A 72,089-nucleotide genomic window follows, 5' to 3' on the forward strand; every position below is an offset into this window, starting at 1 on the left:
GGCACCTAATTAGGCACCCTTCATTCTCTCGTGTGGCTGCCCAGGCATGCACCTTAGAGAAAACTATCCGCGGACTACCTGAATGGAGTTCTCGGACCACAGTTTGAGTACCTCTGTTGTAGAGCAATCTGTATAGATTCCTCAGGACAAATTTCTGCCCCACTAACTGTAGATGAGCATTCTGAATTAGATTTCTATTATGTTAAGTTACGCCATCATAATCAGGGCTATGTGGCTGTCATGCATCGCGACAGTGAGAGTCAAGGGTGGAGACGCTATGCTACTTGCAAAGTTTCATAATTACCTTTTTATTGTACTCCGATATTCTCTGGGATGTCTGAAAAATGAAGATTAACATAGTGCTCACACAGAATATTAATAGACTACATCAGAGCAATCATTCTTTGCAAAACTGTCTTGGAACACATGGTGGAACATTCAAATTAAAGACAGCATTTGTAGTGCTAACACTGTAAAAGTAAAGCCAGCCAGTAAATCAATCACCTACACAAAATGCAACTCAGAACCACCTTTGTGACATGTAATTTCATGGGTCTCTGTATTTGACTGTAAATTGGTGTAATGTGGTATGACTGTAATGTAAACAAGAGGTATGAATGGAATGATCACAACACACACCTATAATCTCTTGGAATTATTTATATATTTTTGTTATTTATCAGTTTTTAAAATTTTCTCACAGTGCCACCAGGAACGTTAAGGGCAACTGATAGTGTCCCATATATCAAGCACCCTTTGCAGACCCAACAGCTGTCTACTTCTTCTATGTATTTTTTCTAAACATGTTGTAAATTGATGAGCCACATTATATTTTTTTCATAATGAAGCCTGAACAGCCTACCTTCCAAATGGGTAGTCCTGACAGAGTCTATAATTGACACTCATTCAGTTCACGTCTCTTCCACTGGCATAAATCAGGTTGTGGGCCTCTGCTAGCAGAAAGCTTATGAAGAGGAATGTTCTGTGACAAGAGAGTTGGCCAGAGCAACCCAGAAAGTGGGTGAGGCCGTCGGGTACAAGTTGGCTGGGAGAAGCACTGATTCTGCACCTTCTTCAGGAGATCCTCACTTTTCTTAAACCAGAAAAATGTTCAAATGTATTAGAGGGTGCAGGGCAGCCCTGAACAATTTTGCAATCTCTGCAGTAAGCAAAGAGGGAATAGGAAGAGGGTAAATCTAGAGAATAATCCATGCGCTATCAGTTGTGTTTGATATGTCCTCCTCCACCTTTATAGCTTTTTCAATCACACAGTATAGGACACATTGGGCATGATTCTTCTCACAGTCACACCAATGTAAATCAGAGACAGCTCTGTTGAAGTAAGTAACTCTATTGTAAATGTAGTATCAGAGGAGAAATAGGCTCTTTGACTTCAACAGGACCAGGATTTCACGAATTCTGTATCTGTGATGCCTCTTTCCATAAATCAGCAGATAGATTTGTTTTCTTTACAACAAAAATGTTAAAATATTGTTTTCCAAAAGTCTCTTAGCATCCACACCAGTTTGTGCACAAATTCCAGCAGATAAATTGTTTCCCCTGTATCCTGGGAATGATATATTTGGTAACTATTAGCAGAGGTGTGTGAGTAGGTGAGCAAAACACAAATTGTCTTTCATTCTATTTATAGTCTGCATGTCACTGTATCATTTTCAACCACTATTAACGAGTGCTAACAAAAATGATGTAAAGCAAAAATCTAGCTTTTGCCAGAACTGTATTCTCCCTAATCTTTACATTGCACATGCTTTATTTTATGTTATTTTACTTTTATAATTAAACTGGAGTTTTTCAATCTCTAATGACCAAGGAAATGGTGCCAGGCTATTCTTTAGACATCTGGTATTGCAGGAAGGGCTGCACAAAAAGATGGGACATTCAGATTATGCGTCATGCCAGGTCATGAGCAAGCAAATTTCACAGTATTATGGCATAATTTTCACTAATTAGGATCCTCGAGAATTTACATACCCATTTGAGAGCAACCAAATGAGTACCGAAATACAATGGGCTTCCTCTGAAAGTTCCTGGTTTTAAAATATTCTTGGAACCTGCCATTAGGCCTAGTTTCCTTTTATTGTGGGAAACCAACTGAGCCTTTATCTCTATGCACAAATTGGGTATGTGCTTTCAGTGAGATGAAGCAACTGTTGCAATTAAATCCACATGCAGTTAAATCACATGAATGTACCTGACTACATATGCAGTTTGCCACACACAAACTGTTAGGCCATAGGAAACACTGATTAGTTGTGCACATTAATGTTCACTTACATATATACTGATGTTGCTTCTTATGCAAAGAGGCCAATCCTGCCCTCATTCAAATTTTATGGGAGTTTTAGCACTGACTTCAGTGGAAATAGGACTGATTCTCAAATGCATCCAAGGCCAGGTCCAAAGTTTCTAGATATCCATGTTTCCCTTTACTTCAACAGGCTTTGGATCAGGTCCCGAAGTTGCCAGAAGACTCAGTGTAAAATAAAATCAAATCACTATCAAACGAATACTCACCATGAATTAAACTGTGTAATTGTAATGAAAGCAACCACACTGGTATGGGGAGGAAAATGACCTTGTGTTGAAGACACTGGACTCAGGATAGGAGGGTTAATTTCCCAGCTCTGCCATCGCCTTCTTGGGTGAATTTGTATGCACAGTGCCTAGAACATAAATTGGGGCAGCTAAATGTTACTGTAATATAAATAATTAATACATTGTACTTTTCATTCCAAAATTCTTTAGAAAACAAGAGGCTAGATGGTGTCTTCCCCAGCATAGATGTGCAAGAGAGAGGAGACTGACCAGGGACCTCATGCTCCCCCTGCTCTATTTCAAGGAGCTGCTGGAAAACAGGTACTTGCACTTCCTGACCATAAGGGGCAGGGTGAGCTTGAGACAGAGATTGCCACCTACTAACAGGTGCATGACTGGGTGGGCTTTGGAATGTCTGAGTCCTACTCTACTGGTTGGAACCCAATGCTTAATCTGGGGCATATGTGCTGCCCTTTTAATTTGGAGAGGTTGATTGGAATCTATGTCCCTTTTTGCTTGTCCCCCAACTTTGTTATTCTAGAAACCCTCCAGGCAGTTCATCTTGAGTTCTGACTTTAACCATAAGAATTCTGTCACAGAAATGTATGTAAAATTTCTCTATCAGCCAGAGTGGTGGGGGGAGAGAAAAAAAAAGTGAGCCAAAGGGACTGCTGGCAACGATACTTCAAACCAAATGTTGTTGCAACCAGGCAAGATACTAACAAACTTCAACAGGACTTTATTTTTAAAGTGGAAACCTCTTTACCAAGCTGCTGCTGCATCCTCGGTAGCTCTCACTCTGCCTCCTCAACTCCCCCTCCCATTCTTTCAGGCAGCCATGTACTGGAATATGGTTTTTCAAATAGCACACCAAGTTAAGTTTGGGTTCAGTAAGAGGCACATCTTTAAAGTAATGCAAATAGATAATAGTATAGATAACGCTGAGCCAGTGTCCAACATTAACTGAATAGAGTGTGATTTGCCTGAGGGTATGGCGGAAACATTTACAGTGCACTTTATTTGTTCTGGAATATGTGCAGTAGTGATTTTGACCACGCTAAGCACAGTAGCATCTGGTATTGTAACTGCATGCACCTGTTGATTGAACTGGCTGCTGCAACATACTTTAGCAAAATGCCCAATCTTTTTGCAATGATTGCACTGAGCTACTTTTGCCAGACATCCTGTGTAGCTTGCAAGGTGTAGTGGGGATCCACAGTGAAAGCATGCTTTTACTATATTTTGAATTTGCTGATTCGGTGGCTTTCCATTAATTTTCCTCTTGTAATCGTTTGTCTGCAGCAATAATGAACTTTTCTGCAAAGGAGTCACAGCCTGGACTGTGCCTTCTGTATCCATGCTCATTATTTTGGCTTCAGCTATAGCTGACTCAATCTGAGTAGCAATGGTTATTACTTTTTCTAGTGTAAGTTGTGGTTCTAAAAGTAAGCGTTCTCTTACAAGAAGCATGGTTGTTTTCTCAATGAGCTGGTCTCTAATCACAAGTTACAATCAGACTCCTCAGGAAAGCAATATACTGCATTATAGTCTCCCCTGTTTTCTGCTCACACTGGTGAAATCTGTAGCAATTAGCTACTACATTCACTTTTGGCACAAAAAAGTTCTTTAATGCAGTGAATGCCGTCTCATATTTATCATCTGCAAGGGGAAAAGTGTAAAATATATGCTGCCCTTCTGCTCCAAGGCAGTGGATTAGCAGAGCATGCTTTCTTATTTCAGAAATCTCTGTAGCAGTGATTGCAAGCAGATAAGTCTCAAACATATGAATCCAGGCAATAAAAGCAATTGGAGGCTCACCTGTGCTTTGCAGAAAGGGTGCAGGTGGGTTCAGGGGCAGAAGATCCATCCTCATCACCAAAATGTTGTAGCAACCAGAAAAGGTACTATTAAACTTCAACAGGACTTTATTTTTAAAGTGGAAACCTCTTTACCAAGCTGCTGCTGCACCCTCAGTAGCTCTCACTCCACCTCCTCAACTTCCCCTCCCCTTCCTGTTTCCTGTCCTTTCAGATTCCCAACAGCCAGTGCTCCCAGTTCTAATAATTACAAGTAGCATCTAAACACCATACATAACTACCAGAAAAGTCACATCGTCAGACAAACAAGACTGGGTGCAATTTGTAATATAACAAGGCAGTTATTATTTTACAGGCAAACATGGAGCTCCATGTAATTTCACTATCCATTTTAAGTCATCATTTTGCTCTTTATCCGCTCAGTGATCTATTCAGCCTCCTGAGTTCTGCTCTCACTTACACCCATGCACCTCCACTGACATCAGTGAGGTTGCACAGATGTATGTGAGGGCAAAAGATAGCCCAGAAAAATCGATAAACTATGGCCCAGTAAAGTAACATTAGCAGGATGGAACAGTGTGGTTCCCTGTGCATATCAAAGAGAACTTCAGCAAACATGCAGCTTATTACATTTGTGATTTGCTTCTCCAGCAATCTGCTCAGCCAACTTCTTTCTGCATCCTTATATTTTAAAGGCAATGAGCCATGATGGTACCTTTTCCCTTGATTGCTTCAAAAATTCAGTAGGCCCCATTTGGCAAATGCATATATTATCATGTCTTCAGGAAAAACTGTTTCAGAAAGTTATTTACAAACTAGGGTCTTGTATCTTCCAAATATCAGCAGCAATGAATTTTCCTGGTGCCATGCACGTGGCAGGGCCAGATCTCTCTACCTTTGTGAAATGCCACAGCTCTGTTGACTTTCATGGAATCGCACCAATTTACACCAGGAGGCAAGCCAGCTTTTCGAATCCCAACCTTGTTATTTTGGTAACTTATCTCTGTGCACAGAAACCAATTATTGCTGGAATGGATTCATTTTTTGCTCAGTTACATTTTGAAGATTTAGCAGCCTTTTCTTCTTGCTGCTGTTTCTAGGTTGAAAGAAGGATTCTTAAAAAAAAATGGTGGCAGAATAATAAGTTAGATGTCAAGATGCTAAAGGAAAATGCTGGATGTTCTCCTGTGAGCATCATAAATAGAACTCCCTATTTAAGTACATGAAGGTAAAACTGTGCATTTTCTGCTTAAATGCTCCATATAAGGAAATCCCATATTTGGTTCTGACTATTGTTTCTGCAAATTTGCATTTCACAAACGAATCCTAGCTAATTAGTTCCCAACCAAACAACTGTTTAAAATCACCCTGTCTAGAAACCTCAAAAATGCAAAGGATTCGAGAAGGTCATGACAATGGAAATGAAACAGTGGTTCAAGCCAATAGGAATGATCAACATGAGCTACCTGAGTAATGGAGCCAGCGACAGGTAAAGAACAATGACACAGACTGATCAGGTTTTTGGTAGGTACACAACAAAACAGGGAAGGACAAAGTGGTTTGTCTTGACCACGCTCCACTTTGTGTGAGTGAGCTCATTTTCACAGAGGTTTTCAGGTGCTAGGAGGAAGCTCTGGTTGATTAATGCAAAGAAAATTATTAAGCGACTAGAGTACTGGATTATTCTTTTAATATATTATTGGCCAGACAATATCCAATCAGCTCCAGTGCTTGGTAGGACTTAAATCTTGGTGTGTCCCCATTTTATGTTGGTTCTGCTGTTGGCTCCTCTCACAGCAGCTCTAACACGTGTAGAAAAAGCACTGCCTGCTCTTGGACAATGTACTTCTTCCTCACCCAGTATGGCCCTCCAGGTGGAGTGTCTCACAGGTACTCCTGATGCCATCATTACAGGCACCCTCTCAGGGCCACCTCCTGTACCAATGACAAAGGCTCATTCAAGCTATGCAGCATTCCGCCTGAAATAGTATTTTCTGAGAGTCAAGATGGCCACCGGGGCTGCAAAGCTCATCTCCCTGCCCCCCGGCATTCAAAAATTGTGGGGAGGAATTCTTGGGCTGAGGAATTCTTGGGGTAGGAGGGGGATAAGAGCTCTTGAACTCCTAGTTTGCTGGCCGTGGGTGATACCAAATTGCACTGCTGCACTTTAGTAACATTTGTGAATTAAGTCTGCTGTACTTTCCAAATGACGCCATGGGCACCTAGATAATAGGGACAAGGTTGTGCCAATGTAAAGAAAAAAAGAGATTCCCCCATTAAGTGGATTCCACTGCATGGGATGCTTTTGTCATCCCTCCCCTTTTCTGTCCTGACCCCACTTTCATGCTTCTAAGGCTTGGTCTACACTATCAACTTATGTCAGTATAACCATGTTGCTCAGGGGTGTAGTAAATCCACAGTCCTGAGCGATGCAGATATACTGACCTAACACTCAGTGTAGACAGCACTATGTCAACAGGAGGGATTCTTCCATCAACATAGCTACCACCGCTCAGGGAGGTGGAGTACCTGCACTGACGGGAGAAGCTCTCCTGTCGGCATAGGTGTCCTGAGTCCTGAAGTCCTAAGCCCTAAGTCCTGAAGTCTTTATTCAGTTTTCACTGAGCCTTTAGGCAAATTCCCACTGAAGTCACACAAACCAACTGAATAGGATTTTGCTCATTTGCATTAAAAATGGGCTTGAAAGGGGGAATGAGCTTCATCTCTCTCATTATTAATTAATCAGTCATGATTTAGGAAAGAGAAGGAGGGGTCTAAATGGCATTTAGAAAAATTATTCATCCTTTTCATGATTTTCTCAGCCTGCCACATTTTTAATAAAATGGTGTGTGTGCCCCTCCCCCAACACATACACACACACACCCCTCTCAAAGCACCAGGTCTCAGCCGTCATGAGACTCAATTCCATTGAACGTAACAGAATTAACTAACATCACTTCAGCCCTGTTCAGCTGGTTGAATTGCATGGTCCCTTTTCTGTTCAAGCAATTAATCTTTCTGAAACTTTTCATTTTCAATTCAATCTGCTGGGGTTGAAACAAAGGCACAGAATGCTTTTAACCCTTCCCAGCTCAGAAACAGCTGTCACACTTGTCAGCTGGCACAGAAATAAAAACACAAGCATTCAGAGGAGAATGCAGGCTTAGGGAGATATTTCCAGCACTTTCTGTTGGAGAACAGGTCACACAAACCCTCGGACCAGAGACTACGAACTCTTATCAACATGTACCAAACTCTTCCCATTTGGAATGGAGACCCTTCAGTACATATGTTTTTCATAGATTCCAAGGCCAGAAGGGACCACTGTGATCATCTAGTCTGACCTGCTATATAACAAAGGCCATAAAGCTTCCCCACAATCATTCCGAGAGCAGATCTTTCAGAAAAACATCCAGTCTTGATTCAAAAGTGGCCAGTGATGAAGAATCCACCATGATGCTAGGTAAGTTGTTCCAACAGTTAATTACTCTCACTGTTTAAAAAAAGGTACATCTTATTTGTCGCCTGAATTTGCTTAGCTTCAACTTCCAGCCATTTCACCTTTCTCTGCTAGATTTTCTGTGTTCCACGGTTGCTTGCAAGGGAATGGGGCTGCTGCTGCTTCTTTCTGATCTGTGATGGTACCATCTTCCTGTAGCAAAGCAACCTTGTCAATAGCCCACCTCATACCCCCCGTCCTTGCACAATTTTTCCTCAAGCAACCTCTCATTAACCTTAATAGGAGGTTTTGCCTGCATAAGTATGGTGTAAATACTGAGCAAGGATCTAAGGATGTAGCCCCATGATTTCAGTGAGAGATTTGCCTATTGAACTGAGGACAGGGATGAAGGATTGGATTGTGGTTAAAGCACTGGATTCAACACCAGGCTCTGCCATCGACTGTATGACCTTGTGCAAGCCCATTTAGGCCTGGTCAAAGCAGCCTCTGTCAACATCAATTGGAGTTTGGGTGGCTGAGCACTTTGTCAAAATCAAGCCTGTGATCGCTCTGTGCCTCATTTTCCTACCTCTAGTATTATTAACTAAGGAAAATAGTACTTCCCTGTCTCACAGGGGTATTGAAATCATACCTTCCTTAATGTTTGTGTGAGCAAGGACACTACAGTAGTAAGGATCTCATGAATAGTGGAAGAATTGCTCTCTCTCTAAGAGGACCAAACTTATGAACTCTGGAATGCAGAAAGCAGGCTGAAGGTAGAAGTTTCTGACATAATATTCACACTTCTGATTCTTTTTGCTAGATAACAATATAAAAATGGCCACATTTTCTAGTCAATTTCATGTTGCTGTTTTTTTCAAGACGCAGAAGGCAAATTTACTTTAAAAATCTGAACCTTGATGGTTTGAAGTGGAAATGTTTTCATGAACTCTGGATCAGGCTGTTTTGATGGTTTCATGCTTTGATGTGTGTTTGGAGCACAGTGACTCAAAAACTTCTACTGATTTCTCTCTTTTTTGTTGTTCCCCCTTCACAAATAACTAGATGTCTCAAAGCAATGAAGTACCAATAAGGAGGAAGGGGCAAACAGAAACACAAGGGAATAAGGTGGCAAAGGAAAGGTAACATTGAACTAGATATTTACCTAATCTAATAATAAACTACATGCATCTATCCATCTGTCTCTCTCAGGGGCAGTAATACAGAGATATACTCATTTGTACCAAGTTTTTGTTCGAAGTGAACATAAGATATTCTATTTCTTAATCATTCTAGTAGAACGGATGCTACCTGTAGTGTTCGTATGTAGGATACCAAATCAGCAAGGTAATTGATATGTTCTTGTGTATACTAGTGTGGCTCTGAAGTAGCTCCAAAGAGATCAGATTCTGGTGGAGTCTCTGGTTCTGATGTACTGCAGGAGGTGAAGCCATAACTGCAAGAGATGAATGAGGCATCCTACTAACCAATTCAATACAATTTGCCATAACAGTCATCGTTTAAATAAATACTCCACTTTCACCCCATCAAATCCATTATTAATAATATTATTTTCCTTAATGCAGCTAGTTGGCCATGAGGAAGATTGCCCAATGGAACTGAAGGCATCATTCCAAAATACAGGAAAAGTAACATGGATGTGTCTGCGAAAATCAAATGGGCCAGGTCTTCTCTGGCACAAAACATGAATGATCCTGAATAGAAGTTTTTTTGTTGAAGGATAGCCACTCTCAGGTCTGTAATCGTGCGACCGGGAGAGATTGAAGTGTTCTCCGACTGATTTTTGAATGTTATAATTCTTGACGTCTGATTTGTGTCCATTTATTCTTTTACGTAGAGACTGTCCAGTTTGAGCTTTTCAGTTTCTGCACCAAGCTGCTATAATCGTTCCATAAGGCCCATAGTTGAAAGAATTTAAGAACAATTGGCCTCTTAGCTCCATGATGTGAGAGCAAATGGTGTGCCTAAGCATTCCCTTTAGCGATAAAGAATCCATTTGACCATACAGGACATTTTTACTCCCCAAAAATTAGATTAGTAACACTGGCCAATGTGATCATAGCATGCTGTGCATTTAGGACTTCATCCAATGCTCAGGAAAATCAATGGGATTCTTTCTATTACATACAATGGGCAGTGGCTAGGACCCTTATTGTAAGAGGCCAGAATTTACTGACACCTCTCTTATTAAGACTTTGTAATTTAAAGAAAAAAGATATCTAGTCAATGGCTATTTAAAAGCAAATTAAATTCAAATGTTCAAATATTGCCATAATGAAGGCAGTTTATGGAAAATAAAACAAAGAAACTTATGAGCCCTGGGGACTAGAGGCAATGGGATGCTTCCTATCATGAGTTAGTTAGGATTTTCTATTCCAGTTCAATGTATAGTGTAAAATACCTCTTGATGTCAACAAAACATCCGGGATGCGATTACTTATCTGCTGACACAGAGCTGTGCAGGAGGGTGATATATTACACTGCCCAAACAGGGGAGTTGGGAGGAGCTGAGGGAAGCATGCTGGACAACTGGTGTTGTTAACAGTGCTTCTTCCACCAAAAGCCTGCTGATAGAAGGTAGACAGGGCCATAGTCTGCTTTGCTGGACACATCCACCCTGGTTCCACCAGAATTACTGGAAGTGTTATCTGGCCCAGTCCCTTAGTCCCACCAACTCCTTAGCCCAAGCACTTGTCTCTTCCTTATGCGGCCTCATCATCCCTATTCACCCTGACTAATGTGGCCATCATTAAAGCCTAATGAAAGACAAGGCATTAGAATTTGCACCGTTAGTATTTTATCTTTACTTGGAGGAGTTTTAGCTATGTAACCTTAATATTTCATTGATACAGTTTCAGCCTTTAATATTTTATTACAGAGAAACATGTTCACTGGGAACTGGACTAATGGATATAATCTTTTGCTGGTATTACAATATTGCCAAGAGAATCCCAACCAGGATCAGGGCCCCATTGTACTAAGGACTCAATATGCACCTAGTGAGATGGTCCCTCACTGGAAGAGCTTCAAATAAAGGGCCTCATCCCAAACCCACTGAAGTCAATGTAGTGATTCTCATAGACTTCAATAGACTTTGGCTTAGGGCCTAAAAAAGCCAGGATGAAAGCTGCTGAGCATTTTTATAACCAAAACTTGGGCTCATTTTTCAACCCTCTATAAATGATGGTACAAAACATGAAAGCTGGTGTTTTGCTGCTGTTTAACTTTCTCTCAGCTGAGACCAATGCTTCATTTCATTCCCGTCAGGCATTACAATTTTCCAAAGCTACAGCTAATTATACAAGATTTATCTATATGAAAACATGGGAATTAAGCAGGCAGGAAAAATAGCTAAATATTATTTAGTGGTTTGTTTAATCAAAAGGTAATGAGAACAAGGTTTGTACAAAAACAAATAATTTCTGAAACAAATATCTAAGGGGAGGGGTGGTATGGAAGGAAATCGTTAACATTCTATTTATTGCTTTATCCTACTCATTCAGGAACTACTACCAAGAATAAAACTTTGATGCACTAGTAAATTCATATTGTACTGATACATTAGCAACTATCACCGGTTTCCCTATGGCGTGCATTGCTTTTGGTGGTCATGCCTCCTTTACTGAGCTGGCTTGAATTCCCTTGCCAATCCATTGTATACCCGCTATTTATTTAGGGTGAAGTGCCTCACCCAGAGGTAGCTTGATCAAAACCCTATGTTCCAATTAAGCTCTGAGGTAAAATAGTAAGGAAGCAAGAGCTGCAGGGCCTGCTTTCACTGTAGTTAGTATCAAAACCCGCCATTGACTTCTACGGGAGTAGGATCAGGATCAAAATGGGGTTAGAGTGATACATGGGATGACGATGTATAAAAGTTTTTTTTTAATCTGATGCTTCTTTTGTTGACAGACTAGGTCCATTCACTAGAGGTAGTAGTGGACCATGAAATGCAATATATGGTATAGCCACTAGAGGGAGACACAGAGATACACTGGGTTAGCCTGCATTACAAAGCGCCTCTATGCAAGGGTGGATTTCACCCATATAGCATATTACTTGTCAGATAGGTAACAGTGCTTTACAGACACTGGGCAGACTAAAAGGTGCCTACTGTCCCACTGATTTCAATGAGACATAAGGGGCTGCCCTACCCCACTGGGCTTTCTCCGCACCTCGTCGGACTTATTTTGGAGGTCAAAAGAGTGTTTTCTGTAGTCCCAAAATTTTACCTTCTTTCACCTGTATTTTATGAAGAGAAGTCATCAGTCTTATTTTTCTAATACAGAGCTTTAATTTGCTAAATTCTCAGTCTTAGAATTTATTTCCTTTTTCACTCACTTCTTTGTATTATTTATGTGTTATACATTGACACACATCTTCCAGACATGCAAAGAATCTGAAAGTTTGCCATCATTTTCATTGCTAACTCATTTGCATAAGAGAGCTTTGTAAGAAATCGGCATTAAAAACAGTTACATTTTGCAGGTTAAAAATGTTCATCAGAATTTAATTTAGCATCAACTTCTTCATCTTTACTTCCACTCATTCTTCTGGTGGAATAATGCTTAGGCACACTTTCGGTTTCGGCCACTATTCAGCCGATCCTGCAAGGTGCTGAGACACTTTTACACCCTCTGATGTTAATGGGAAATAAAGGCACCTTTCCGCAAATGTATAGCATGAGTGAGATATTAGAGAGAGAAGCTGCTACAGAATGAAACATTGGAGTATATACTGATAATAAAATGGTGAACATTCATGATTTTCCCCTTTATTCATTGATATTTAAAATTTCAATGAATACTTTTGTCAAAATTTCATCGAGACCTATTGGTAATAGAATGTGTAAAGCTGAATATATATACAGTATATACGAGTGTTCAATATTATATCCCTTCTCCCATCCTTTACCTGTCTGGTCTAGGTAGACTATAAGCTTTTGGGGGCAAGGACTGTCTCTGAGCATGCTCAGTTTCACTTGAAAACTGCCTGATTTTCACTAAAAGAGGGCTCATTTTTTTAAGCAAATATGTAAAAAAGGTGGCAAATTTTCCATCAAAATGGGCCCAGTTTTTAATTTGTAATGAAATACAAAAAAACAAAGACAAAACAAAAATACACCTTACAATTCTGGATAGATTTTGATTTTTTTGCTGGGAATATTTCATACCCACACATTGCTATAACTAAGTTAGTAATCAACATTTTGCCAAAGTACACAGAGGCTGTTTCAGAAGTTAAAATAAAATCAGATGAATTGGTCAGTCCATTCAGATGCAGAGATGGCAATTTCAAGGCTGGCAAAATGTACAAGCTCTTATTTACTTCTCCTACACCTTGTGATCTGCATGTCACTGAATTAGTTAGAGCCCTTAGTGTGCACATGTAATTACTACTAGGGCTAAACCATGACTGTAAGCCACAAGCAACACTAGAGGGCAGTGCATAGGCGCATGACCTCAGTGGTAACTTCAGTAGGCAATCTGCTGGAGAAAAGCGCAATGCCTAAGTAAACATCGCTACTGTACTATCTTTGACATGGTGCAGTGTCCACTTATTTCTCTCATCCCAGGTCAGCATGGTTTCATGGCCCTTCCCTGCCTTTGCCCCCTCCTTGTCTGTGTTTCTGGCGCAACTTGTGCTTCTCGAGAACACACAGCTTTAGGGTTGTGCTCGGCCCCACAAAGTTACACAAGGGGAGCGTATCAAGGTCCACTACTTTTTTTAACCTATCCAGAGCCAGTAACAATCTGGTCTTTCATGTTAACAGTAAAGAATAGAGCTCTGGTTGTGAGCCAGGCATGGCCAACTCTGGTCTTCCACCAACACGAGCTTTCCAGTCCTTTTATTTCCCTTTTGTCCCTTTTAGATCCAAGACCTGGCAGGTGTCAGAATCCTCTGAACTAAGTACTGTACATTTGCAATAGTTAAGTCTGCCTCTACTGATCTGCCATGGCTGCTAGCATAATTCTGTCAACACAAAATCTTTTTCACTGAGGCAGCTCTAAACAGCTTACAGTGTGATATGATGTCATTCTGTCTTGGTTATCTTTTTCGAATTGATATTGTCATGGTATCTGCATAATCTCTACCATTTGATTTCCACAGAGGAATACATATTTTCCAACCAGCTTTTTTTATTGTGTGTGTGCTAGAGAATCACCCTCTATCTCATTGCTCTCAAGTGCCTTTTCAGAATACATGGTGATAAGACACAATGGTCAGCTGATTACATATGGTGACTGACTAGTTTATAGGACTGTCGCCAAGGTTTACAGTTTAATAGCCATGCTGCTGTGAGGAGCTGAATGCTTCCTGGGAAATGATGAACACCTCTTTGTGCCTCAGTTCACCTTTTGTGAAATGAAGATTTTAGGATTTCACAGGAGTATTGTGACGAGAAATACATTAAAGATTGTGAGATACTCATATTATGGTCATGGTGGCCAGAGAAGTACATTGAGAAAGACAGATCTGGCCCCTCCAAATCATGCAGTAATTATCCTGAAATCCTGCATATCAATGTATTTCATTTGAAATTGCAGTGACATACTGTGGTGTAATCTCAGAGCTATAGTACCTCAGGGAAAATGTCTAAAAAATTCCTTTTTCTTTTCTTTAAACAAACAAAAAAGCTTCCAAGCTTAGGAAAAGCTTAATGGAAACTCTAAGGAGAAATTGCAAAGATAAAACAAACCAGCACTTAAAATATTTCCATTCCATTCTGTGCCCACAAAAAGAAAAGGAGTACTTGTGGCACCTTAGAGACTAACAAATTTATTAGAGCATAAGCTTTCGTGAGCTACAGCTCACTTCATCGGATGCATCCGATGAAGTGAGCTGTAGCTCACGAAAGCTTATGCTCTAATAAATTTGTTAGTCTCTAAGGTGCCACAAGTACTCCTTTTCTTTTTGCGAATACAGACTAACACGGCTGCTACTCTGAAACCTGTGATTATGTGCCCACAAAGTTTTTCCCTCGTTTAGTATGAAGGACTATAACACTCAGACACAGTATGCACTAGAGTACATGGAAGTTTTGACAAACTGAGGTTCGATAAAGCTACAAAATAAAAAAATCAACTCCTATTTATTTAATTTTCAAAATGTACTGGGCCTGATTTTCATCTGACATCAGTTTTACACATTCATTGCAATTAATCCTTATTTACACAGATTCAGTCCCCTTTTAGAGTACCCTTTTTGCAAAAGTCTTAATAGTTAGTTGCCCTGAGAGTTTATCAGGTATATAAAGTATTATTTGTTATCTGATAATAGACTGATTAATTTCTGTGTTTAGAAAGGTAGAGTTTGTTCTGTGGTAGTGAGAGAAGCATGCCAGAGCTTCAGATGAGAGAAATAGCATTAGGAACAGTGTTCAGCATTGCAAAAATGGTGAATTTAGGTAATAAATCCAATACACTATTAGAGTTGATCACTTCTTCCCAATAGTTCATTTAAAACTGTCTCCTAAGCAACTAACTTTGACAATCAGAAGCAGTAATTTGGGTTAATATACAACTAGTCTCTACTTTTTGTTTGAACAAGATAGAAGCAATATAATGTTTCTTACTAGAATCCCATCTATGTAACATGGAGACAATTCTAGTTTCAGGCATTCAGGGTCTATATACCAGCATATGCCTAGGGAAATCAGCTACTGTGGATGTAAAAGTCCCCAGCAGCTGATCTTGTTAGTGATGGAGAAATCCCCAAATTTCTGGAAATTTATTCTAGATATGCACCAAATTCCTGACACTTTAGATATATTATTTATTTGTGAGGCTGGTAACACTGCCTATTGTGAAGGTGGCCCCCACACTCTCCATTTTAAGACCCTGTTTTCAGTTTTGTATATGAGGCGAGATTAATAAGACTGGGACTTTTCAGCTTGGAAAAGAGATGACTAAGAAGGATATGACAGGTCTATAAAATCATGACTGGTGTGGAGAAAGTACATAAGGAAGTGTTATTTACTTCTTCTCATAACCAGGAGTGAAAGTAATAATAAATTCTTACCAGTATGGGGGCTGACTGCGGCCCCTGGAAGATTGGGAAGTAGGCAGGGCCTTGGGCAGAAAGGACAGGGCTGGAGGCACCTCTGCCAGCCCGCCCATGTGCACTGCCTGTACCGGCCCATACCAGCTCACTTTCACCCCTGCTCATAACAGAAGAACTAGGGGCCACCAAATGAAATTAATAGGCAGCAGTTTTAAAACAAACAAAAGGAAGTATTTTTTCACACAATGCACAGTCAACCTGTGGAACTCCTTGCCAGAGGATGTTGTGAAGGCCAAGATTATAACAGGGTTAAAAAAAGAACTAGAGAAATTCATGGAGGATAGGTCTATCAATGGCTATCTGTTGTCATGTTAATGTTATCTGCCTCTATCAAGTGTTTTGTTTATTTATTTAGTTAGTTTGGGGAGTCTACCATGCTCATTTTACAGCTAATTTAGACGGGACTCTAGCTATTTTCCGAAAGATAATAAATTACACGTGCTCTGCGCAGATATGAGAGAATGACTGCTGGACACGTTGCTCCAGTCTGGGCCTGGGCAGTTTTACCTACAGCTGCTGCTCTGGGATGCTGTTGTCTGTACCAGCACCTGGGTTCAGACTGGGGTCAATGTGGAATGAAGTGGAATGAGAGGGAGTAGATTGGGACAAGGAGCCAAGGGCATGGGGCAGCAGAAACTGGGCTGAGAGGAGACAAAAGCAAAAAGAGCAAAGGAAAGACACTTCCCAAGTACAGTAGATGGTGGGGAAGACAGGGACAATGAATGATTACTTGTACGCTGTTTAGTGCAGCCACCAGGGCAATCAGAGGGTCAGCAAAGAGAAAGTAACTTTTCTACTTATAACGATGAGTCACGGACCATTGGTGTTTTAATCATTTTAATGAATACAATACATGGAAGAAGCGGAAAAAGACAGGCCAGAGGTGATTCTGTGGAAGTTTTACATACACTGCTCAGCAGAGAAAGACTAGGCATATGAAAGATACATTCCCTGCTACAGGACACAGAAAAGGAGAGAGAGGTTTGAGGCTTTTGCCAATCTAAAAAGCATCTGACATGCTGCCTTAAGGCTTAAAGCACAATTGTGTAACTTGGGTGAACTTATGGGGAGGATGATTCGGGGATCAGATAATGTTTGATGTAAACAATAACAATTAAAGGCCTAGAATGGCAGTGAAGGACAGCCAGAGCTCAAGCTCAGTGATGCAATGAAAATTTGGGGATATGCAGTAGCACAGTTGGCATGTTAAAATTTTCAGTGCTATGCAGGCTCTAGATTCATAGATTCATAGATTCATAGATTCTAAGGTCAGAAGGGACCATTCTGATCATCTAGTCTGACCTCCTGCACAGCGCAGGCCACAGAATGTACCCACCCACTCCTATGAAAAACCTCACCCATGTCTGAGCTATTGAAGTCCTCAAATCATGGTTCAAAACTTCAAGGAGCAGAGAAGCCTCCCTCCAGTCAACCATGCCCCATGCTACAGAGGAAGGCAAAAAAACCTCCAGGGCCTCTCCAATCTGCCCTGGAGGAAAACTCCCTCCCGACCCCAAACATGGCAATCAGCCAAACCCTGAGCACATGGGCAAGATTCACCAGCCAGATACCCAGGAAAGAGTTTTCTATAGTAAATCAGATCCCATCCATCTAATATCCCATCTCAGGGGATTTGGCCTATTTACCCTGAATATTTAAAGATCAATTACTTACCAAAATCCCATTATCCCATCATACCATCTCCTCCATAAACTTATCGAGTAGAATCTTAAAACCAGATAGATCTTTTGCCCCCACTGCTTCCCTTGGAAGGTTATTCCAAAACTTCACTCCTCTGATGGTTAAAAACCTTCGTCTGATTTCAAGTCTAAACTTCCTGGTGGCCAGTTTATACCCATTTGTTCTTGTGTCCACATTGGTGCTGAGCTTAAATAATTCCTCTCCCTCTCCGGTATTTATCCCTCTGATATATTTATAGAGAGCAATCATATCTCCCCTCAACCTTCTTTTAGTTAGGCTAAACAAGCCCAGCTCCTTAAGTCTCCTTTCATAAGACAAGCTTTCCATTCCTCGGATCAGACTAGTAGCCCTTCTCTGTACCTGCTCCAGTTTGAATTCATCCTTTTTAAACATGGGAGACCAGAACTGCACACAGTATTCTAGGTGAGGTCTCACCAGTGCCTTGTATAACAGTACTAAAACCTCCTTATCCCTACTGGAAATGCCTCTCCTGATGCATCCCAAAACCGCATTAGCTTTTTTCACAGCCATATCACATTGGCAGCTCATAGTCATCCTATGATCAACCAATACTCCAAGGTCCTTCTCCTCTTCCGTTACTTCTAATTGATGCGTCCCCAACTTATAACTAAAATTCTTGTTATTAATCCCTAAATGCATAACCTTACACTTCTCACTATTAAATTTCATCCTATTACTATTAGTCCAGTTTACAAGGTCATCCAGATCCTCCTGTATAATATCCCGATCCTTCTCCGAATTGGCAATACCTCCCAGCTTTGTATCATCTGCAAACTTTATTAGCACACTCCCACTTTTTGTGCCAAGGTCAGTAACAAAAAGATTAAATAAGATTGGTCCCAAAACCGATCCCTGAGGAACTCCACTGGTAACCTCCCTCCAACCTGACAGTTCGCCTTTCAGTAGGACCCGTTGCAGTCTCCCCTTTAACCAATTCCTTATCCACCTTCTGATGTTCATATTGATCCCCATCTTCTCCAATTTAACTAATAATTCCCCATGTGTCATGGTATCAAATGCCTTACTGAAATCTAGGTAAATTAGATCCACTGCATTTCCTTTATCTAAAAAATCTGTTACTTTTTCAAAAAAGGAGATTAGATTGGTTTGGCACGATCTACCTTTTGTAAAACCATGTTGTATTTTGTCCCATTTACCATTGACTTCAATGTCCTTAACTAATTTCTCCTTCAAAATTTTTTCCAGGACCTTGCATACTACAGATGTCAAACTAACTGGCCTGTAGTTACCCGGATCACTTTTTTTTCCTTTCTTAAAAATAGGAACTATATTAGCAATTCTCCAATCATTCGGTACTATTCCTGAGTTTACAGATTCATTAAAAATTCTTGCCAATGGGCTTGCAATTTCAGGTGCCAATTCCTTTAATATTCTTGGATGAAGATTATCTGGGCCCCCCGATTTAGTCCCATTAAGCTGTTTCAGTTTAATTAGTGTTGCCCTGTGCAACACTTCGTAAAAATAGCACAGCTGATACAGTTACTAAGGATCATAAAATCACTGAGAAAAATGGTTTGAAGGGACATTATAAATAAAAGAATCCCCTGGGAGCTTGGAAATACAAACTGGGGCGGGGTGGGGAGCATGGGGTGTGTGTGTGAGAGAGAGAGAGAGAATTTAGTGTTTGTGAAGAGGAGCAGACTGACAGCCCTTGGAGATTCAAGTTCCCTATTCACACTGATGGTACAGCCCAATAGCTGCAGCCTGTGTGTGACCTACACAGGCTCCGTGTGACATACTGTTGCCCTCTAGTGGAGGCCGACCTACATATTGAGGTTGATTATCCTTCTACTGCCCTGGTTAGCGGCACTGGGTCTTTTACCTCAGGCAATAGAGGCTCATAATTTTAGATCTAGAGGTTGCCCTTGGTTTGATCCCACCTAAGGTCATAGTGCAACACACGCTTCCTCCTTTCTTGCCTTCCCAAGGTACCTCGATCTTGAGCAAAAGGGATGTCTTTGAATGGAAAAGATAGAAGCCATGTCAGTATTTTCATAATCCTGCAACAGATGACTTGTGAGTAAAAAACACTTAAAGCATTTAGAAGGTGTTAATGAATTAACTTATTAAATGACATGTGCAGCCTGAAGCATAGCTCAAAAAATGAGAAACAAATTCACTACACTAGATAGACCTATAGGACCTTTATTCCAGACGTGCTAAACACATGCTACTCTCATTGACTTCAGTGTCAGCTGAAGGGGAATACAATAGGTTAGAAACATGCTCTGTTTATGAGATTCTCTCTTTGGTGAGAGAGCGCACATAAAGCTCTTGAACTATTTAAAGGATCCTCTGGAGTTATGGTATGCTGCTTGAAATGACATAAAAATTCACCCTGGTACAGAGGACCCACACAACCCTGTGTACCTCACCAATTTCACATGGCAAGCTGCACTCAGAATCATGTAAAAGCCGTGATGTCATATAAGCTATCTTCAAAAATGCTCTCTTTCATCAAGGAGAAAACGTACAGAAAGTGCTGCAATAACGGTGTTACATCTTTTGCTGTTCACCCAAACGTTAACATGAAAGAACAACATGGGAACACCAGCGTTCCAAATAATCCCCAAGTAAGTAAATATAACATGCAAATCCTAACTGCATGCTACTGCTCTGGCATCTTTCTGGTCCCCTTGAAAACAAAGAAGACAGTAAGGTCCATTTGAGGGCTCAAACTATTGAAAGGGATACCACCCAATTCCAGGTTTCAGAGTAGCAGCCATGTTAGTCTGTATTCACAAAAAGAAAAGGGGTACTTGTGGCACCTTAGAGACTAACAAATTTATTTGAGCATAAACTTTCGTGAAATAAATTTGTTAGTCTCTAAGATGCCACAAGTCCTCCTTTTCTTTTCACCCAGTTCCAGCGCACTACTAATAGCTAGTGGAGGGTGGGGTAAAAGGGAGAAGAGGAACATCTGCTGATTGTGATGATGACACTGCTCCCCATTTTCGTCACAGTGATATTATATAGGATTATGACATAATTCTGAGGTATTTTATGCAAGATAGGCCATGTGAGGTATCATGGGAAAGGTTATGATTCATTGAATATGACTATCCTATTTGTATGTGTGTGTCATTTTTGTATCTGAAGTTAGGAATACTGACTATATATCTGTATTACTCATGTGGTTACACCTGGGGAATGCCCACTAGGCAAAAGGCTCCCAGTCTAGATGGCTTCCAGGGAAGGGCCCATTCAGGTTAATGAGCCACTGGGAGAAAACAATAGGCCTTAGAAGAAGTTTATCCCCAACGGGAGGGGAGGGGGAGCATTCCTAAGGATGCTACAAACAGCCTCTGAGTTATGGCTGCTGTAATCCTACAGGGATATGTGATCAGGTCCCCTGGTGCTGGACTCCATCTTGGGATACCGGTGTTTTTCCACTTACTGGCATGAGAACCAAGCTTTGAGACAAAGGGTTCCTGCCATATGCAAAGGCTATTTAAGGCAGGGGAGTGACATCATCGTGGTTCTTCACCGACTCCCCACCCAAAGAGACTCTTGGAAACACCTAAGGAACAGAGATAGTGAACTGAGGGAAGTGCTGGACCCAGGCTAAAGGGATTTTTAGCCTATGAATGGAACACCAGGGGATTCCAACCTGTAAGCAAGTGCAGCTTGTCCCTTACAAATCTGCAGCCTGCTGGTATCATCACTTAGGGTGAGGATCTGCTATTCATATCCAAACTCTTTAGTATATTAAGTTTAGTATGCGTGTTTTATTTGCTAGATAATCTGCTTTGATCTGTTTGCTATCCTTATAATCACTTAAAAATCTGTTCTGCAGTTAATAAACTTATTTTGCTTTATTTAAAATCAGTGTGTGTGTAAGATATTGGGGCAGAAAGCTGTTGTATATTTCCTCTCCACATTGAGGGAGGGGGCGAATTTCATGAACTTACCCTGTACAGTTCCCTGTGCAGCACAAGATGGTACAATTTTGGGGTTACACTCTGGGGGTGGTGTGTTCCTGAGTAGCTGTGAAGTTCCTCAGCTGAAGCCTCCCCATGCAGAACTGATCACTGAATCTGTATGTAATTGCAGCTGGGTGTTTCCCTACCTGTATGCATGCTGGTTAAAGTGCAGGCTGGAGCCTGGGAGAAGGCTTGGCAGGCTGGACACAGCAGTACAGTGTAAAGTGAGCCCAGGCTGATGGGTCATGGGGCTCAGTGGTACTCCACTTCCAGATGGCACCCTGGGAGGAACCCATCACAGTGATATCTGAGTCTGAGTGAAAAAAGAGTTTCTCGTTATGAATTTATGAGTTAGAAAGCTCTGAATGTTAACATAAGGAAGAGCTTTCTCAGATTCCCAAATGAATAAACACAATACATTAAACGTTATTGGACTGCCATCTATCCAAGACAGATACATTATTATGATGATTTCAGAGGAGAAAGCTTTATAATTAATGTATTGAACTTAAACATTGGAGAACTCACGGGGCAGAATTGTTTTACAGGATTAGTACTTGATACTAAATCAGGACCTGGAATATTTAACACAATAATGATGCTTGTTATGGTACATTAATAAAAGCCTTTCCATATAACATAGTATGGTTCAACACTAATTATTTACAGGGAAGTTCTATTGAATTTAATAGAAAATTATATTCTAAGAAAATAGTTACCTTATCCATTTTTTGGACTGTAACAGTGTCAGGATTCTGCCTTCCCTGTAGGCAGTGGACTGCATTCAGTGCATGGAAAGTGTGGATATCTCCTCCACAAACAGAAAAGGATTTAGCATTCTTTTCAAAGGATTTAGACTCTAAAGTCACTTTTGAAAATGAGACTTAGGCTCCTGTGTCATTTAGGTTTGCATTACTGATCTGCATAAAGATACTGTTAGGGCAAATAAACTTTCACATTTTATAAATTTGCCAGAATGTGATCTAATAATAAGGATAATCTGCATTAGTAAGAATTCATTAATTTCACATTTTAACCAATTTGTATATACTTTTACAAGTAGCTATATTAGTAAGGTAAACAATGTTCCAAAGAGAAACTGGAAGCACAACTTGGAGAACTTTGAACACTTCTGTCATTTAAAATAGAGCAGCAGTAGATGGGAAATAAAAATAGAGAATACTAATTTTAGAGGAATGATTTTACCTATGTTTTAGCCAAAGAGCTACTGCTGACATTTTAGTACTCAAGTAAAAAGAAAAGAGGTCTCCAATCCACAGATGCCTCAAATAATTGTCTTGGGGCTGCTTTATTGAAGTAAAGCAGAGGCGTGAGAATTTCTGTAGCATCTGATGCTTAATTGAGGACATATCCTAAGCCAAAATATGTACAGATTGGAAAATGAATGTCTAGCTCTTCTTTTAGTGTTGTGAAGAGTCCTGGCTATGTTTTAGGATTACTGACAGGGTGATACTTCTTAATTTCAGTTCAAAACATTATACTCATAAATAGGTCCACAAGTTACCATGGACACAAATTATTTATTTCTGTTGGTAATCCAGTCTAATCTAAATATTTATGTGACCCATTATATCTAACACCAGATTCTAACACTAATCCAACACACTGCAGTAAAATGCAACATTTTATGCTATTTTATGAACATTTTATTTTAACGGAGATACTTTTCAGTCCCATGGACCATCATGAGATATCATGACAAGTATGGAATTATCGCTCACCACGACTGCAGTCAAGTGAAACCTCCTATACAACCTTTAAAAGCAATGGCAACATTTGGTAGTGGGTTATTTCAGTTACTCAATAGGTCTATTCCAAGATCTTTCACTACCATGGTTACTCATGTTGCTTTGAAAGCCAGTAAGACATGAGGGGAGACTTATTTTTGTATACCATCTCAAACCTGTCCACAGGAGCCTGAAACCATATATATCAAATGTAAACTACAGCCACACCTGCACTAACACAGGCCAGGCCTTTGTTACCTTTTGAGATTGATAAAAACACCATAGGTCAATCCTGAAAATACCATCACAACTATCCCAGGGAATTGTCATTTGAGAAATCACCATTGTGCAAATAACCAAAATCCAATTCAGCTATAAGGTGACTGGTTTATTGTATGGCACTTGCTATCTGCAGGTACTGTCTGCTGTAGCACAGGTATTAGATACTATAAGAGTTTGCACAAAGGACTTATCTGGAAATTATCATGACTGTCCTTCCTGCTGCAGTTACACCTTTTACTTCTTTTGGCCTTCCATGAGCATATTCCACAGTATTGTCAAGCAATGTGATTCAATTAGTCCTCGGTCCTCCCAACCCCATTTCTCAAGCTTGCTAATTCTCTAGTTTGGAACAGCAGATGCCTCCCTATCAAACTTCCAGTGCAGAGTGCTGACATTTGGAGATAAATAGAAAAGCACTAGACAGGCAGCTAATTCTCATCTCATCCTGCTCAGAATTTCTATTACAATTTGCTTTTAAGATGTCTATCCTCAGCTAGTAGGGAGATACGTCAGACATGAAGTGCTGCTAATAAAGACAACATCACACTTTGCATGTCAAACAATAGTGTAGAAAGGTTCAGAAAATTCACAGCACATGTAAAATCCTATTAACTCCACCAGCATTTGAAGCCCCATTTTAAAGCTGTAGCAAAAACTCATTCTCCAAACTGATTATGACACTGGAGAACACTATTATCCCTAGGGGTCTGAAGATTCTATTTACTTGAGCTCAATGATCCCTTAGGCCAAAATTCAGTAAACTTTGTGGCAGGCATAATAATTAGACATGCAAGAGTAGGTAACCTCCTTCTCCTAAACTCACAGGCTTCCTCCACTCACCTTGGATGAAATTCATTTCATACCAACAAGCCCAGCTAATGAGGCTTGTATGCATAAAGGCCCTGATCCTGCACTTAAGTACGTTCTTAACTTTAAGCACACAAATAGCCCCAAGGAAGTATGTATGTGCTTAAATTAACCACATGCTGGTGAGTTTTGCTGGATCGGGGCAAAATTCACCAGGAATGGAGAGTTAGCAAGGTTTATCTGCTTTCAAGCTAGGATCAAGACTGAAGCACCAACACCCTGTTACTACGCGGTCACTGCTCGAGCCTGTGGGTGGGAATACGTTTTTATTTAGATTATGGTAGTATCAAAAAGACATGACAGGGGACCAGGGCTCCCGGCACTGTATATATGCAGGGCCAGCTCCAGACAGCAGCTTTCCAAGCAGGTGCTTGGGGCGGCATTTAGAATGGGACAGCAATCCACGTCCTGTGGTGGCAATTCGGCAGCAGCTCTGCCACCCTTCCCGCCATGGCGGCTTTCGGGCAGCAACTCCGCCACTGTTGCGGTGGCGGCAACTGCTTGAGGTGGCAAAATTGGTAGAGCCGCCCCTGTATATATGCATATATTGCGACAAAGGCCAGATGCTATAAGAGAACGGTGGAAGGCAGGAACTGTATACCAGCCCTAGAATGGTAAAGGCCTTTTCTCTCTGAGCTGAAAAAGAGGTTTCCTCAGGTCAGCTAGGGACACCTGAATCCAATTAAGAGCTGCCTGTGACCTTTTAAATCCCCTCTTCTGGTGGGGAGAGAAAGAGAAGCTGCAGCAAGTGGCTGCAGGGAGAAAACATTTCTCCTGAGTGGAAGGCTGCTTTCCTCCTAGCAGGGGAAGCAACCTAGGTAACTGCCTGTTTGGGGAAGGACTGGCATCGAAACCCAGCATAACAAGGGAACACCCTGGAGTGGAGGCAGGGAAAGTTATTTCCTTTTTGTGTGTTATGAATTGGTTTCTTTGGTGCAGCTGAAGAGTGCTGCTTGGGCCGACCCCAAGGCCCAACTTGTAAAACATCAGAAAAGAAATCCAAGCGAGAAATAAAAACTCTCCAGAGTGGGACTGATTTACTCCAGGCCCCCCACACTGCCAGTGGGGGAAAACACTGAGCCCAGCTAGGCGAAGGAGGTACCTTGCCGCAATATATAATAAGACAGTCCCCTGCCCCTAAGAGTTCATAATCTATATTAACCATAGTTCCCTTCTTATCACATGTGCGCATTGGAAGGGTCATGGGAGCTGGGCAACATTTTTTTAAAAATGTGTGGGAGTGAATTTAACATTTAGCAGCAGTGCTGGACTGGCACCACTACACTGAGCCCTCTCCTTAGCCAGCTGGCAGGAACAGAATGGGCAGTGGTAGTGCAAGCTTCCTCAGGATGCTGAGCTAAGTAGTTTGTCTTGGCAATGATGCTGAGTGACTAACTTTAAGAGTACAAGGATAATTCACTCAGCAATTCATTCAGACCTTGGCCTCTCTACTGAGCTTGCCAACCAGGTTTCCGGTTATCATCCACTGTGGTGCTTCTCTGCAATGTGGATACTTGCCCAGTGGGAGCTAGGCAAAGACCCATACAATAAACAATCCAGATTAACAGATTTAACATCATAAAAAGCTTTTCATGCTAAAGAATGAATGAATGTATGTATCTTAAGACATCATGATCTGTCTCAGTACATTTGCATTTCCAGTATCCCAGGGAAATAACAACTGAGTTAGAATTTGCAGAAAGCCTAACAGAATAAATATCTAGGGCCAGATTTTCAAAGAATGCATGTGCCAAATCTTATGCACCTACATCTTTGTGAGCAATTACTGCAACCGCAGGAGAAAATGACCCACCATGACAGTTTATGCACACAAAGAACATCAAGTAATTGTGATAAAAGTTAGACCATACAGTCGTGCCCTAAATTTTTTGAAAACGTGGGCCCTAGAATTATTGTATTTATTTTGAAGTGTATGATCTAGCCTTTATACACAGCATTCTGGGCCTAACTAATGTTACCAACAATTTAAGCTATTCCCACCTCGACCCAGCAGCAAAGAAAATACTGTATTCCAATCAAGGTTGGATTAAGCAGGGGCTTTAGAGGCTGCAGCCCAGAGTCTCAGGCTAAGGGGGGCCCCCCACCATCCTGAGGGCCGGATGCAGCCCGCTGCTTTTTTTTCATCTGGCTCGTGGCAAGTCTCCGCACCGTGGGCAAGACACTGGTACCTGAACCTCGGCACAACCCCCACCCCCACCCCCCCGGGCCTGGAGCTGTGAGCAACAGCTTCCCAATGTGCCTTTGCGGCCGTTAGGTGAGGGGTGTTCAGGGAATCTCTGCGCACTGCCCCTGCCCCCAGTACCAGCTCCGCACATTGGTACTGTGGCCAATGGGAGTTGCAGGGGCATGGCCTGTGGGCACGGGCAGCATGTACTGTGCCAAGCGGCCTGGCCCCTCTGCCTAGGGGCCAGACATGCCGGCCAGCACAGAGAGCAGAGCAGCATGGAGCCAGGGTAGGCAGGGATCTTGCCTTAGCCCTGCTGCGCCACAGACCAGGAGCTGCCCAAGATAAGCACCTCTCAGCCAGACCCTGCACCCCCTCCGACACCTCAATCCCCTGCCCCAGCCCTGAGCCCACTCCCCTGTTCCAAACTCCCAGGGGCTCCACAAAATCTAATAGCCCTGGGCCCACAGGAGAGTTAATCCGGCCCTGATCCCCATACATTATAGCTCAGCTACAGGGTCACATTAAGAAAATTAATGGGGAAAAAAAACACACACACATCTTGCACCACCTGTGAAAAGCCACCCACATGGGGCTCTGGCAGGTTGTGAAAAGGAGCCTGTTGCAAGAACATCCTGCCACTAGCCCTCGTGAATTTACCCTTAAGGGCTGTCAGCAAGATCATCAAGTCTTGATGGATGCACCCACGGGGGAATGTAGGCTAGAGGGAGTCTGAGGCAGTACTATAGAATCAATCTCAGGAATTAGCAATACATTTGATAGTCAAGTTTGTGTGTGTGGAGGTAGATAGATTAGCTAGAGCACAGAAGATATAAAACTCCATCAGTTATAATACACTTTGTCTGCTAAGTGCAGTCTGCTTGCCCGCAATAACCTCTCCTGAAACTCCAGCAATGACTTATTGCGGCAGAATTGTGATGGGCTGGAGGAGGCTCTTAAGAGTTCTCAAAAGCCCACAGCTATAATTCTGCTACCAAAGGTTGGAGTGATTTCCCAGCCACGGGTGGAGTTCACTGCCTCTCTGGAGACCTATCTGACAGAATTCCTGAGATTCAGCATATATTTCAGAAGAGCATATTGTTTCCCTTTTGAATGGATCAGATTGCATCAAAGACATGTATTTGCAAGAGATTTCCCAAGGAGGTGCACACAGATCCACCTACACAAGTGCTCATCCCCACCCGCTACTTGAAATTATGCTCATTGAACACTGTGCTGTAATATTATCTAGGATATTTTTCAGGAACATTTGTAGCAAATACTGCCCAGAATGAGCTTCTGCCTCGTGGCATTACCTCTTCCTTTGGTTATGATGAAAATGTGCTTTGTTTACATGGGAAACAAATATGATTTCCCCTCATTTCTCTGCAGGACATGAACCCCTGAGATACTGGCTTATCATGGGCTAAGTGAGAATCCTTTTATGGAAGCCCTTGTTAAAATATTGGCAGCACATCACTGTGTCAGAGCAAGTTCTGAAGATGTAAAAGCCAGCAGTAAATATCTTGAACTTCTTTATAATCCTGAATTCCTCACTGGTTCACTGAATATTTCCATCCCATGAACTGGAAGCATTTTCTGGCCAATTTATTTATTACCATATGCCTTGCACTGATTATATTGGATGAAGTATGAAATTATAATGATCAGGATTTATGAACACTGTGGGCATTCCTCCCCTCTCCCCACACAGAGTATAATGGATTTCCACCAGTGCATTCATGCCATTTCTCAGGTGCCATAAAACATACTTCTTCAGTCCATAATGGTTTTTTATATTGAGTGTTGTATATCACATCAGTATAGACTGGCACTTAATCCATCTTGGCTGTTCTGAACAAGATGTACCACCTTTTCATGAGCATTGTGGTTCTGTTGTGGCATGGGATTTTCTTTTTAAATGGTAGAGAAGTGCACACAACAAACAGGAACATGTCCTTGAAAATCCAACTTCTTTCCACACAGAGTAGGTTGCATTCTCTGAGTTCTTGAGTGAAACCTTCTCCTAATGAAACGATTGTCATTCTAATATCCTGGTGAGTGATATTAGCCCTCTAGTCACCTGAAACAAGTTCTAATTCTAACTTCAGCTAATGTAATTTTATTGTTAGTATCTTAAATATTATTTTATTTCCCATGATAAATCCAAAAAATCTGCAAAGATTATATTTGTAAAAGGCATTCAAAGCCATCTGCAATGGTTCCTCATTATTTCAGATCTCACCACCATATGAAAGCCCAAGACATCAATGAATAACTGCAGCACCCGGCTGTTAAAGAACAGAAGCAAATCCACATCTGTGCTGCTTGTACAAGACAAACATCATTAGGACAAAAACAAAATGATTTTTCTGTGGGGTGCTTTCAAGTAGAGGTTGAGGCGTAGGGGTCCCTGCACCAGTTAATGAAGTGATTGCTTCAATTTGTGCATTACTAGCAGATGCTCTGGGAAGTTACTGTTTTGTGTGGTTTGATGAAAAGGCTGCTAACTGAAGTGGTAGAGGACAGGTGTTGTCATCTCTGCTGATGGGAGCCTACTGACCTTACAGTTTGTTGCGGGAATGCCAGATGATCCAGGAGTAAGTCAGAATAACTAATCACAAGTTAAAGAATAAACTTTATGTAATGTAGCACGTGGCACAACGGAATCCAGGAGGTGCACTAGGAATTAGGGGTCTGATTCAATGCCTACTGACGTCAGTGAAAGACTCCTATTCACTTCAGTGGATCTGGGATCAGGACCTAGAGGCATATATCACACAAGTTGCATTTCCAATGTTTTTCCCCACACACACTGCTCATCCCTGTGGCAAAGGAGCCCCACTAGCCTTTGGAGAACCCTAAACTTGCAATCTCAATAGCTGGTGTGGTGGTTTCTTGAGTCTGAATGTACACATTAGGCATATGGGGTAGGGGAGCAGCTGAAATGAAAGGTCACTATCAAAATGACTGTCTTTTGCTGGATCCGCATGTGTCATCTGCTGCAGCATGTACATTCATAAGTCAACAAAGGCAACACTGGACTCCTGCACACATTACAAAAACAAAAAACATGGGACACCACCCCAGTCAAAGAAAGTGACTGAGTGGTAAATGCCTACATGATCCTAGCACAGGAATCTTGTGGTCCAGAGGATGCGGGAAAAGGGACCTTCCTCTCCTCATTAGGGTGACCAGATGTTCCAATTTTATAGGGACAGTCCTGATATGTGAGGCTTTGTCTTATATACGTGCCTATTATGTCCCGCCCCCCCCCCCCCCGCCTTGCCACCATCTTGATTTTTCACCCTGGCTATCTGGTCAACCTATTCCCCAGCCACTGAGGCCAGTAAAAAGGTAATCAGTAATATAGGACCAGGACATATGTGCATCCATCTATCATAATACCTGAAATCTGAAGGATTATCCCGAGTGATAATCTTGAGAGGACAGGAGGCAGGGCCTGGAATATTCTCCCTTAGACACACCAGAGTTGAGGCCTGACAGGTCTCAAACAAAAGACTGACATATTGAATCCCACTGATTTCATTTGTAGCTGGGGAAGCTCAACACCTAGCAGGAGGCATCCAGCATCTTGCAGGATTGGGCCACTTGTTTGTGCTCCCTGCAGAGCAAGGCATTACTGATTTATTTTAATGTTGCACACGTGGCCTGAGTGTGTCATTTGTATTATTTATTGAATATGGCCACGTGATTGCAGAAAACAAAAATTTATCACCGAGGAAAAGAATGTTACTGTGCATTTCCTCACATGCAAAGCTGGAAAGAAGAGCACCCCAGTATGAAAGCGAGAATGAAGGTTATTCGCTGATAACTGTTAATATAGCAACAGCAGTCTAATTGACAAGGGAGAACCCTCTCTTCTCTCTCTAAAGTGAAGCATGGTCCATTCCACTAGGAGTAAAATAAGAACCCTGCTTTACCCAACGTTTCAGCTGAAGCTGGTCTTTTTGGTTCAAACAGTATGATTAACTTTTAAACCATTACTGAGGCATTGTAGAAGAGTGAATCATGAATCAGCCTTCTGGCCAGATCACCTTAAAGCCTTACCCCTTCTGAGATATCAGTATCTAAGACACACAGTGCCTCATGCAACTGTAATTCTCAACACAGCGTCCTCTACCTATTCTGGGCTCCTCTGCAGTCCTACTCATCTATCAGTGTAGTGGGCTCCCAGGCTCTTCCCTGACATCCCCCCAGTAAAATGCAGAAACCAGACAAACCAAATGCAACTAAAGCAGACTCCATCCATCTGAGCTTTCAGTCCCACTGGGTTCCCTGCTGTGGAACACCCACCCCGAGGACTACTTCTCTGGAGCCTAACCCTTTTCTCAGGGCCTACCATGGAGTCTAGCCCCACTCCTAGAGCTTCCCTGTGGTTCCTTTCTCAGAGTAAGGCACTGTAACCTTCTCCTTCCTGGGCCACTTTCCTGGATCTTCCTAGTAGCTTTTACTTCCTTCCTTTATGAAGAAGGCTACTCCTTCCCAGCTGGGGCTGATAATGAATCAAGCCTGACATGCCTTCCAAATGCTGCAAGGTGGGCTAATAGAGTTCTCAGATGCCTCTTAATCCTTTGGTCACCTATAGGGGGATTACATCCCTTCACAGGTCCTAATCCTGCAAAGACTTATTCATGCATTTAACTTTAAATACAAGTAGTCCCACTGAAGCCTGTCAGTTTCAACCTCATTCCATTCTACAGGACAGTTCCTTGCGATTTGTTTCAACTTTCCTTTTTAAACTTTTAATCAACTCTTTTCCCTACATTTCCACAGCTTTCTCTTTGACTGTGCCTGATTTAAGCATCTCTTCACTTAGTAAGGTTTAATCATTAGATAGATTATTTTAAATCTAAATTTCACCCATATGTAACCACAATTTTGAAATATACTAGTCGGAAACAATCATGTTAATTAAGGTCTTTCTGGTCTGTAAAAAGAAGAGAACATATTTACCTAGGAGAAGCCAATTAGAATATTTTCATTCCACTTACTTATACAATACAGTTTGTGAAATGAATGGGCAGTCTGTTGCTGATTACACCTGATTCATAAATAAATATGGCTTGGGGTCTACTGAGAGTAGCTTTGTCTATTGCCACTTTGCACTCATGATCTGCACATCAATCTGGGTCATGCCCTTAGCTAGTGGTCCAACTTCATCCTTTCTGTTGCTCCAATGAATATTATGGATTTATGCTGGGAATGATTTAGGTCCATTGTGTATATGCACCTAGTAGAGTCTGCAATGTCCTTGACTCCTGACACGGATGGTGAAAACAGTTACAAAACCTTATTAGATCATTCACCCTAGATAGTGCATTATTGTTCCCTATAGTATATTCTGCAGCCCAAATCATTCTAATTGACTAAGAATGGGATTTGCAAAGGGGCCTATGTGAGTTAAGACCCATAAGTATATTTTAAGGTATTTAGATATTGCTCCACTCAGCGTATCAAGGCCCAAGTCACTTAAATGGCTAACTCCCATTTCCAAAGGTGACATAGGCATTAGGAGCCTAAGTCTTATTGAAAATTAATAAGTGCCTAATCTTTGAAAATGGGACTTAGGCCTTACAGGACTGAATGGAGAAATATCTAAATACTGTTAATAATCTCGGACTACCTGCCCAACTGTCATGTAGTCTGGGTACCTATCACCTTTAGGCTCCTTTGAAAATCCCATCCTCAAGCAGTAAGGTTTCATTATTTCACTGGGGACCATTCAACAGTCCAATCAGTCTCGGCATTAGAAAGTTTCTGGAGAATCAGCTGAAAGATTGCCTCTCAATTTCATCCCATTACTCCTAACTAGACACCTGTTGCAATCCTAAACATTTTTCTCCCTTCTTGGCACTTACATCCTTCAAATACTAGTAGCTGGATATCAAATCCCCACTTAGTCATTGTTTATACATATTTTGTTCTTCTAATCTCTCCGCTGATATAAATGCCCCAAACTTCTTAATCATCACTGTTAAATCAGTGGAATAGGCCAGGGATGGAGCTGGCTGCATATGCAGAAGCATCACATTATAGACTAAGGAGACAGTAATCCCTCTTCAAAAGACACTGGTGAGACTGCACCCAGACACTGCATTCAGTTCTCTGTATTTAAATACCAGAAATCTATAGGCAACTGAATGACTTCAGCAGAGTTACACCAGGGATGGGTTTTCTTCCATTGTTTTTCTTTGACAACATACTACACCGAGAACTCATGGTTAATTGGCTGTCCACTGCCATCCAAGGTCTCTTCTCCACTATCATCCCCTACATGATACTGGCTGTCCATAATTGGCTGTCCACTGCTACATACCCTTATAGCATTGCTGCTTTCCAAAGACTAGATTCTATTCCATGCATCACAAGTTTCAGAGTAGCAGCCGTGTTAGTCTGTATTCACAAAAAGAAAAGGAGTACTTGTGGCACCTTAGAGACTAACAAATTTATTAGAGCATAAGCTTTCGTGAGCTACAGCTCACTTCATCGGATGCATTTGGTGGAAAAAACAGAGGAGAGATTTATATACACACACACAGAGAACATGAAACAATGGGTTTATCATACACACTGTAAGGAGAGTGATCACTTAAGATACGCCATCACCAGCAGCAGGGGGGGAAAGGAGGAAAACCTTTCATGGTGACAAGCAAGGTAGGCTAATTCCAGCAGTTAACAAGAATATCAGAGAAACAGTGGGGGGTGGGGTGGGAGGGAGAAATACCATGGGGAAATAGTTTTACTTTAGTTTTCAGAGTAGCAGCCGTGTTAGTCTGTATTCGCAAAAAGAAAAGGAGTACTTGTGGCACCTTAGAGACTAACAAATTTATTAGAGCATAAGCTTTCGTGAGCTACAGCTCACTTCATCGGATGCATTCCGATGAAGTGAGCTGTAGCTCACGAAAGCTTATGCTCTAATAAATTTGTTAGTCTCTAAGGTGCCACAAGTACTCCTTTTCTTTTTACTTTAGTGTGTATGATAAACCCATTGTTTCATGTTCTCTGTGTGTGTGTATATAAATCTCTCCTCTGTTTTTTCCACCAAATGCATCCGATGAAGTGAGCTGTAGCTCACGAAAGCTTATGCTCTAATAAATTTGTTAGTCTCTAAGGTGCCACAAGTACTCCTTTTCTTATTCCATGCATGAAAATCCTGATATGCAAACCAGGAATTGGCAAAATCATGCCATTAAGTATCCAGCCCATGCTTTCTCCTTCCCATCAAATGAGTATGTTTAAGTTGATTTGCCCCCATAATTATGAGCTTACATCTCAATTACGTTCTCATTTTTATTTCCTGCCCATATTTCTAACTTTTCTAAAGGTCCTTTTGTACTACTTTTTTTCCTCTTCACAATATTTAAGTGTGTTGCCCAAACCCTGTGGTACACTGCAGGCACTTTACACCACATTATTGGCAGAATTTGGCCCTAAACCTGGTATATCTGGCTTCTATTTAGATAGTGTACTCATTTGTTTTTAAATCAAGTGATGTTGTAGCCGTGTTAGTCCCAGGATATTAGAGAAATAAGATAGGTGAGGGTAACAGAAGTTGGTCCAATAAAAGATATTACCTCACCCACCTTGTTTTTTTCATCCAGTGAGACATATAACTGGGAAGCACTTGCACACTTAAAAAGGCATCAGGAAAACAGGTGAAAACAGAAGACACTTAAATGAATACCCAGTTGCGCCTTTATGCAAGTCTTTTAAATTCCAGACAGAATGTATTTTTAGAGGAAGCATAGTGAATCACATAAGTCAAGAGAATGGTGCTTGAGGCAGTCAATTTTTTCTGGCTGTCAGGGTTTTGGGTCTTTTTTTTTTGCTCTTTGGTTTGTTTGTTTTATAGTTTTCTTTGGCTCTATAAAGTACCTTGACGTACTGCTGCAGAATTCTGGCTTGCTATCTCTTTCATTTTTTCTCTAAGTGAGATACCATTTTGAAAGGCATTGAGGCATCACTGTTAAATTACACCACAGCATGTGCAGACAACCATATAGTGAATTTACTCTAACTTACCAATCAGTATTTAATTCATTTCAGGCTTAGGAGAACAGGGGCGATAACAAAATATGAGAGACTAGACAGACAGATTAGACAGCTAGATGTGTATTCCTCTCTCAGCTTTTGGGCACTAGTTTACACTGTTTATTTTAGTGGTCAGCTCTTGTACTTCAACTTGTCTCTTGCGTAACTGGAATCCTAACAGGAAGACATATTAGTGGGTGCTCAAAATTTTACTCTTTAGTTCTTTCCCTAGCTGTTTTGCCTACATATGAAAGGAAAGACGGTTGAGATTGAGGTATATTTCTTATAGCAGTAATTCAATTTGCTGCTCAGTTTCACCTTTTTCACTAATATGAGACAGTCGCTGATCAAAATATTTATCACTCTGTATTGAAAATCCAGGTCTTACTTGTTCATTCAGGGATTAGCACTTGAATGGCTACTGGAAGAATAGAGGGGTCTGTCTGGTTACATTATTCCTTTGTGATATTGGTGGGAGACATTGGGGACCACGTTGAAAGTATGAAATTAGGAATGTCTCCATTGCTTCAATACCACCTTTCTGAATATAAAATCGGCCATCCTGGGTCAGACCAATGGTCTATCTATCCCAGTATCCTGTCTGCTGACAGTGGCCAATGCCACATGGTTCAGAGGGAATGAACAGAACAGGCAATTATTAAGTGATCCATTGCCTGTCATCCAGTCCAAGCTTCTAACCGTCTGAGGTTTTGGGACAGCCAGACCATAGGGTTGCATCCCTGACCATCTTGGCTAATAGCAATTGATGGACCTATCCTCCATGATAAGAGGTGAGGCCACAATAAACCCAGCACATGACCAGAGTTCGAAGCCTCAAGAAGGTCCTGATGTGCTCATTGAAAGATATATCCAGGCTACTCTCCCAAATTATTACTATAATAAGTACAGATGTTAATCATCATGTGAACAATTTATCTTTATTTTCTATTTTAATAAGCTGTTCTCCTTAACTGACATGAGCTTACTTGTAGGGGCACCATTCTCCATGTGCAAAGAGGTGTTTTTGTAAATCTGGTAATTGCACAGCTAATCATCTAACTGGGGGTAGTGGGGTGGGGGTGAGGAATGGTATTTGTACATGCAAAATATGGAGAGTATTCAAACAAAAAAGTCTATGCTACAAATCACTAATATTACAGGCTGAGTTAAGGAGAAACATTGAAAGTTTCACACAATATATTTAGTTATCATTTTGTTTCCAAGAGAATAGAGACCATAATTCACCTACAAAATGTGGGGCATGCAGAGCAATTTCTTGCTGTGAATGTCGAAGTGTATTTCACTGAGAGAATGGTTTATCTGACATGAAGGAGGGTTTGGACAGAGGTCAATGCTTTTGAACAAGATTGTGAGTGTTGAAGCTAAATTGTTTTACAGACATTTGCTTTTCAGTAAATGGCTGAAGCTAAGATTTGTATTCAGTCAGAGAATACCTTCACTGAAATGAAAATCAACCACAGATGCAGTTGATATTTTGTGGGTTTTGTAGTAATTTAGAAATGTACCTCTGCAATTGGATAGGGTAATCTTCACTTCCTGTCCTAAACTATTGTACAGTACTATCATGGGCCGCAAAACAGTGACCATATTCCAGCATAGCTGGTTGCTTTATGGTAATAAAAGAATAGATTCCATATGGAATGTAAGAGACACTTTGGATCTTTCAGGCAGAAAGGTACTAATTATAAACCAAATAACACATGAATGTAGTTAGCAGATCCATCCATAACTGCTAGCAGAGGACAGAGAGAGAGGGAGACCATATGTGGTGACACTAGGTGACACAGAATGAGAGCCATAGAGTCCATCTGCATCCAACAGTGTCAATAAAGAATCCCTTTAACATTCATGACAAATGGCTCCTCTCTTCTGTAATGCAGGAGACACTATAGTATACACCATGGTAATTAAAAATATATACACTAAAAGGTTTGTCCATTAATTACCATGGTGTATATTATAGTGTCTCCAGCATTAAAATGGCTCCTCTTTCTTTGGTAATGAAGCTATCTGTAAGATTTACCCCTCACAATTCCCGAATCACAGAGTCCTTCTTTAGCCATGAGTAGGTCTGATGAATCCTCTCTTCAGAACCAAGTGAAGCTGTTCCCAAGGACTGCTCCACATCAGGAACAGCTGCTAATTTTTTACTCTCATGTTCTGCTAGGTACTGAAAAGTCTCTGGGTTCAATCCTGAGCTCACACTCCACACAGCTCAAATGGAAGGAGGCAAAGGTGGCTCATAACCACACCTAACACTTCCCTGGATTCAGGGGTCAACATCTGCAGAGATTGTAGGCAGTACTGCTCCCCAAAGGCAGCCAGGGATAGGCTGCTGTAATAACAGACAGCCCCCCAGAGCAGCCCAGAATTGGAAGGATGTAAAAATAACAGCCACCTCTGTAATACCTCTGGCATGGGGCTGAATGTTCAATGACTTCCTTTAAAAATATGTATACAATCACCCAATAGAATTTTAGATCAGTGATGTTCTCTGTTCAATTCTAAGGAACTTTCCTAAGAGTGGCTTAAAGTAGGTCTCTAGCTCAATTCAGTGCATATGCCCTCATTCATTTAAAGGGAAAGTACTTTGATTTAGCTACGAGGTTATTTAACAATATCCTGCCGCTGTGGCTACCGAGCCCCCTAGTGAAAATTTGAACTGTGCACTTCGGAGCCCTGGGTTAGAAGTCCTGCATGAAACCTTCGTGCAGGAGAGCTATTCAGTTACATGGATAGCTGTGAATAATAAAGGGACTTGCAGGAGATAAATTTGCTTTGACACTCACTTTATTTTTAAAATAGGACGGTGCCATTGGTTAGGATATGTCAGACCTTGGCTGGACACCTCAAAGGAGCCAAGGGAAGGGAGCAGGTCCTGCCTTCCGATGCCAGCCAGGATCCTCTGAAGAGCTCATTCCTATGCAGAGTCCTCTATTCTAATACACACAGCTCCCCTCACCATAAGGTGGATGCACAGAGGCTGGGAAACCCAGAGATGTAGTTGCCCTTTCCCTAGCAGTCCATCAGTTTCAGGGATCTGCTGCTACTGGACTAGAATGCAAGTGCAATTTTAGCAGTTGTCACAGTGGAGTATTATGCTTGTTTCAAACCTATTGCATGTGTGTTTAACTATCTGGACATCAGACTGGAAAACTAAGTCACAGTTCACAGGAAAAAAACAAAAGAAAATTCCACACAGTTGGAGTGATACAACATCTTAGAACTACCTGGTGGGATCTGAATTTTCCTTTCAGCCCTTCTGACTGAAACATGGATAGCAATGAACTCCTCATCTCTCCTGATAGCTATGAGAATGGCGTTCTCACAACCTAATTGCCTTCATTCCAGAACATGGTCCCTTCATAAGATTAGAAGATTTGTCTGACAAAAAAGAAAAACCCACGCAGATTTGTCCTGAGGCTACAATAGCTTGTTTGACCTATTGCTAAACTTGAAACCTCCTGTTGATTTTTTTTCTTTAATAGAGAAAACATTGGAGAAAGAGCCATTGTTACAAAAGGAGACACAGTGTCAAGGTGGCTAATTCAGGAGACAGCAGTATGGGGGAGGGGGTAGGAGAGAAAATGTATTTTCATGTACTACAGATACTGTTCTTCAGAGACAAATGATACCAGAAAACGCAAATGCCCTGCAAAAGAAAGACAAATATTAAGCTGCTGTTATGAGTCTGCTTTTGCTAGCCAGCTCAGTGATTCAGAAACTGTCCCACAGGAGAGGGTACAGAATTATGGATCTTAGCTTCTGATGTCACCCCCAGCTAAGGTGCTGACAAATCCATTTGTATCTTCCAGAAATAGATTGCATAATTATGAAAAAGCTTCAAGATGGTAGTGAACTGCTCAAGTTGTAGAAGTCTGTTTGAAAGGTAACATCAGCCTTTAACTGGGAAGAATATTAAATAGCACAATCGTTTCTTGGACCCAAAGTGACTCAGAGCAAAAACAACAAAACGTTTTCTGCTGTAACTCTTTTCTTTGCTCTCTTTTTATCTGGTTGTTTTTGTGAAACGTTTATTGCCTGTGTCTTGCAGCTGACAGCTACATAGATCGTTTTTTAAACATGGTACCAAAAGAGGCTTTTAGCATCAAGGATATTTCAAAATTCGCTATGAAAAAGAAGCAGCAGCCACCTCATCCTTTTTCTTCTTATCATGAACGTTTATGTAGCCCTGTAAATTATTAATTGAATGACTCAAACATGCCGAACACAAAAAGGAAAGGAAATATTTAATGATTATTACAACTTGAAGGCATTTGACTAGATATTTCTCATGCATGAGTCCATCCAGACAATGTTTGTCCCAAAAACATTGCAGCAAAATGTTTTTGTTTTTTTTTAAAAATGTTCCCATTGGTATTTAAGGACATTGGGACAGTTCTATTGTTCTTAAGGATTGAAGGGTGGTGTTGTTGTTTTAAACACAGAGATTACTTTTAATACCATATTTCTTCTGGTGGTGTGCTTTTGATGACCCAGCATTTTGGATACATATCCTTCTTTCTGGAAGATATGCTTTAGTTAGATTTAAGCTATGGGGCTCAATATAGGAGTAATCGGATGAAACTCCATCAAGGTTCTTTCCCCACTCTGAACTCTAGGGTACAGATATGGGGACCTGCATGAAAGACCCCCTAAGCTTATTCTTACCAGCTTAGGTTAAAAACTTCCTCAAGGTACAAACTTTGCCTTGTCCTTGAACCCTTTGCTGCCACCACCAAGCGTGTTAAACAAAGAACAGGGAAAGAGCCCACTTGAAGACATCTTCCCCCCAAAATTCCCCCAAACCCTACATCCCCTTTCCTGGGGAAGGCTTGATAAAAATCCTCACCAATTTGCATAGGTGAACACAGACACAAACCCTTGGATCTTAAGAACAACGAAAAAACAATCAGGTTCTTGAAAGAAGAATTTTAATTAAAGAAAAAGTAAAAGAATCACCTCTGTAAAATCAGGATGGTAAATACCTTACAGGGTAATCAGATTCAAAACATAGAGAATCCCTCTAGGCAAAACCTTAAGTTACAAAAAGACACAAAAACAGGAATATACATTCCATTCAGCACAGCTATTTTATCAGCCATTAAACAAAAGAAAATCTAACGCATTTCTAGCTAGATTGCTTACTAACTTTTTACAGGAGTTCTGATGAGCATTCCTGATCTGTTCCCGGCAAAAGCATCACACAGAGAGACAGACCCTTTGTCCCCTCCCCCCTCCAGCTTTGAAAGTAACTTGTCTTCTCATTGGTCATTTTGGTCAGGTGCCAGCGAAGTTACCTTAGCTTTTTAACCCATTACAGGTGAAAGGGTTTTGCCTCTGGCCAGGAGGGATTTTATAGTTCTATATACAGAAAGGTGGTTACCCTTCCCTTTATATTTATGACTGTAGTAAGATGAGGCCCTGAAACATAAACCCTTGGTATCAGAGGCCCAGTATGAGACCTAAGGCCTGAGCTAAAGTAATAGTCAAGACTTTGCTAACATAAAGCAAAGTTAAGCTGTGAGCCAGAGGCAGGCCCTGCTCACAGAAGCTGGCAAGGAAAAGGCTCATGTTGCATAAAGCTATGCTGTTGCACAAACATATATCTAAAGTGTATTGGATACCAGAACTGTATACAAATGGTACAAGAACATTCTTATACCATCCACATAGATAACAAGGACAGGGGCAAAAGGCTAGTATGATGGATAGAGTTGTTTTGTTCGAACCAGCATGTACAAGGTGAGAGGCGGCACCTCACTACGTAGAAGGGTGGTGCATAGTTACATAAAGCATACCTCAGTATGTCAGGAGCGTTATGTAACTTGTTTGTACCTATGTATAAGAATGCATCCCTGGGGTGGTGTCTTTCTCCGGCCTAGGGGGCAGTGGAAAGTCGCGCCACTGACTGAGCCGAGTCCATTGCCAGGGAGCACAAATTTGTAGTATGCCCTGTAGAGTCTATAGGGAACTATCACTGTGCTTCGTTTGAGAATAAACCTGGCCGACTTGCCTTCGTACCTTACTAGAGTCTGTGGTCATTGGGGGTTCTCTCGGGATCTGCTGTGTTAGCTATCTGCGCAGAGCTGGGACAGCAGACAGAGGGAACACGCACAAAGCCAACAGTTATCATCACCAAACACAAGCAGAGCACCATACTGGTAGCATCTGAGAACAATGACAAACTCTATTTATAAATCTATATTGAACTTCCAGATATTTTGAGATTCCGCTCCTCACTATGAGGATAGTGGGAAATATGAAAGACTAGGAGAGAAGTCTGTATTAAACATGTGGAATGAACAACTAAACTAAAAGCAGCAGTCAAAGCTGCAACTGGGAACGTGTTCAAAAATGAATTAGGTGTTTAGAGTGAAAAAGATTGTAAAATACAAACATTACCTTGTGTAACAAATGAAAAAAACAACAACAAAAAAATCTAGAGGTCCCACGTGATTGTGACTCACTTTCATCTCAGTCTGTGAATCCTGTATGCTCTCATTCTTTACAAAGTTTCTAATAAAACTCTTCCGAGCATCAGGAACATTTTTTGTTTTGGGCCCAGATTTTTAAAGGTGTTGCAGTCCCTGAGTGCCTAAACCCCTTTAAAAATGAGATTTAGGCTCCTAAATGAGCCAGGCATTGCAACACCCAGTGCTGCAAGGCCTAGACACCTTTAAAAATCTGGGCCTTGATGTTTCAAAATAGAAAATGAAATGAATTTGGAGTTGATGAAAGAGTCATGAATGACAGCCACGGAGACTGAAGCCTTCTGTCCCCCTACAGAACAGGGAGAAACAATGCATTCTTATGCGTGCCACTCACTCAGGGCATCCTGGACTGGAGGGGTGACTACACTCTGAGCCCAGGCTACAGAATTATTAAATTTGTAATTGTGTAAAAATAAAAAGAGAACTAGGAGTTTCCAGATAAGATGACATGGCCAGTTCCCTCAGCGTTTGCTCTTGTGTATGCCTCTTGTGTTTTCTTTGCAGTGTAAGTCCTTCTCCATACATGAAAGCTGTATCTCTAACTGTATTAGTAAAGTTCAAACAGTAAAATCCCCTAATGTGAATGCAATTAAACTGGTATAAATGTGTTTATACTGTTTATTCCCGTAAGGGAAGGTGAATAAACTATGCTTCTCGGAGTACTTTAGTGGCATAGCCACAGGTGGGCCTGAGTGGATTATGGGCCACCGCTCAGCCTGTGTGAACACCAAATTTAACTAAATTCATTCATACCCAATATAAATGATTTCCTGTAATGTCAGACCTTTGGTCACTGCCAGTCCACCGTAAGTGGAAGCCCACCCAAATTTCCTTCTTAACTATGCCACTGATGTACTTTCATAATGAAAAAAACTGCATCCACACTAGGGGGTTTACAGGTATAATTAAACAAAATAGCGTATGTAGACCAGGATTAAATATCTTTCTTAACCTACAGTTCCATGGCCCAAGCAGCAAGGGGAGGCATATTATGTCCACGTACATGTTGCTCAACAGGTAAAATCTTTAGGAACACTTTCATAGTGTATCCTTTGCTATACACCACTGAGGCTGTTGCCCCTTGCCAGCTAATAAACTTTTGATGAGACCATTTCAGATCTGTTCACAGATGTTTTATAAATTTTAATTTTCTCTGTTTATTTAATGAAACTCATTGAAACTAATCCGCATTTTCTATCAAGTGTAAAAAAAAAGTTCCATTTAATTAAAATTAATGACCTTCATGCCTACAAACGATTTTCAGGCTCAGAGGATGAGAATTAACACTTTGTGCAGAAGGGAAGTACCAATGCAATGCTCTATTGTAGGAGGAAAAAAATCTCTGCCAAATATACTAACTTTTATAGATAATTTAGACTTCTGCTTTTTGGGGGGGAAATAGCAATTGGGAGAAATCAGATTTGTGAATATTGGGCAATCTTTCCAGCAAGAAAACAAGTGTTTGTAGTTTAATTGTTTCCAGAACATTTGATTCAATAACACTGATTACCCCCTTTTATTTATTTATTTTTTTTAGAATTAACATTGCAAAGAGAGGGAAGAGAAAAGGATTTAAATGTCATTTTTTAAAAATGCCTTATTAATATTGTGGCATTTGAGATCTGGCAGGTTTTAGATACTAATGACAAAATTAAATGAAAGACTAACATAAAACATGAAGATTAGGCAAACGGCAAAACACATTTGGCTGTGCATTGCTATTGATTATTTTCCTCTTATGTAGCCCCCACTGCATCCTTTCAGCAATATGTATAATTTATTAGAGAAGTGAGCGTAAAATCCTCTCCATGCAGAACGGATGAAATTACTTTTGCTCAAAGTTAATGAATGCAGTTAGATTTTTAAAAACATCAACTTAGAATCAAGGACTAATTCCATTTAAGACAATGTTTTAATCTAAAATCAAATTTGACAGATATTACCAACAATAAAAGGTAAATAACATGTCACGCTCACCTTTACACAGACTCCACAATGCAACAAGTTGCTCATAAAGTATCTGGAACGTTCACAATCAATGTTACTTCTATACACACAAACTAATAAAACTTCAGGTTTGTTAGAGCCTGACCTAGCATCTGCCTTCGCACTGAAATCTCAGTATGGCAAGGGATCGCAAGGCTGGATCAATTAAACCTGACAAATAGTTTAAAGAAGTATTTTCTTACCTTCTTTCTTTCTGAAGTCTGTGGAGGTTGGAGGGAGAGGGCTCGCTGTTTAAAATATTTTAATTTCTCTACTAAGATTAAAACAGAAAGCCCCCAGAAAAAAACACCTCACCAAACCAAACCATATCTCACTTAAGCCTTAGTTGGATATCATGTGCCGTCTTGTCTGTATTGAGGTGAATGTTACCAATCTGCTCCTGATGGAGTTTTGCCATTGACTTCAGTGGAAGGACGATCTCACACATCTCCACCATCCTCCTCCCCCCAAATGAAGGAGTCTGATTCTGATCTCACAGCTTATTTTACTCCAGTGGAGATACTCCAGTTTTATTTTACCAGCATGGGGCCCATAATGTAGGCAAGGCAGGAGCTGATGAAGTTTGTTAAAGAACGTTAAGTTATTAAATAACTGCAATCGGTATCTGAACATGGCATATAACTTAGGATGATTTATTGCTTAGGAGGATAAAAAGCCACTTGCTGTTCGAGCTGTGATTGTCAGTGACTGTGTTAGAGACACTGGAAATGAGAAATGCCTGTCTTCCACAATTGGCTTCACTATAAGAAGTGAAGAATTTAAATTTGGCTCATACAGGGTGCGATCCTGTTGAGCACTCAGGCCCAGATCCAGAAAAGAACTTAAGTGCTTGCTTAAACTTTAAGCCCCTAGACTAGTCCCAGGGGCTTCATTGAGGTTGTTCAATGGGAGCAAGAATTTGGCCCTAATGCTTTAAAAATCACTACCTCAAGTAATTCAAGATGAGGCTAAAACGAAGAAATGCCAGAAGCTGCCAGAGTGGAGAAATTCTACAAGTCGACCTGCCAAAGAGAATACAATGTGCAGACCCGTGTTTTGCCCTGCTTCTGCTAATCAGGCTTTTGCTGCTGCTCTTGCAGAAAAGCCTGAAGAGAAACAGAATAATTAAATTATGGTGAGCTCCAAAACCACATATATTTTAATACAAAATCGAAGCAGTGACAGTCGTTTTGTGTGGGTGATGCTGTATCAGCTGCCACATCAACACTGTTGTCAAGGGAAAATGCTTTCAGGCAGAACTGGAGCCAGGGCCAAAATCTCTCTCCTGGTTCCTGTCCTCTTGTGTGGTTTCTCCTCACTGCAGCTTATGGAACGCAGTGTTAAAAAGTTGGACATAACCTTAGGTGGCCATTTACGCATCCCCAGAATACTAGACATTCCAATACCTCCAGGAATGGTGTAGCCCCACCCATGCCTGCATGACCACGCCCCCACTGGTGTGACCTCAATCATACTGTGCATGCAAGGTCCTATCCGGTAGAAGACGCCATTTTGACGTGCTCGCCATCCTGCCCCGCCAGCGTGACCAGAGCAATGTGCTCTTCAAAATGGCTTCCCCTGTCTTTGTCACCAGCCAAAACTATGTCCAGTTTTGTCTCTGTACTGGACAGGGGACAAACCATTTAAAAACAGGACTATCAGGTTTAAAACTGGAAGATGGGTCTGCCTATCTCACACTGCCTTTACTGGGAAGAGTAATAACATGGTACTTTGTAATACTATAGCTCCTGTCATCTGAGAATGTTCACATATTTTTACAAGTATTGACTAAGCCACCTGTCTGGTAGTTAATTTCATCCCCACTTCACAGATATAGAAATTGAGGTACAAGAGAGGTGAGATTTTCTCAAAGCTGTTCAAGAAGATATTGGCTAAGTGGGGCTAGAACCCAAGAGTCCTGACACTGAGTTACCTCATTTATCATGCTCCCTCCTTAGTGAATATTTATCAAAGCAACATCTCTAAATGCAGAAGAGTGCTTCTTTTGCATTTATCTATCCTAGTGCTGATACAAACTCTCACCAAGATTGAGGCTCTATCTTGAATACCATTCATGAGGAATTCTCACTCAAGTATCCCTGTGGGATTTGGGGACATAAAGGTATAAATACATGCTACTATATGCAGTGAGACTACTCCCATTGTAAGGAAGGATTACTTGTGAGTGAGGATTGCAGGATTGGTAATTTAGATTTGTAAGTTTTTTGAGGCAGAGACTGTGTTTTTACTCACTGTGTTACTGTGAGCACCTAAACTGGTATATATAATAAATATAGAAATATAAATAGTAAGTATCCACTTGTCCACCCAACCAATTTTTGGGGTATTTTCCACACCACCCCTTAGTCATGTGATACCAACTCTGATCTGATGCATAAGGCTACTATCCTCTCCTCCCTTAAATCCATTCAAGACTCATCTCTACCATGATGCTTACAATAAGTCAGCTAATATGTTTGACTCAGATGTGAGGCAACTGAGGGACAATTAGAGAAAGCTGATGTTTACATAATTACAAAACTAAAATAAAAGTAGAAAAATAGAAAATGTATGTAGATATTTAAGCACACACACTAAACGTTACCTGCCATCAATAGGCCCACTGACTTCAGGTACGTTTTTGTAGGATTGGGTTTTAAATCCAGATTCAGGAAAGTGTTAAGCACAGGGTTAAATCCACCCCCAAGTCCACTACATCAGTCATCCCGCCTATATTGGTTTATTTTTCAATCATCTTACACTAGGATCCGCTGCTTTCATGGCATGTGCATTCTAATCAGATCCAAAAAGGCACTTTACGCTTCTTCCAGGAGTCAAACCACCCTCTTAGTTTGTGGGCTGTAAGTTTATATGACTCTAGCCCTGAGATACTTAATGACCTCCTTATAGCACTTGAATACAAGTGGCTTTTCTAGGTCTTTTGCCCCATCCCCTTCAGAAAGAAATATTTAACCATTCATTTCCCATTTCTGACCAGGAGTTTCCACTATATATGATATAATAGCACAACAATTAGCAACTCCATTCCTCACCCCCTCATCCTCTGTCACCTATTTGCTGTTCTATTAGTGGGATCTGCTTACACGGCATACAAAGGTATCATCAAGTGCTATTTCCATCCTTTGTACTTTATCATCTTCTCTCTGATAGCTGACCTTGTAACTTTTGTTTGCAATACCTAGCTGGGTAGTATCTGGAATTAATGGCAGTGCCAAGACAGGCATCAGCCCACACAAAATGTCCCTACAGAAAGACGGTATAATCACCCGTGAGTTGCTTGGCTTGCTTAATGATGGGGCTCTCAAAACTACTATTGAGAGCAACACATTTCTCAGAGAACATGACCGCGAACAGTGGTACACTCAGATTGTTGTCCTGCTGCTTTAGTGTGGTGCTTTGTCTTCTGCTAATGGATCTTACTAAATGAAACAAAACATTATTCTTATCATCAGGCCTGCTGAGATCCCAGCACTTTCCAATTGCAGACGAGAATGTTTATTTATAATGAAATATCTAGGCACATTTATTCCCATGGAGCTATTGCCCTTTGTACACTCAAAACTTGTCAAGTGTGGCAGAATAGATTCAGAACAGGTTGTCAGAGGCGTGCTCACAAAACCTGAGAAATGTAATGTCAGACATTCAAATAAAACATAAGCTACAGCAATACCCTACCACTCATACTGCTTGTGAGAAAACCACAGAGAAGTCCATGGGAGTTTGGCCATCATAAGGAGTTATCAGGCAGCTGGGTATATATTTCATCTGGATATTTGTTGTAACTCCGGCTAACTAAAACATCTATGTAGCTGACAGCCAGTAATAATGGATGGAGAAATTAAGTTGAAATTAGGACTGGGCAAACCTCCAAAAGTTACATAATGCCCCTAAACTTTGGATATTCATCCATAACATACGAGTTATCAGCAGCCCTTTGGTTTGCCAATCAAAGCTAGGAGTTTTATGCTGAATGATGAAGTCCTGATTCAGCACTCAGGCAAACTCCCACAGAAACCAAAGAGAGTTAGGACTCATGCCCAAGGAGCTCAACATATCATTCTTCCCCTCGGCCCTGTATTCATTTTTTAAAGGAATTTCTAAAATTGAGGACACTATTGCATTTTCTGCTGATCTACTGAGGAGCTGGAGAAGGCTCTCACCAGACACTTGTCAATGAAGCCAGCATTTGGGCATCATGGAGATTAAGCTTTCTTTAAAAAGGTGAAGTCAATAGTTTTTAGCTTGCAAAGATTGGCTTGATAATGATTCAGATCTATGCAAAGCCAGATAACACCCCACCTTCCCCACGACTGATTGTACTGCACCTTAAGTGGTGGGGGGCTTGCTGGAGGAAAGGAAATAGCACTTCATGGGCAGGGGTTGAGAGAGAGGCTCAGAAGCTGATGAAAAAGGGATGTGGGTCAGTGTGGTGACACTGACTCTTCCCCAGGGACCAGAAGGGCGGAGGAGTTGAAAAAGGGCAAGCCGGGCGTAAGAAGCTCCTTTTCCCCAGCCCAGGTGGAGCAGCACCCACTCTCCCTCCCTGTCGTGGCAGCAAGATACCAGGTTTGGTCAGGACATGCTGTGGGCACCATGCTAGCTGCTCCTTTCTAGGGGGGCTAGGAAGGAATTTTCCTCTCACCACCGGATTGGTGATTCCATCAAAGAACAACACTAAGATGGACACCTGAAGGCAAGTGAAAATGAGGCCTCCCGAAAATAACATGGCAAAGAGCTGTCAAAGCTGACCTGAAAAACCTGGGGCACAGCTAGAGAACCATTGAAAGATTTGCCAGAAACAGACAGGAGTGGAGAAGCTTCATTGCTGCTCTAAACACCAGAGGCATAATGGGTACTAACTAACTAACCAACCAATCAGATTGGCCTAGGTGAAGTGTGTTTATTCATGTTCCCTACAGCAGTGGTCTCCAAAGTGGGGTGCACGCACCCCAGGGGGTGCGCAAGACCATCCCTGGGGGTGCGCGGCAGGAGGAGCGCTGCCAAAGGAGTGCCACCGGCCCGGTGGCAGCAGCGCTCCTGGACCTTTGATTCTTCGGCGGCACACCGGCGGCAGCTTGGCTCTCCCTGCTCAGTCTTTGGCAGCACGCCGGCGGCAGCTCTTGGTGGTAACAAGTGCAAGATTTGAGGGAAGTTCCATATTTTTCCTTTTGTTGTGGTTTTTTTTCTTCCCAGGTCCCACCCACTTCTATGAGGGCATGACCCTGGCAGGACTAAGGACCTCAGGCTTTGGCTCCTTGTATTAAAAGAAAGACATTTTTTAAAGTTCTCATATGCGATTCCCACTGTTGCCACAGAAACACCCTTAGTCCTCATATTTTGGCACATTTGCTGGTGGCGCAAAGAAAGAAAGAGAAAAACAACCAAATTATTTTAGTCTCAGAAAACATTTGGTTTCAGTTTTGGGGGTTGCTTCTTGTTTTCTGAGAGGTAGAATGGTCTTATGGGTAAGGGATGGGAATACAACCCAAGAGACCCAGCAGTTTCAGAGACTTCTTATGCTACCTTGGGCAAATCACTTGAGTCAGATTTTCAAAAGGTATTAGGTTCCTAAAAATTCAGGTAGCCACTGAATGGGATTTTTAAGAGCACTTAGTGAGTTATATGACTTATATGGAACCTGCTTAGGCACTTTTCAAATTCCCACTAGGCCTTATCTGTATCTTTAGGTGCTGAAGTACTTCCTTTCTCTCACCTTTCAAAGTCACACTAGGTGATCATAAACATCCCTTTGGGCTTTAAAAATACACATTTATCTCCCCTGTAACCAAGTTTTAAAACGCAGCTTGTGCCACCACAAATTAGCCAGTGAGAGGAGGAGGCACCATACAAAAGAGTTTAGTTTTGCTGTGAGGGACTGCTCCAAATACTTCAACTAACGCAAGAGACAATATGTACGACAAGGGAATGAAGATAGCACAGGTTGTTTTCTTAACTGGTATAATAAACACTTTCACATAATGTGTGCTGGGGCTGCTAGGAATGTAATGCTACAGAGATAGAGTTTGTGCCAAATGTCAGCAGGTACAAAAAAATCCAATCAACTTTCTAATCAGATAAGGCAGCTTCTCTCTAGCATGTTGTTGGTTAAGTCTTCAAAGATTTTTTTTTTTTTGGTTAAAGCCACAGCGCGGCAATAGTCCTGTGCTGTTTTTTTTTTCTAAAAATTAGAGAAGCAGCATGTAAGAGCACAGAACTGGGAGGCCAGAACCTTCTCAGACCTCATCCTCGCTCTGCCAATGACTCTGGAGCCTTGAATAATAGATTGCCCTTTTCATCCCTAGCTCTTATGTAGCGCTTTGTGTGAGTAGATCTGAAAGGAGGGCAGGATCATTTATCCCCATTTTACAGCACGGAAACTGGGGCACAAGAGAGGTGAAATCATAAGAGTCATAGCATTTAAGGCCAGAAGGGACCACCAGATCATCTAGTCTGACCTCCTGTGTATCACAAGCCGCCACCACTACCACTCACACACTAAACCCAATAACTGAAATGAGACCAAAGTGTTAGAGCCCACAGGAAACTAGACTATTACATCCCAGAGCCAGACAATAGGGGGCACCAAGGTGAACCAGTGTCTGAGGACGCTGCAAGGGAGGGAAATGATTAAATGAGATACCCAGCTAAACCTGGCAAGGGACCCACATCTACATACTGCAGAGGAAAGTGAAAAAAAATTAGCAAGGTCACTACCAGTGACTCTGCTGGGTGATCTCGGGCAAGTCAAGTAACATCTGTTTGTCAGTTTCTCCATTTGTACAATAAGGATAATATTTACTAAAGATGTTCAAAATTTTTCATGCAAAAAGTTTTCCCACCGATTAATATGGTTCCATCAACACTGACATTTTGTGTGGAAAAAAATGTCAGTTTGAAGAAAAATTTGGTTTTCCTGCAGGAAATTTTGAAGTGAAAATTTTCATTTTGTTTCGACCTACAATGTTGATATGTTTTGTATTTTTTGGTTAAAAAGTTGTTTTTTTATTTTAAATTTGTTCAAAAATTCTGGTAGGAAAAAGCAAAATATTTCCAATGAAGCTTTTTCATTCGATATTCTCCTGGGGGGAAATATGATTTTTCCAACCAATTCCCTATAGCTACCTGGCATGAGTTTTGAGGATTAATCAATAGGCTTAATGAATCAGCTGTGCAGCAGGTGTGCAAAGAACCCAGGCCTGAACTAAACATATGGTAGGTTTGGGTTCTGTATTTTGAAGAAAGTTTCCCAAAGCTGCACTAATACTCTTTGCACAACCATATCCCAACTTCCACTCCACAGTAATTACTTCCTAAGGTATTCGTGATGGAAAACCATAAATTGCTGTTCCTCCCCTAGGGTTCATGAATCAAAGTTTTCTCCTCAAATCACTCCCAGCCCTACAGGGACTAACAGATGCCACCAGCAACTTCCTCAGGGGACTGTGAATTACACTGTCTTCCCTTTAAAGATCTTGTATGGATTTGGAGAGCAGGAACCCTTAGAGATAAGTGCTCCAAAAATGAACTGGAAAGGAGAACTTCTCTATGGGTGTTTTGAACCATCCTGCAGATTTCTATAGAAAATTATATCCCTGCTATGAATTCAATAGGGAAGTAATATAAATAAATAAACCCCAAGAGAAAGCAGAACCCTGTTATAGTTTATAGGCTTTTAGAATTATTTCTGTAGAACTCTACACATTTTTATGAAATCCTAGTGGTCGTAAATACTATGACTTTTCCCATAAGGAAAGTCTCGTCTCCTCCCCTCTATAGGCAATAGACTCTTTAAGAGATGATTAGTTAATCTAATTAATGTTGATTAGATCAAAAACTTTTATAAAGTACTGCTAAAGTATTGGGCTAAACCCAGTGGAAATTTGTACCCTGAGCAAGGCTTTGCACTTGGCCTATAGTGGGCAATATTGGCAATATTTAAAATGACCATTCAAAATTCCCAAGAGACAAGACAGGAATCTTCTCTGCCGAAATCAGCTAACAATCTCAAAACACTAATGACTCATTTCTTCCCTGGAAGCATTTATCATTAGCAACTGTTCAAGGGCAAATTGCAATATTGTGATGTTTATTTTGTATGTTTTGTTTGAGCAGGCTCAGATTGGAATGCTTTGTGTCAGGAATAAGTGGGAATAAATAGTGGAATAACTAGGCGCTTCAGTGTAAATAATCCAGCATGTTCCCTCCCCTGCAGAACAAAGTCATTTATACAGGACATTCAGTGATGGGGTCCTTTCTTGTCATTAGTACAAACAAAATTAAGGAGAATCATATTCTGGCATCACTGCACAAATATATTATAATGGGAAAACATGAAATCAGCATGTGGGTGGAACTAGCATTCGAGTAATAGTACCTTGCTTTGATACAGTGCCTTTCCTCCCAAAGATTTCCCTAAAGGATTTTGCAGACTGTTGGCTAATTTTTATAAAGGCCAGCCTCCCATTCTGCATTTCCAGCTTGCAGGTGCAGATAATTTGCAGGTGTGATTTTGTGCCTGCAATTATCCACAGGAGAAATTTGTGCCATTTAGATATTCAGCTCCTTGAGATGTAGGTAGTTAGAAATCCAGACAGCAATTTTGGCTGTAATTATTTGTGGCAGAAAAATTGTGGCTGTAAAAAGAAAGGCTGATCTATAAGTCAGGCACTATATGTAAAAGGCTCGCTCCTGAGGGATCTAGTTTCTTGATACACCTACATAGCTTCCCACTAACAGCCCTAAGGGGTGGGTGAAGCTAGGATCAATATTTGGCAGGAGATATTCAGACCAAAAATCCCACAGCTGCCAGTGAGAGCATGGTGCAGGAAACTGACCAACCCTATTCTGATTCCTCCAAAACACTTGTGGCAAGTCTGACTCTTATGGCCCCTTGCAATAGAAAATGCAAGTGATAACCTAGCCTATGGGTCAGGAGGACACAAGCAGTCAGTATTTCTTACCCAGGAATGGGTTCTGTGCTGAGCTCCCTATTGCAAATTTCCAGTTAAAAGCACTGTTAGTGCACAAGGGGGCTGGTCTCACCTGGAGCAGGAATACATACTGATGCTTCCTTGGAAGTGTGTACCTATACTCATTTAGCGGGAGGCATTTGGCAGCTTTCCAAACACTTACCACAATTTGACCCTTTGGAGAGTGAAAAAATGATTTACGGGCCCTTTAGCAAATCCAAACTTTGGCCAAAAACCATCAGGTCTTTCCAAAAGAACGATAGTCTAGGGGTGCAGGATATTAGCTGCAGCCTCAGGAAACCCAGGTCCAATTCCCTGTTCTGCCACAAGAATTGTGTGTGATCTTAGGCAAGTCTATCTGTGCGTCTGTAAAATGGGGATTGAAGTACTTCCCTACATCACAGCAATGGTATGATGATAAATATAATTAAGTTTGTGGGATGCTCAGATTCTGTGATAATGTGGGGACTACAGATCACCTAAAATAAAAAGAGGAGTCCCCCCTCCCTTACACACGTTTATTCCAAGAAAACGACAGTATTGACAAAGCCTGGGCCTCTGATGTTTTACCCGCACTCCGATTTACCTTTGCTTCTTAAGTGAAAGTAAAAAGAAAATTTTAAAAAATATCAAGAGCAGTCTGGCCCTGGTCCAAGCTCTGATAGTAGAGTAGCTGGCCTGGAGGAGAAACACAGCTGAGCTCTACTGCTGAGCTCAAAGAAACAAGGAGAAATATAACCCACTAGGAAACTGTATGTCACATCCCTCTCCAGTGGCTAGTCTAGATGGATGATAACCAGAGAACAGAATCTCTTCTTTAGCTCAAGGAGTTGAGAGAGGTCTGAGCTTCAGCTCTAAAACTCCAGGCTTGAGCTAGAGTCTTTGAAAACCTTGAGTGCTTCCAAGTTAAACCCTAAGGGTAAGTCTACACGGAAATAAAAGACCCGCAGTTGGCCTGGGTCAGCTGATTCAGGCTTGCAGAGCTTGGGCTACTTTCGGGTTTGGGCTGGAGCCACCCTCCCTCCATCATGGGGTCTCAGAGTGTGGGCTCCAGCCCAAGCCCAAATGTCTACACTGCAATTTTATTGCCCTGCGAGCATGAGTCATCTGATCTGGGCCAGCCACAGGTCTTTTACTGTAGTGGCATACAGGTCCCATCCCCCATGGCACACTTTTTTGCCAAGCCCATTTACTATGGCTCACAAGAGGGCTGAAGTTCTGGACAGCAGTGCAGCAGCTCAAGACTGCTTATCTATCGAGGTCTTTATACGCTCTTGACATTACAGTATCCTAAAGCAAATCAGTCACCTCTCCTTCCTTCAGTTCCTTCAGGACTGTTTTTGTTTATTTTTTACTTTCTCCCTCTCTCCAACCCCAAGGCAAATACATAACTATCTCACTGAAAATATGGAAAGCGAGGCTGAGTTTACCAGGGTCAACTCTGGTGTGGCTATGACTGTTCAAATTATACAATTTATTATTGGTACTGTGGTAGCACATAGGGACTCCAATCATATGCCCCCATATGGACCCCATTGATCTCAGAGTGGTACAAATAACCAATCTCCCCCCACCCACCCATCATCACAGCATTGATGCAGCTCTAATAATGTTCACTAAAATAAAGGCTATTTGGGATCACAGGAAAGCTCACTGAACAGTTGTGTTCAAAGAACGAATGTTGTCAGAATTCATTAAATCCAGTAACTGAAATATCGGGTTTGATGAGCTTTTGACAGCTGCTGGATAGCAGCCTGGCTTCCTACTGCTGGGAAGCTGGGGCCACCAGAGTCTGTAGCTCTGAGGCAGCCTCATTCTATGGACTGACACGGGGTCAGGGACCCCACAGCTTTCAGGGCTTTCAGGCTCCCTACCATGGAGTCAGGAGCCTGCCAGCCCTGGCTCTAGATAGAGCTCTCAAGATCTTGGCTCCCTGATGTGCAGCAGGGACCCTGGAAGTGCTGAGAACCTCAGCTCTCAGCTCCATGGTTCACAAGGCTTCTAAGCCCCACGCTCACCCCAAACCCAGCTGGCTGGCTGGGCTCAATTTTGTTTCTACGTTTAATTTAAACAAAATGTTTCAAATTAATGTGAAACAAAATTTGTTAAGATTTTAAAATTTATACTCTTTTGTTCCAACAGACATTCTATTTTTCAACCAGCTTTACACTTGGCAGCATTTTAAACATGGTTATGCATAACTATATTCCTTTTCACCATGACTACCTCAGGACTTGCCCTAAAAACAAAATGCAAAACTTACCAACAGTCAACTTAACTCACATCAGGAAAATAAAACACACATGAAATTCAAATACCTCCCTTGTGATTGGCTAATATCTTTAACTGGAGCCCAATGTCATATTCAAAGGATTTGAATTCAGGTTCAGCATACTTCATACTATTAATTTCCACTACAGGTACCTAATCTTCTGAAATGATCTTCCAAAGAATGCCCTGCTCTTGGGATTTGGAATTATTGTACCACTGCTGAGTAAAGCAAAATAGCTTGTAATTTTCCATGCGTGCAATTTGATTTCAAAATCTGACATCTCAAATAAGCACTATTTCAAATAATTGTTGAAGTTTTGCTTCTACTACAGCGTCTTTCATACAAATGAGGTATCATTAGCAGCCAGGCACTTATTTTGTTGCCATTGTTTAAGAATTAGCAATGATTGTTGTTGGCACATTTACTGAAGTAAAAATCCCTTGACATTGTTTTGGTTAATGCATTTAAGATGTTGTATCATCATTAGAATAATTAAAGCAAAAAACAAAAACAAAAATAAAAAGGAAAAAAACAAAAACAAAACAAAGCCAAGAGAACAAGTTACATACAAATACTATTCATTTAAGATACAGCACTGTTTCTGTACACTGTGCAGAACAATTGCAATGCGAGGGAGGGTTGCTGTACCAAAAGGTTTGTAGCATCACTGAGACAAACACAACAGGACATGCACAAGGAGGCTTAGCTGTGTCAAAGATAGCAGTATAAGGAGACTTCACAAAAGAAGGGGAATTTGAAGATGAAGTGACGGGAAATAGGAGGTTGTTCCAAGCAAAGAGGACAGCATGAAAAAAAGGTTCAAAGTGAAGCGTAGGAGGGGAGGGGTGACTAGAGAGAACGTGGAGGAGTGATGAAGACGTATGAAAGGAGAGCAGAGATGTGGGCATGGGCAGAGTAGGCTTGAGCATGAGAAGGAGAAATGTGAACAGGGAGGGGTGGGGAATCAGTGCAGGAATTGTTTGGAGTGTCCGAAATGGAAGAAAGTGTTGTCAGCCATATTTTGCCTAGATAGGAGGGAGAGGGGATGGCTAAGTAAGGTATAATCATTCTTGCCTTTGTCCTTCTAGTCCTGGGCATCTTCTAAAGACAGGCCACTAATCATTTCAGAGCATGAGGTGTTATTGAGATGGTCACAAACAGGTACTAGCAAAGACCATATAACCCAGGGGTGGGTAAACTTTTTGGCCCCAGGGCCATATTGCGGTTGCAAAAACTGTATGGAGGGCCGGGTAGGGAAGGCTGTGCCTCCCCAAACAGCCTGGCCCCCGCCCCCATCCGACCCCCTCCCACTTCCCGCCCCTCGAATGCCCCCCTCAGAATTCCCCACCCATCCAACCCCCTCCCTGCTCCTTGTCCCCTGACCACCCCCTCCCGGGACCCCCCGCCCCTGGGACCCCATCCCCTATCCAACTCCCCTGTCCCCTGAGTGCCCACCCCCTATTCACACCCCACCCTCTAACTGCCCCCCAGGACCCCATCCCCTATCCAACCCCCCCACTCCCTGTCCCCTAACTGCCCCAACCCCTATCCATACTCCCGCCACCTGACAGACCCCCTGGGACTCACGCTTATCCAGCCTCCCCCTGCTCCCTGTCCCCTGACGACTCACACTTATCCAACCCCATCTCATGCTCCCTGTCCCCTGACCACTCCTCCTTCTCCCCAGAACCTCTGCCCCATCCAACCGCCCCCTGCTCCCTGTCCCCTGGGACCCTCTGCCCCTTATCCAACCCCCAGCCCCCTTACCATGCTGCTCAGAGCAGCATGTCTGGCAGCTGCGCCACTTCACCAGAGCCAGAAACGCTGCCACGCAGGAATCCGCAGCCCTGCCGCCCAGAGCACTGCCCACGTGGTGGGTGACTGCAGGGGATGGAGGACAGCAGGGCAGGGGCCGGGGGCTAGCCTTCCCAGCCAGGAGCTCGGAGGCAGGGCAGGATGGTCCTGTGGGCCGGATGTGGCCTGCGGGCCGTAGTTTGCCCCCCTTTGTCTCTTACAATATAAAATTGGAACTTGGATCTCCAAAGGTAAAAAGTAGTTTTATAAAATACAATGGGCCACTCCCTTAGCTGACAGAGGTCCTTGGACTTAAATGAAGCTAAGATGATTTCACCATCCAATCCAGTATGTCACCTCGGCCCCTCAAACAAAATACTGTAACAACCTGGGATGTGTGTAAGCCACTGCTCCTTCCACTGGATGGAATCAGAACTGATTACATGTGTTTCATTGGAGCTATACTGTTAAAGATTCTTCTTTAGCTCAAGTTAGAGGGCAATTGCTTTTAAGTAATAGTATCTAAATTCTCTCTTGATGGCATGAAGATATGAATAGTGGGGGCAAGGTGCAGCATAAATACAATGCAAAGTTCTTGGGTGGCTATGGATTTGTTTCAGGATAAATTAAAGACGAAATTCTGCTCTCCAATCTATGCAAAAACCTCCCACTGAAGTCAAACAGAGCAGCAACTTGTTTGGTTATTTCCATTAATTTAAAATAAAACGGTAATTCAAATTTGCTGCACATGTCCAGAAAGGCATAAGAATTCTGGAGGCATGCCTGGGATCTTACACAGGAAAGAACAAACATAAAGCCCCAGTGAGCTGTAGCTCATGAAAGCTTATGCTCAAATAAATTTGTTAGTCTCTAAGGTGCCACAAGTACTCCTTTTCTTTCTGGGAGAACATAGTGTCTCAGCATGGGATGCATCAGATCTCCCTCTGCCTCTCTAGACAGGTAGACACTTTAGAATTTTAAAGGTTGATTATGGAGAAAACAAAGGTACGTAAATGACAGGTACCACATTTGCCCCCTAATGTTTGCCTTTTGTGCATGGAAAAGCATAGAACCTTCAACATGCCATTCATCAGTAAGTCCACACCTGGCTTTACCAGTATCATTCTCATTGCTGCTCGCAGTTCCTGAACACAGCACATGCCCTTGAGCTCTAGAAACAGTAGATGACTTTCTCACCAGTCTAATTTTAAAACTCCTAGAAACTGCAGTGGGACCGTGCCTTGAACCGGTTACTATCACAGTGGGTTCTGATAGCCCGGCCCAGTGACCTATTCGCTGTGACCTACACTGCCCGCTGAAGACCTAGAACGGATTTCTGGTTTCTGATTCCTGCCTCCCAAACCAGCACAGAGCCTTATGGAGGCGGAGGCCAGCAGTGCTGTTGAGTCTGTGCAGCAGACTCCTTAGGATACAAAGCGACTCCTCATTCACCTGTCATCTCTTGAGTTGACCCAATGGCTTTGTTGGCAGGTGGAGATTTAATCTCTCATAAGAGGGCTAAATGTCTCCACATTGCAAGTTACTTCCTTTTCCTTTGGCACATTCCTCCCACCCATGTTACTAACCTTCCAGAGCATCAAGCCGGTGGCCCCAATGCCTCCAGCATAATTATTTCCGTCTATGATTTTATCAGATGATCTATGTAATAAAATGGCATCAACTGCAGTGGATTCCTATGCTGTCAGTGTCAACGCTTTGTGGCCTTTAGGTCTCGTTTCTAAGCAATTTGTCAGCAAGCAACCTTACAAAATTCAAAGTGTTAACAAAATAATAGAAAAAGGAGTTCGGAATAACAGCTTTAGGAAATCAAATAAAAACAGCTAGGGGACTGATGCTAAGGGAAAGCTGGTAGGGAACTAGCATCTATGAATGCTGGAGTAATGGAGAAAAGAAACTAAACGGGACAGAATTATGGGATCACAAAAGCAAAATTCTACTGTAATGTTAACTATCTACACTACTTTGAATTAATCTGGAAGGTAATACGTCTGAATATATCTGGCTTGAGACAATACTATACTCTTTAAATGAACTTTATATGGACCTCTGAATTGTCCTCAGAAATCATAGAGATCCCCCCTTTTGCATGCCCCCCAACTCTCAAATACATTCACTCATTTGGGTTTGAGCCAGTGTTATAATTTAGAAGGAAGTTTAGTCTAGTGGATAGCACAAGGGGACTAAGACTGAAGTCCTAGGTTTTGTACTGAGTTCTGACACTGACTTGCCTTCACACGTTAGGAAAAAAAATCAAATTCTGATTGGTTTGCCTACCTGCCACTTCAAATAGACAGATGAACCCCACTATGTAGGAGAGTTGTAAGGCTTATTGGGCCAGTATAAGGGGGGGCACTCCATTTACCACCAAAGTCAGTGGAGTTAGATTGGGGTTGAACTGGCATAAGTGACAAAAGCATCAGGCCCAGAGTTTCTGAAGATGCTCACATGAAGAATGCTGTAGAAGTGGAAAGAATTATTGCTATGTAAGGTGGGAAAGGTTCTCTGTGTCCCTCAGGGAGCCTCAAGGGTCCTCCAATTCCCCTTGCCCAAGAGTAGAATTGCAACATCTAACCTTTTGGGAAAATGTGTTGGGAAGGGCAAAGAGGTGTAGCAACAGATCTTCTTAAGAGATGACATTGTAGGAGGTTGAGAGGAAGGATGGTCCAGTGGTTAGAGTAGTAGCCTGGGACTCATGTACCTTGGGTTCACTTCCCTACTCTGCTACAAAATTCCAGTGTGACCTCAGGAAAAGTCTTGTTTTCTTTAACCCAGTTTGTTTTTGGTCCTATTAATCACACTGATCATTTGTATTCATGGATTTTGATGACTGACTCTTAAGAAACATTTTAACTTTGTACCCTTTGTTGTATGTCATCTGCATGAACCAAAGAGATCATCATTTCAGTATCATGCCTGCTATTTGTCTAAACCAAACTTAATGGAAGAATACATTTTTGTATAGTTTGGCTTATCTCCCACCCCGTCATGTGCTTTTAATTTTTTTTTAATTTCTGCTCCATCTATTGTTGAGGCAGAGGATATGACACATGGAGGCCTGATTCTCCACTGCCTTGCAACTTGTATAATTATTTGGCCTTGTGTAAAGGAAGCCCAAACATTATTAAGTCAGACTATTAACACTTTGTATTAAAGCAGCAAAGAATCAAGATCAGTGAAACCATGTACTCTCCCATTCCAGCAAAAGACGACAAGTTCTGGCCCCTTTCCCTAACTGGAAACAAATCCTTTCCACGCATAGTGTTACACCCTTCAATCCTTTGTAGATCTTACTGTATCCTTGCTAATCATCATTTGGTCAATACTTGTTGCAGAGATGCAACCAATTTGGATCAAATAGAACCTAGATTCAAACCATCCCAAAACTAAAACCCTACTGAGGCACAAAGCAAAAAATAAAAATCCTCAGCCCATCTCTACTCAGAAATCAGTTCTTCTATTAGAACTCCAAGTTCTAACATCTTGGTCATTTTTGTTGGTCTTCTCTGAGCTCCTTCCAGTTTGTCAATGATTTCAGGTATTTAACACTCTGTTCTGAACTGGTATATTTTACTACTGAATGAATATCTGAAGTATGTGTTCGATCCAGAATGCAGCATGTTCCATAGTTTATGGAATAGACATTTGTCTAAATCTCTCTATGGAAAAAATACAAAGGAAAAAAAAACTCGTTATGAATAAGGATAGGCAGCAGTAAGAATTCCACATAAAAATAAATGAAAATAACTTAGTCTAATTTGCTGTTAAACAATTATACTTTGCTAAAGCAGCGGTAGAATTTACATAAAAATTAAACTAATCCATATGCAATATTAAGGCACTTTAGAATTACTGGTAAATTAACTGAAGTCTCTTAAATGGCTTATTATCAGCATGATTGTTGTGGATTTCTTGCATTGTCAGGAAAATAATCAGAATGGGCACCAGTTATGTACACTCCCAAATCAATTAAACCATAAAACTAAACTTAATGAAGAGCCATTTTCATATTTTTTGTATTATGTGAAGTCAGTTTATTTGCATATTAATGTAACATGTGCAACTAATTTTGGAAAGCAACTTGCATGCATAATTCCACACAACTCTAGCGAGCCAGTGTGGTATTGTTGTTGATTGCTCTTGTAGCATTTACATAGGGCTATTTACTTGGTTTTATGACTTGATCAATAATCAGGTTCTATTCAGTGTAGGATCAAATTGTCCCTTTCCTTTATGGGTGCTGTGCACCCTGGCTCAGTGGATCATCATCATTCCATGACGGGACAGAAGGCCAGAAGCCATGTATCCCTTGCTACCATGATGCAGTGCTCTATGCGGACTCCTCATTAAGCTTTGTACAGAGACTTTGATATGCTCATCTTTCCCATGACTTGAGGAACCAAAGAGTAGGGAAGATACCACTCATTCCCAGAGCTTTACCGAGCTATTGAGAGGATGTGGTCCTTTGAAAAGGAACAATAGATAATTTAATCAGTTTTACAAAGGGAATACATATGTAACCCACTGGTGAGTGTGTGTTAGAGGTCCCCCTCTGCGTCCGATCCAAAGAGGATGGGAATGGAAAGCCTGCCTCTTTAGCTCAAGCAAGGAAGACTCATACTTTCTGTTCTGGAGTTGTCAGTATTTGGAGCCCCTCCCCCAATACATTTTATTTACATCTAACCAGCAGCCAAATGAATCCACCAGTCTTCTAACTCTACAACTATATGAACAGCACTTTCTATGTCAAGAAATACATTTTAAATATAAACTTTTTCTATTCCCCATACTTTTTGGGAGTAGAAAAGAGAAAAGGTTTAGAAATAGAAAAGCTTTGGGATACCCAGGAAAGAATTTTCTGTAGTAACTCAGATCCCACCCCATCTAACATCCCATCACAGGCTATATTTTAAACCAGTTCCATACTCAACATATGAACTTGTAGATATGTATTATACTCTTTGCACTGTCAGATGGATAATATTTGGATGGAATGTGAAGAGCCACCCCCCCCCCCCACACACACTGCTGTGCACTTTACATCTTGCTGTGGCAATCAAGTGATTAAGCCTATAATCAGCAATAATCCTCCATTAAAACTCCATGACATTTACTAATTTACAGGGACCTAGCACCATAAAACTAAACATTAAGAGATTTCTGATCTCACTTGCATTGGGATAAACCCTCCAAACGGAGTTACTCCAGTGAAGTCTTATTAGAATCAAGCCCTACATTTCATATAAGGGCAAATCAAATAAATGATTACAAAAGTCATCAATGAGATCCAATCCCTTATAAAACCCAGCTGGAAATCTTCCTCTTCAGATTATTTAACTTCTAGGGCTTCTCCTTCAGCAATTATAGCAATGTGGGCATGACAAGAGGGAGCAACACAAGCCTTTACTATAGATCTGGGGTAAAAAATAACTTCCCTCTCCCAGTGTTCACAATTTAAAATGGCAAAGTCTGCAGAAGTAAAACCTTAAATCCCACTTCCTGTTATGCAAGTCTGGAGTATTACACTGCAAATTCAACAGGGTCATCTCAAATTCAGTTATTAGCAGATATTGCTGATTTTACTGTGCAGCAAGAAATGGCTATTATAGCTTACTTCAACAGAGGGCTGTAAAAAAAAAGCCTAATATCAATTTAGTTAAAGACATTAGGAATTAATAGGATCCCCTGCACTGCAGTTCAGTCTGTCAAAGCTCTTATAGCCTGCTGTTTATTAAGAAGGCAGCCCCTCAACAGCTGGAAATTCTAAGGCCAAGGGAAAGCACCACTTATCAAGTAACACATGGCTGGCCAGTACACCTCTGTGGAATGCTGTCATTGTTATCAGATAGCTTTGCAGGAAGTATCAGAGAAATAAAATATGATCTAAGCATTAGTTTTGATTCCAGTAGCCTTAAATTCACAGTCAGCTACTCACGAAGCTGCCATTTCAGCTTTTGAGTGGAAAAGTCCTCTTTCCAAAAATCACAAGATAACTTGCATATTAGGGGGAGTAGGTTTATAGCTGTAAGATCCTTCCACTTCCCATATATGTTGAGAAGAAAGCTCTTAAAGCACAACAAATAGTGAAAGGACAGTCGAGACCCCTCATCTAGGCCCTGGATAAGCCATCTCATAGATTCCACGAATTCCTAATTTAACAGGTAACCTCTATGCACTAGTGCCCATCTCTCTCCCCTCCCCTCCCCACCCCAGCCCCATTCCCACCACAACATTGCACAGGGCAGTTCTCGGCACATTCTTTGTGCCACCCACTCAGTCAACCTGGGGGCAGTGGGGAGATCACCGGCCAGATTTGTTCAGATTTGCCTTGCAAGAGAAGCTACTATTTTCATAGTATTTCTTACCTGACCAGAATAGCAGAGCTTCCCACAAGCATTTCCAATACCCCACGGCAAGTATATTTTGCTAATTCTGAGAGGAAACAAAATATGCAAGAGGCTGAACTGTGACACATGTTGTAACTTCCATGGGTTCCTTGATAGTATGGTGGTAGGGAATGGAAGCACTGACAGCTCAGAGGTGGGGGCCCTATTTCTGGCTCTTCTGGGTACTAGGGAGTAGCAACAGAGGGGTTGAGGATGGCTCCTTCACAAACTTAGAAAAGCAGAAGAGCAGGTTGGGAGCAAGTGTTCTCAATTCCTGCCCCTTGGTGTACAATCCTAATGATGAGAATATGGCATTCTGAGGACTAATATTAAACAGTTTCATTAATAGTTAAAAAAAGAATCCGTGGAGAGTCAATGGAACACAGGGGTCAGTACTTATGTAGGAGTGTTACTACTTATCCAGGCAACACCCAGCTACCAACGCTGTTCAGTTGTCTGTGGTGCCAGTTGAGTAGTAAGTGAAATAACGAACAAAAAATAAGAACTATTAAGTTATATATGGAACACAACAGGTTAATGGGGAGTTAATATAAATGGATATTGGATATTAGATGGATGGGATCTGAGTTACGCAGGAAAGAATTTTCTGTAGTATCTGGCTGGTGAATCTTGCCCATATGCTCAGGGTTTAGCTGATTGCCATATTTGGGGTCGGGAAGGAATTTTCCTCCAGGACAGATTGGAGAGGCCCTGGAGGTTTTTCGCCTTCCTCTGTAGCATGGGGCACGGGTCACTTGAGGGAGGATTCTCTGCTCCTTGAAGTCTTTAAACCACGATTTGAGGACTTCAATAGCTCAGACAAAGGTGAGGTTTTTCGTAGGAGTGGGTGGGTGAGATTCTGTGGCCTGCGTTGTGCAGGAGGTCGGACTAGATGATCAGAATGGTCCCTTCTGACCTTAGTATCTATGAGTAAGTTACTCAGCTCTGTAAATATAAGCAAGATGAACTTTGCTGATCTGTGCAGCAGTCTGTGCTACAAACTGACAAGTATAATACTTATTTAGTGTTTATGTTAGTTACTTACACAGTGCCAGTCAGTAGACTAGCTGTGTGCTAAATACAATATTACGATGCAGCAAGTATAAAATTATTCAAATAAGTTCTGTTCATCCCCTTCCAGGTTTCAACTAAGTCAGCTGGTATGTCCTTTCTCACTTAGTGCCCATCTTTCTTGTTTCTCATGCTCTTCACTCTCTGGCTTGTTAGACTAAGGATATTATTTTACCATTGCAGTGCTGAGGAGGCTGTTGTTAATTACGGATGTGTAACACACAGAGGATACAGGACATAATGTGAATTTAGGACCAGATTTTCAGCAGAATTCAACACCGACAACTCTGACCAGATTTTCAAGAAGGCACAGCTCCTTTCAGGGCATCCAAGTTAGGATTTTTTAAGGAACCTAAGGGAGTTATTCTTTTAGTCTGAAAATCTGGCCACTTATTTTAAGGTGGGATTTTTCAAAGATGAGTTCAGCACAATGGATGCTGAGGACTTTTGAGAATTTGGCCTTCATTGCAATGCAGGAAGAACAGAGTTCTTTTGAAAGTATGCTCCAAACTGTGGGTGCTGAGGACTTGAACCATAGAATCCCATCTCTTTAAGCAACATGTTCAAGAGAATAGTGGCAAAGAAAAGGTGAAAAAGCATCCAGATTCCTATCTTCTTTGCTGAATGTCCACAAAGCTATGTAGCACTTACATCTCAGAGATGTGACATCTGAATAATACAGGAATGGTAAGGTTTAAGCATTGTCAGTTATTCAAACCACCTAGAATAAAGACAGAAAAATGAAGGGTAGCATTGTGTCATGTTTTGATAGAAAGTAAAACAATACTGAGATACAGCATGTTGAAACCCAGACCATGATCCTTCAGCCTACAGCTTTGTTTAAAATGTGCAACCCTGATACTCTGGTAGTACACTCTGTGTGCTGTGTTTAGTAATAATAAGAGACAGATAGCTAGAAAATTGTGAATGCAACAATTTTTAAACAAACTACAACAACAAGTTTTGTGATTCCCATGGTCCCTGTTTTTCCAGACAGATCTCTAGGTTGAGAATGAGAGAATACGTAAAGAGATGCCAACATTTATATGGCTGACTTAGAACAACACTTCCTCAGCTCTTGTCCCCTAATGCCCCTACTCTACTTGCGCTACTTTGATGACATCTTCATTATCTGGACCCATGGAAAAGAAGCCCTTGAGGAATTCCACCATGATTTCAACAATTTCCATCCCACCATCAACCTCAGCCTGGACCAGTCCACACAAGATCCACTTCCTGGACACTACGGTGCTAATAAGCAATGGTCACATAAACACCACCATATACCGTAAACCTACTGACAGCTATTCCTACCTACATGCCTCCAGCTTTCATCCAGATCACACCACACGATCCATTGTCTACAGCCAAGCTCTATGATACAACTGCATTTGCTCCAACCCCTCAGACAGAGACAAACACCTACAAGATCTCTATCAAGCATTCTTACAACTACAATACCCACCTACTGAAGTGAAGAAACAGACTGACAGAGCCAGAAGAGTACAGAGAAGTCACCTACTACAGACAGGCCCAACAAAGAAAATAACAGAACACTACAAGCCATCACATTCAGCCCCCAACTAAAACCTCTCCAATGCATCATCAAGGATCTACAAGCTATCCTGAAGGACGACCCATCACTCTCACAGATCTTGGGAGACAGGCCAGTCCTTGCTTACAGACAGCCCCCCAACCTGAAGCAAATACTCACCGCAACCACACACCACGCAACAGAACCACTAACCCAGGAACCTACCCTTGCAACAAAGCCCACTGCCAACTGTGTCCACATATCTATTCAGGGGACAGCATCATAGGGCCTAATCACATCAGCCACACTATCAGAGGCTCGTTCACTTGCACATCTACCAATATGATATATGCCATCATGTGCCAGCAATGCCCCTCTGCCATGTACATTGGTCAAACTGGACAGTCTCTATGTAAAAGAATAAATGGACACAAATCAGACGTCAAGAATTATAACATTCAAAAATCAGTCGGAGAACACTTCAATCTCTTTGATCACCCGATTACAGACCAAAAAGTTGCAATTCTTCAAGAAAAAAAACTTAAAAAACAGACTCCAACGAGAGACTGCTGAATTGGAATTAATTTGCAAACTGGATACAATTAACTTAGGCTTGAATAAAGACTGGGAGTGGATGGGTCATTACACAAAGTAATGTGTATTTCCCCATGTTTATTTCCACCCGCCTCTATCCCTCACTGTTCCTCAGATGTTCTTGTCAACTGCTGGAAATGGCCCACCTTGATCATCACTACAAAAGGTTTTTCCCCCCACTCTCCTGCTGGTAATAGCTCATCTTAAGTGATCACTCTCGTTACAGTGTGTATGGTAATACCCATTGTTTCATGTTCTCTATGTATATAAATCTCCCCACTGTATTTTCCACTGAATGCATCCGATGAAGTGAGCTGTAGCTCACGAAAGCTTATGCTCAAATACATTTGTTAGTCTCTAAGGTGCCACAAGTACTCCTTTTCTTTTTGCGAATACAGACTAACACGGCTGCTACTATGAAACCTGTCAAGAGATGAGTTTTTCCTTCCAAGCCTATTATTATCGGCAGGGCTGCCAGCACCATCGACTGATAAGGTTACACATCTCAAATAAGACCCTGTTTTCAGTTGCTTATAACTTTGCCAAACTGTAACTGGGCTGAAATTTTCCATGCCAAACTGGATTCTTTGGGAACATTTCATCCAGAATTGTTCAGCCATTTGAGAATGGGGCTAGGGGGGAAAATGCACTGTTGTGCCCATTTAAAAAATTCTGGGGACCTTTTCATTGGAAAGCTCTAGAACTGCCAAACTCTGAAGAAAGGACATGAAATTTCCTTCCCTGGGAGGATGTGGCCTGTGGTCAGGGATGTGCCTTTTTCCAGCCCCATAAAAGTCTGCCCATATTTGGTCAAATTATGAGCAGCTGAAAAATTGCAGTTTTCACCTGCTCAGTAGAGACTTCTTAGATTTTTGGATTCCCTGAAGATTCCATCCACACTGGGCATGCTCCAGACAGAGCTGAGCAGACCTCCCCTGCAATAGCAGCTCTAGGCTGCTGCAGGCCATGCCAAGTCCAGGTCCAGGCATCTGAACTGAGAGCAGGGAGACTCCCTCTCTCCTGTCTTCTCAATGACCCCCCCCCCAGCTGGCCCCAGATAATGTGGACAAGGAAGCTGTCCAATCCAAATCCAGCAGGGACAAGGGCTGGACTTGTTGGTGGTGGAGGGAAAGGAGTGGAGAGTGGTAGAAAGTGTAAAAACTGATTTGGGGAGAGGCACAGCCTGGGCCTGGTTAGAAAGGAGTCTGGGATTGGGAGTCAGGGGAAGACTGAGATTGGGTAAGGAGCCTGAGGCGAGAGAGGGGACTGGGAGCCAGTGAGGACAGGCAAGATGGCCAAAGTCAGGGGGTTATTGGAGGCCAGTAAGGGGAAGAGGCAGACAGATTGGATGAGGAGCCAGGAAGAGATCTAGGACTAGTTCAGCAGGGAGACTGGACAGGAAGCCTGGAAGGGTTCAATTAGGATTTGCTGTGCAAGGAGACTAGGACTGGAACGAGAAGTCTGATGAGTGGGGATTGGGACTGGCTAGGTGAGGAGAACAATGCTGGGGCTGGGGCTGGGGCAAGGAAAAATTGGAGGGGACAGGACAGAAGGGGTCACATTTGTGAGGAAAGGACAGAAGAGTCTGGAATGGAGAACAAGATTCCCAAGTCTCACCATTCCTCTGCTGTCAGCAAATATCTGTGAAATCCACTGGCAAAATGTCCTGTCTGCCTGTATTGCTGGTCCACTTAGTGGTAGTAGGTTATCATATATGTTACTGTTAGCTTAAGTGACAGAAAGTCTGTGAAGTGGATCTAATGGTTCCGAGCCTGCTGATGACCCACATGGGTGTCGATATGTCATCACATGATGGAAATTCTGTTTTCCATTTGCTTAAAAAACAACACAACCCTATATTAAGAAGATAAGATTGCAAAGTCAAGCACTCCAAAATTAGGAAATGCCTTAATTAAGGCTGCCTGGGCAACCTTAATTTGCTTCCCTAGTGTGTATGCAATATAAATCAACCTTTTCAAGTTGGTCACTAAATAGGTGTTCCTTTTTTTCCTGAGTGTCTAATTTGTGGCTCTGGGGATCTGATTTGCAGAAGAAGTGCTGAGCACTCACAGCTACCATTGAAGTCAATGAGAGCTGTACTTTGAACATATGAATGTGACGTGCTCTGAAATATCTGGTCCTAGGTGTCTCAAATTGGACACCAAAAATTAGTGGATACTTTTGACCTTAATCTCTGTGTCTCAGTTTCCCGTCTGTAAAATGGTGATATCACCCCCTCACCTTACAGGGGTGTTGTTAAAATAAATTCATGTATGTTTGTGAAGCACTCAGATATTATAGTGATAAGCACCACAGAAAAGTTAGCTTTCAGCAGGGCTTGAACAGCACACAGGAAATCAGGCTTGGGACCACTCACTTAATGAAGAGAACACAAAATATTGGATAGCTTGCTCGTTAAGCAAGTCCCATCCATTCTGTGCCCCAAATGAGGCAGGGGTTCTGTCAAAAAAAAAAAAAGATTAAGTAATTGACTATCATAAAACAGATGCACAACGGGGCCAAATTAATGTTACATGGGTACCTTTAATTCTGCCATTTCCTAACTTTTGAGCACTTGATTTTGAACCCTTAATGTTTTCTTAATGTAGTTTTATGTATAATTAATATAGTGACATGAATGTACTTGCTGCTGTATAGAAGAAGGCTAGTACCCCGAAGGGTTTAAGACACAATCCAAGGATATGTCTACACTTACCGTGGATCAGTGCTGAGGAGATCGATCCACCAGGGGGTTGATTTAGCAGGTCTAGTGAAGACTCACTAAATCAACTGCAGATCGCTCTCCCGTCAACTCCGGTACTACAGTGGAACAAGAAGCATAAGGTAAGTTGACGGGAGAGTTTCTCCCATCAACCCAGTGCGGTGTAGACACCGCAATATGTCAACCTAAGCTCCGTCGACTCCACCTATGTTATTTATGTTGCTGGAGTTGCATAACTTAGGTAGACTTAACTCGGTAGTATAGACCTGCCCAGAGTCATGGAGCACAAAAAGACAAGACATGGTAAACATAGGGTTCACTTGTAACTCTTCAGCCTTGGATGGGGGTGTGTTGATAGAGGCGCTTGTTGAAGCGCTGTGCATAAGTCAGGCACAATGCCCACACTGCCACCACACATAGGTGGTAGAATATGAATGATCCTGGCTCCTGCCATACTCTTTGAAAGGGGATCAGCATGCATTTTCCCCTGAACTGCAGTCAAGTGAAGAGCCGGCATCGGGCTCTATTCCCCCAGAGAGGTCACTGTTGTCAGCACTAGCCTCGCACCACCCTGGCACTCCCTGACCACAAGATTTGAGATTATAACTAGCTCCTGTGCAAATAAAGAGTGTTTCTTGTGCCACACCCTGCCCTTGAACACACTCATTCACAAACACACACAGGGTGATGTAGCAATTGAATCTTGACTACATCCCAGACTAAGTAGCATTTTCTGGTGGAGCGGGAGAGAGATTGAGGCAAAGAGAAGAATGATCTTCCCTGTGTAGAAGGTGAGGTGGAAGATGCCAGAGTTAGGAGCCTACAAAGGAGCTTGAAAGGGAATCAGCCATCCCAGGAAATGTTGGTTTTCTTGCTGAAATAGCTTCCTCTGTGACGCATTAGAAATGAAGCATTACATTTCTAGGGATTTATCAAGTCAAGTAACATGTAATGTACAAATCACAAGCTGCCTCATCTCATTACTTAGGAGAATCCTGGAGCATCATTACCTTGGGCTGGAATCAGGGTCAGGGGAAGTCAGCACTTAGGATGGGAGACATCTGAGGAAAATCCAGCCTACTGCAGGAAGTTATGATGGTAATTCAAAGTAGCACTCTTCCCTTTGGATCAGCACTGAACCAGTGCCCCAGTGGGAGGGCGATGGAGGGCGCTGTTCTAGTAGAGGCATCTTCTGAATGAAATGTAAAACCAAGGGCCCATCCCACTGTGTGTCATTAAAGCTATATGCAACTTTTCACAGGAGCTGGGGCCTGATCCAAATCCCATTGAAATTGAATGGAATCTTTTCTCTGACTTCAGGGTGCTCTGAATCAGACCTTTGGAGAGTGCACCCAGTATCCTGGCCCAATTCAACTTTTGGTAATTATATTTCACCTAAATTCCAACTTCAGTTTGAAGTGCATAAGCTCCTGTATACAGATGTTATATAGTGTCAACTGTGTACTACTAACGTGTCATGTGGCTGAACTTCAGTGGTGGATAGGGAGATGAAGTCATTCCTGTAGTTTCTAAAGCCCTATGGGGTGAGATGCACAGTCTACTGCAAAGAATATTATGTCCCTCCTTTCACAGGGAAAGGAGCTGACAGGCAAAGAGTACAATGACCTTTGGGGACTTCACTTGTGGCACCATTCTTACATCTAACCCGCATCAGAATTGTTGGTAGAGACTGAGTTCAAATGCAATAATTTCACTGACGTTCAACCATGTGGCAGTGGTTTAGTAGTGCTCAGTGTCACCACACAACATTTGAATACATGAGCTGAAGAACAAAAATGAAACTACTTGAAGATCATGATTACTGAAGCTACTCCCAACTACAGCATCCTGTCTCATATTCAGGCAATGATCTTCTAGTCTGTTCCCCATTCCAGCATCCTATCACAACCTCGCAAACTGGGTCCTCCCCAATTGAGCCTGGGTTCAGCCATGTAACCCCTCTGCAATCTGATGTAGTGATCCTAAGCTACCTCTGCATTGAGTCTTGCTAATCTTGCAAATTTAGCATTACTCTGGACCTTGCATTTTAGTGCTGGACTGTCAAATCACCAGGCATTCAAGATCCCTTCCTCCATTCCTATAAGATCTACTAGATTCTTCCTCACCCTGGATAGTTCCAATGAATGATTCTTCACCAGGTCTATACTGAAGGCAAATGGATTCTCCATTGCTTTCTATTAGCCACATCCAAACCCTTTCATCCTTCAGCCCAAGTCCTCTTCACTTGTGCTCAAATCCCATCTCTTCCATTTCTGTGAGCTGAACTGTAAGCCAAATTGAGCTTTTGGAAAGGCTATCAAAGTTGAATCTCTGCAAGGTTAGCCATAGGAGTCAATAGCAGAGGTTCAAGCACATCAAAATATTGCCACACAAGTCAGTACAATGATGTGGGAGGATGCAATTCCATCACTCTCACATTAGCTGACTATAAGGTCAATTTTATACCTCCTACTGTGTGGTGGGTTCATTAGTTCTCAGCTCTACTAGGGAATGAACTGGTGAAAATTGTGTATGGATTAATACGAAAAAAAATGAAATTCAGAAGAGCGTTGAAAGGTATTAACAAAATAAATGGCTGAATAAACAGTTGGATTTTATTCAAGAGGCCCACTTAAATCTGCGTTTAGATGCTTTTAGTGGATCCCACCCTTACTACCTGAATTAGGGCTCATGAAAAGAATTATTAGCCAGGGATGTTTACAAGATTTACTGTTTTCAGCTTTAAGAGTCTAGTAGGAGGAATCTCAGTCTTCGGGAAGGCTGGCTCACTGAGTCTAACCCTCTCCCTTTTAATACACATTGTTTCTCTGGGCTATTGGGGCATCTGTTCCCTCATCATACTTACCGTCTTGCACCAACAGTATAAGCTTTTTTTATAATAAATACCCTTCACCTCTCCTAAAAATAAAAATTGCAAGTAATATCACATGGCACCCTCAGTAACAAGAAATAATAACTTGCTTCTTTAGAGCCAAGTGGCATCACATATAGAGGGGGAAATAACTAACCTGGCTGCTGATTATAATAGAAGATAATGGGTCTGTTTCCAGGCCTTGCTAATATTTTACTGTCTTTTCTTGCCATTAGCTATTTACTCCATGTCCACTGAATCATATTTTGGATTTCATTATTAAAACCAATAACAGTGTTTTGTTACTAACCAGGATATGTTGTGCTCTGTCCGAAAGAAACCTGGCATTGTATTTCTCATAATAAGTTTTAAATGGATTTTAGCTTTCTGCCTTTTATATTTCATTTTTTGTTTTATTAGGTTTAATTACAAATCCATAGCTATTTGTTATGTGGCTCTGGTTTGATATTTTGCAGTGACAATTACATTTTTATTCAAAGAAAATATGTATTAGGAAAAAATAGCAAGAGACAGGTTCATTGTATGAGTTGATTAATTGAATTTCAGGTTTATGTGCATTTATGATGAATGATTGCATGCTGAAAAATGGCTAGAATAGTAGATCAGAGCACAGTTAT

The 72,089-nt window shown here is 41.7% G+C and overlaps 1 long non-coding RNA gene across 1 annotated transcript; it reads right to left on the reverse strand.

Moving 5' to 3' along the window:
• Nucleotides 1–48,136: 48,136 nt before the first annotated feature.
• On the reverse strand, nucleotides 48,137–54,167 carry LOC122455495. The gene is made up of 3 exons (XR_006273714.1): nucleotides 54,158–54,167; nucleotides 52,775–52,782; nucleotides 48,137–48,270 (listed from the first exon to the last, which is right to left on the reverse strand). It is a non-coding gene; the product is annotated as an uncharacterized LOC122455495 (long non-coding RNA).
• Nucleotides 54,168–72,089: the final 17,922 nt, after the last annotated feature.

Source organism: Dermochelys coriacea, chromosome 8 (assembly GCF_009764565.3).
Source record: "Dermochelys coriacea isolate rDerCor1 chromosome 8, rDerCor1.pri.v4, whole genome shotgun sequence".
Lineage (NCBI taxonomy): Eukaryota > Metazoa > Chordata > Testudines > Dermochelyidae > Dermochelys > Dermochelys coriacea.